The sequence below is a fragment of the Dioscorea cayenensis genome, chromosome 2 (genome assembly GCF_009730915.1).
Source record: "Dioscorea cayenensis subsp. rotundata cultivar TDr96_F1 chromosome 2, TDr96_F1_v2_PseudoChromosome.rev07_lg8_w22 25.fasta, whole genome shotgun sequence".
NCBI classification, from domain to species: domain Eukaryota; kingdom Viridiplantae; phylum Streptophyta; class Magnoliopsida; order Dioscoreales; family Dioscoreaceae; genus Dioscorea; species Dioscorea cayenensis.
In genome coordinates this window covers 1280604-1352692 of record NC_052472.1, presented here as the reverse complement: position 1 = coordinate 1352692, position 72089 = coordinate 1280604, and the positions used below count along the sequence as shown (strand labels likewise).

General features: G+C 30.0%; 7 protein-coding genes, 1 long non-coding RNA gene and 1 pseudogene across 10 annotated transcripts in view; 5 read left to right on the top strand and 4 right to left on the bottom strand.

Moving 5' to 3' along the window:
* Window positions 1–7737: 7737 nt before the first annotated feature.
* Window positions 7738–8292, top strand: LOC120279937. The gene is made up of 2 exons (XR_005542216.1): window positions 7738–7878; window positions 7986–8292. It is a non-coding gene; the product is annotated as an uncharacterized LOC120279937 (long non-coding RNA).
* A 13699-nt stretch (window positions 8293–21991) lies between these two features.
* Window positions 21992–26948, bottom strand: LOC120270128. Of its 2 annotated transcripts, XM_039277155.1 has the most exons (14): window positions 26838–26948; window positions 25984–26039; window positions 25378–25444; window positions 25189–25287; window positions 25035–25109; window positions 24865–24923; window positions 24647–24782; window positions 24453–24549; window positions 24263–24329; window positions 23914–24012; window positions 23121–23219; window positions 22623–22777; window positions 22445–22546; window positions 21992–22280 (listed from the first exon to the last, which is right to left on the bottom strand). In XM_039277155.1, exons 3-14 carry the CDS (start codon window positions 25439–25441, stop codon window positions 22160–22162), a joined length of 1173 nt encoding a protein of 390 aa, XP_039133089.1. In that variant the 5' UTR covers window positions 25442–25444; window positions 25984–26039; window positions 26838–26948; the 3' UTR covers window positions 21992–22159. The 2 variants fall into 2 exon arrangements, with proteins under 2 accessions (XP_039133089.1, XP_039133081.1); XM_039277147.1 differs by having other exon boundaries at window positions 25189–25444.
* Window positions 26949–31197: 4249 nt separating this feature from the next.
* LOC120278071 lies at window positions 31198–34262 on the bottom strand. Its single transcript, XM_039284976.1, has 5 exons — window positions 34171–34262; window positions 33422–33535; window positions 33121–33223; window positions 32362–32545; window positions 31198–31697 (listed from the first exon to the last, which is right to left on the bottom strand). The coding sequence occupies exons 2-5, from the start codon at window positions 33506–33508 to the stop codon at window positions 31646–31648; spliced, it is 426 nt and encodes a 141-aa protein (XP_039140910.1). The 5' UTR covers window positions 33509–33535; window positions 34171–34262; the 3' UTR covers window positions 31198–31645.
* A 630-nt stretch (window positions 34263–34892) lies between these two features.
* LOC120280830 (CDT1-like protein a, chloroplastic) lies at window positions 34893–41035 on the top strand. The gene is made up of 8 exons (XM_039287788.1): window positions 34893–34980; window positions 35993–36393; window positions 36479–36598; window positions 36677–36908; window positions 38863–39525; window positions 40167–40359; window positions 40465–40555; window positions 40824–41035. Exons 2-8 carry the CDS (start codon window positions 36005–36007, stop codon window positions 40879–40881), a joined length of 1746 nt encoding a protein of 581 aa, XP_039143722.1. The 5' UTR covers window positions 34893–34980; window positions 35993–36004; the 3' UTR covers window positions 40882–41035.
* A 934-nt stretch (window positions 41036–41969) lies between these two features.
* Window positions 41970–43595, top strand: LOC120270600. The gene is given in 3 exon segments (XM_039277657.1): window positions 41970–42556; window positions 42728–42747; window positions 42749–43595. Coding segments are annotated over 3 exon segments (1245 nt in total). The 5' UTR covers window positions 41970–42036; the 3' UTR covers window positions 43454–43595.
* An 893-nt stretch (window positions 43596–44488) lies between these two features.
* Window positions 44489–46046, bottom strand: LOC120271619 (annotated as a pseudogene).
* A 5477-nt stretch (window positions 46047–51523) lies between these two features.
* On the top strand, window positions 51524–61835 carry LOC120275995 (helicase-like transcription factor CHR28). 2 transcript variants are annotated; one of them, XM_039282737.1, is made up of 13 exons: window positions 51524–51786; window positions 54360–54413; window positions 54515–55181; window positions 55268–55369; window positions 55469–55650; window positions 56419–56490; window positions 56567–56641; window positions 56747–57635; window positions 59021–59151; window positions 59376–59597; window positions 59947–60462; window positions 60909–61118; window positions 61418–61835. In XM_039282737.1, exons 3-13 carry the CDS (start codon window positions 54590–54592, stop codon window positions 61520–61522), a joined length of 3096 nt encoding a protein of 1031 aa, XP_039138671.1. In that variant the 5' UTR covers window positions 51524–51786; window positions 54360–54413; window positions 54515–54589; the 3' UTR covers window positions 61523–61835. The 2 variants fall into 2 exon arrangements, with proteins under 2 accessions (XP_039138671.1, XP_039138677.1); XM_039282743.1 differs by having other exon boundaries at window positions 54354–54413.
* A 277-nt stretch (window positions 61836–62112) lies between these two features.
* Window positions 62113–64815, bottom strand: LOC120280229 (UDP-N-acetylmuramoyl-tripeptide--D-alanyl-D-alanine ligase-like). The gene is made up of 3 exons (XM_039287008.1): window positions 63424–64815; window positions 63100–63245; window positions 62113–62806 (listed from the first exon to the last, which is right to left on the bottom strand). The coding sequence occupies exons 1-3, from the start codon at window positions 64432–64434 to the stop codon at window positions 62239–62241; spliced, it is 1725 nt and encodes a 574-aa protein (XP_039142942.1). The 5' UTR covers window positions 64435–64815; the 3' UTR covers window positions 62113–62238.
* Window positions 64816–70957: 6142 nt separating this feature from the next.
* LOC120269466 (transcription factor SRM1-like) overlaps window positions 70958–72089 on the top strand; it is a 3002-nt gene continuing 1870 nt past the window's right edge. Inside the window, exon 1 of the mRNA XM_039276798.1 lies at window positions 70958–71473. Coding sequence (XP_039132732.1) covers window positions 71142–71473 — 332 coding nt within the window. The 5' untranslated portion in view covers window positions 70958–71141. The remainder of the gene's footprint in view (window positions 71474–72089) is intronic.

Genomic DNA, 72089 nt, shown 5'->3' with positions numbered 1-72089 from the left:
CAGCTCTCCGATTGAATGGCATGCATCCAACTCTATATCTCTTACAATATTTCTTCTTGTGTTTTTTGATAATTACTCCAATTATTTTAACATGATATAAACAAAGTTACATTATTATTATTATTAACACTGTAAATTAATTGATGATACCATTTTTGAGATGTCCTTTTCATAACCTTAATTTCATACACCAATATTTATTTGGTTATCTCTAATGTCTCAAATGTATTATCTTATTTTTAAAAAAGTATTGAGTTTTATATAATAAACCATTTCATTAAAATAAGGTAGGTTTTTTCAAATTTATAAATAGTTACAATTATGCCCAACTTTGTTTTAAAAATGACATTTGTGTGAGAATTCAAGGAGAAAAGCGTAAGATATAAATTAAAAGCATGATAAAAATTTTAGATTTTATTTATTTATTTATTGTAATGATACAGTATAAGCATGCATATTATAAACATAAAAGTTATGAGAATTTCCGTAAATTTTTCTTAAAATACATGGTAGAAAAAGTAAGAGAAAAATTATGCCCCATTATATTATACTCGTGCCACTATGTAACAAATCAAGTAAAAATAAAATATAGGATCTTTATAACACATATTGGAGCAATAAATCTATTGTAAAATACTGTTGTTTATACAAATAGAACTATTAGTTTTCATTAATAATTTGGATTTTAATATTTATCTAGTGATGCTTTATTGTTGGATACTGTTATTTACATTTGCCAAAATTAAACAGTGTTACTATCAATTGCAAATCAGATGGATCCTTTTTAATTTTTTAAAAAACCTTTTTTAACTATTATAAAACAAAGAGAACTATATATATATATATATATATATATACCTGGCTAGGGTAGCATACCCCAACAGAGCACTATATTTATCTAGTGATGCTTTTGTTGTTGAACATCATACTTTATTCTTTGTATTTTCACTTTTTATGATAAATACCAGACAAACAGACCTTAAATAGAAAGAAAAATAAAGTACTAACTACTCTATTACGTGGGTATTATAATAATATAAAATTCTAATCTCACATAATTGTATATAATGATCAAATTAAGGAGAAAGTTTACACTCGAATCTATGGATGCTTAATGTAATTCTATAACTGGAGAAAATTTTATTATTTAAATATTAAAACTACTTATTTCTACAAAAATAAGATCTTCGTCAAAACAACATCACTGTTAGGTTTGATTATCCTTTAGTGATGGTGAACTGGACGTAAAGAGAGTTTACTAAGCACATTTATATTTTATATTTCAACATTTTTAGTTATCTCTCATATCTATTATTCTCTTTAATAAAAGAAAAAGTCAAATATTTTATATAATAAAATTATCTATTATAATAAATTAATTCCATTTAGAAATTTCAAGCATAGTAATTTTCTCTTTTCCAAAAAAGTAATGCGCATTTATAAATAAATAAATAAATAATTACAAGATAACTAAAATGATATAGGAGAAAATACAAAACAAATGAAGTGTATGACGAGTCTTTGAAGGCATGGGCTTCGTCAGTATGAAATTTGTATGAATAAAATGTACATTAAGCAAAGTGGAATGGCTGAACTAATAAACCAATAAATAAATATATTTTCTTTTATAATAATTTGATTAATGATACAAGCTCTTTAACCAAACTAAATTGATAATATAGTTAATAAAAATAATCAGTATCTTATATTTTATAAATATCATGCATACATTTGTTGACTGTTTTGATTAAGTGTAAATCAAAAATATTAAGATAAATTTCAGTAAAGACTTTCATAACTAATAATTCGTTTTAAAAAATAAAATAAAAAATATATTTGATTATATCAATTTACAATTTCAAATCTGATTGGAAATATTGATGGGAAAAAAAGTGTATTATTCTTTTGAAGTTGAGTACAATAGTTACATTTTTTTTTTTAATTTAAACTGTATTTTTCTTCGAATATATTTAAGATTCATGTTGAGCTCCGTGCTAAACAAAGCTATAATTTAAAATATATAAATTTTTACTTAAGTAATTAAACTATCTTTTGTCCAAATAAAATACACAGTATATCAAATGAATTATTAAATTATCTAAAACTTATAAACTATAATTCTCAATTAAAGATTTTATTATTCAATTTATAAATGAGAAGGACATTTAATTACACCTCAATATTCAATTAATTAAGTTATTTGTTATCAGAAAAATTTTTAAATATTTATTTTATTAATGTTATTTAATTCAAATTTTATATTTTTTCAAGCAAAAATTAAAGGCTAATGTAAAAAAACATTTTATTATACCATAGCTTCTACTTTTGCAATAATTTATACATAATTTAGGAGTTCATTTTTTTAAAAAATTTTTGGGCACCGTCTTCAACTTTTGTAATAATTTATACATAATTTAGAGGTTTTTTATTAAGAGAATATATAAAAATTTTAACAATATATAAAATTGAATAATATTATGGGAAATAATATACTTCGATTTAAACTCCATTCACTTTTATCAATTTTATTGTTTTGCATGGGTTCATGAATTCATTGAAGATATTTTAATTTGTTTAATTGAACTTATAAGCCAGTTACATTAATTGATTGCCATTGATAAATTTTTAAGTTTTATTCATATATATTAATTAAAAATTTTAATTATCTATAATAGCTCAAAACAATTGGCTGAAAAAAAAAATGAAGTTTATGTATAAATTGTTTTTTAAAATATCTTCCATAGATCATAATTAATATTTATTAAAAAGAGACCTTTTGAGTTATTATTTATAGGAAGAAAGCACACTAACTTAAATAATTAAAGTGTGAAAAATACATATTTATTGTGATGAAATTTAGGACTTTCGCTATATATATATATATATATAGTTTTAAAATTAAGAGGTTTATGAAATATAAATTGTTATTGAGATTACAAGCATTATTTATTAAACTATTTAAATAATGCAAAGAGGTTTTGCTATAAATATTTATATTTTTGCATATAACAACAATTTATTATCTTTATATCTGAAAATAATCTCATGTTTTATAAATGAGCTTTATAAAGTAAATCATTTCATTAAAATTAGTTAATTATTTCAAACTTAAACAATCTTAAAAATTTTCTTCATTTGTCAAGAGGAAATGCTCTTTCTTATGAAATAAGTGTAAGATGACCAAAGTGATACATATGTGATAATACAAAAACAAATAAATTCGATTATATAGAACTATAATGTAGTTGGATAACATGAGCTAGTAAACCAATAAAAAAAATAAACCATATTTATATAGATTAATTAATTTTATTATTTTTTACCATTTTTTCTAGCCAAACTATATTGAGATAATATAGTTAATGAAAATAAATCAATATCTTCCATTTTAATTAAAAATTTATAAGTACAAATTTGTTACTAAATAATAGTTTTAAAGTTTATTCTATTTTTGCAATTAAAAACACTATTCAATATAGTTCATGCAAAAATAACATAAAAATCAAGTTTTTATACATTTTTAAATTTAGTGTATTTTTAAAAATAGGAATGGTAATCCAATGTGTTATATTTGTTTTATTGGGATAATAATTGTGGGTTTTGTTTGAATTAGTTTAAATGTGAAGACTTTTTATATGTTGATTGAATGATGATTTGATTAAATGTAAGTAAAAAAAACTAAGATTAAAACTCTATAAACTTTAGTTAATGATGTATTTTTATTAATATTAATAATTTTTTAAAAATTAATTATTAATTATATTAATTTAAATGATTAAATATTTGGAAAAATAGTTATTAAACATGAAAAGAATATTAAACTTATTCTTTTAAAATTTTTACCCAAATTGAGTTTAATATTTTGTACATATGTATTTTCATTGGAAAAAACCAAAAATAATTATCATAATATATCTAACATTTTGGTAAGAAAAAGTAATCCAAGCCAATCAAATTATTTATCTAATTTAGTGTAAGACTAATAATATTTAAACAAGTTCATATTTTTTAAATACTTAATAGTTATAACTTAAAATTTTGCTCATCTCTAATACCTCAAATAATTTACTTTTTTCGTTAAAATTTTTTTTTAATAGTTTCTCTAAGTTTTAACCTTCTCCTTCAAACAAGTTAAAATTTTCAAAGTTTAAAATTTTGAAAAGCTTAATTAGAATTATTCTTCTTTTCTCATGTGATTCTCTTTTAAATAAAAGAACTAATAAAATAATAAAAAATGACAGACGAATGATAATTCATATAGAAAAATATTAGACTACTTAAATGCATGATTAAAACAAAATTGTGCATGAAGTTAAAATAATACATGAATAAGTTATATAAATTCATAATATATATTTATATATATATATATATATATATATATTAATTATATAAAACCCAATCAAACATGCAAACTTGCACAATTAAATAAATTGATAATCAAACATATTGAAAATAAAATTCATTAACTTGGTAATTTTTGTACATTACTTAATCAAATTAAGTGAAAATGTATAGTCAACCACAAAAAATCTAAACTTTTAAAAATTTAAATATTAAAAAAAAATCACATATGTAATATTGAAAAAAAAAAAAAACTTAACCTAGTACGGACCCACAAAACTTATTACAAATTAAAGACCCAGGCAAGAAACATATATATATTCAAGTCTTTGAACTTAGCCTAGAATGTTATTTTTTGCTTACTCAAGTTTCATTATAAGAAGAAATTTAGATTTAGCTCAGCTAAGGTAGTAGAGTGGTTAGTCTACTTCTAACAATAACCACATTATATGTTGTGAGGAAAAAAACATTAAAGATTTTTTATTTTATAGCCTCTTAAAAATAATTATTTAAAATCGGTAATGCTCTTTTAAATAAAAAAAATATTTTGATTGTATTGTTAATTTTGATTATTGAGCATTTTAGTTATTTTGTTCATTATTATCTTAATATTTTCAAAATGTTTAACATACACATTAACTGAAACGTGTTATTATATATTCTCTTTATCATATCAACATGAAATTTAAAACTAAAGTAAATAGAGAGAAAACCTACTAAACTCTTTTTTCCCTGCCATTTTAGCATCTTATAAAAAAAATATAGAAATTTAAAAGAAATAATAATGATGATAAATAAAAGAAAATAAAATAGTTACATGAAAATCCAAAATAAAAAAAAACCTAAACAGGGAAGGAGAATATAATTCTATTATATTAAAAATTTAGTAAAAAAAAACATTTTGCTTAAAGTCATTTTATTATAATAAAATTTTAAAATATATTTCAATAGGTTTTAAGATGATTAAATTTAGTATTGGCTACGGCTGATTCTGTTCTGTAACTTTTTAGCTGTGTGTTTGATTGCCTAAATTCTTCGGACATATTTATAAATTTGATTCCTTCCACTACCATCATAGATGCTCAAAAAAATTTATAATTAAAAAAATCGCATAAATCTCATTATGAGTTTTTTTTTAATTGGATCAAATAGAACTTGAATTACAAAATCAAAATAAACTAAAAAATAATACTAAAATTATCTTGAACATTATGAAACAATAGGAAGGCCATATACAGCTACCTGTTATGTGGTAATCTAAAGAGATTAGCACGTTTGTATAGATGATGGTGATAATATTGATGGCAATATGTAATTACCAATTTTGGAATATTACTAAAAAATTTGGTAATTTTATTACCACCAAAATATGTGGGTATGTTGCATTACCATAATATGTTGCTATGTTAAATTACCAGATGGGAGGTAATTTGAAACTTTTTTTTGGACAAATATGCCTTTTGTTTTAAAATAATATTTTTTATACCTTATCCGTTTGATAAAAAAATTAATGTTATTTTGGAAATATCTTCAACTTCAAATTTTAATTATTTTATTTTAATTAATTTTTCCATGTAAAAAATTTATTTTATTTAACTTTTCATTTGTTCAAAATTTAAGATATATAAGTATTTTGGAGAAAAATTTGCAAAAATTAATCTTTATATTATAATTTAATTATTTTCATCTGACATTTTATTTTACTTTAAATTTAAACTTGCTCAAAATTATATATATAATGGTATTTTGGGAAATTTGGAACATTATCAAGATGATTACTATGTAATTATATGAGTCCCAACCATGGTTATCATAAATTACCACAACATTTTTGGTCATATAGTATTCCCGACTTTATTACCACGATAAACTCTTTACTTGGTAATTACTGTAAACCAAATGACTCCCTAAAGTTATACAACAAAAGCAAAATAATTAAATAAGAAGTATTTTTGTAACATCTTGATCTAATAAACAAGAACAAAAAAAGAATAGCAAGAAATTTTCAGTATTTTTCATGAGTATTAACATTTGATTGGCTTGGAAGTTTGTACATGTGAAGCTTCATTGATTGAAATTGGTCTTTCATGTTTAAGGGAATAAAAAAATATTATTAAGCTTGAGTTATTTGTATTACAATTAATATGAGTTTTGATATCACATAATATTATTAGATGATTTCTATTTATTTTTAAAATATTTGATTATACTCCATATTTTTAAGCACTTATAAATTACTTTACCAAATATTCTCCTAAAGTATAATTTTGTAAATATAATTAACATATTTTTAATTATATTTTCTTGATATAAGTAGAATGATTGCTTATAAATAACCATATAATTTTCTATATATTACAAGTACAACTATACAACAATCAATGAATTATCTTTTTCGTTGGTACTAGGGAAGTGATGCAGCAATATATTTGAAACCCGTTGATTCACCTTCGAATGCCCGGTAACAAGTTGTCCAAACCCTGTTGATCAAAAATAGCCAGAAATTTAAGAAGAGTAAAATCTTATTACTCAAGTAAATAGTGAACAAAACTGATTTCTTTTTGCCCATAGGCTTACATTAAATAGGCAAAAATAGCACTAAGAAAGGAGATAATTCGAAATTTACCAAAAATAGTAAATTTTCAAATATCAGCAAGAAATAAAAGATCTATCAAAATAAAGACTATTGCCACAAACGGCTCACAAATTAGAGATTTCTATCCTAAAATATAACAAAATCAATTATTACTAAAAATAACAAAATTAGGGTTTTCGAGGCCTAAACGATGTAATTTGGCCAAATTTTGGTATGACTCACGAGTTTGTGGGACACAAACTCATGACTTTTATTCCTTGATCCGTTTCCCATCAAATAGATCCGGTACAACCATAAAATCTCTTCACCCGCCAAATTACCGAAATGCCCTTATGTTGTACTTCTCCATATACGCACATGCCACGTCGTCTATGCGCCTGTCATCAGAAAGTTAATCAACCATTTTTTATTAATTTAAAATTCTTTATAACAATATATAATATAATATAATATAATATAATATAATATAATATATATATATAATTAACTTAGGAGTTAGGACAAACTGGAAGACCTAATGGGAAGACTTGGTTTGGAAAAAGGTTAGTAACATTAAATGAAACGTGCATACTTGGAAAACACATTGATCATGACAACCTTTGATGGTTACTGTTTGATATTGTTTTATTTGAGAACTTTTCAAGCATGAGATGAGAGAAAATTAAAAGCTGGCTCAACTTGTGTGGCATATTATACGAAGAAGTCCAAGTCAAGTCTTCCTTGTAAAATGACGTAATTAATTAACTACTTCTCACACTAACAACTTTGAACAACTACTATAAAGTTTGGTGTTCACATATCAGCAAGTAATAAAGTCTTATAAGCAAGAAATATATCTATGGCTTGCAACAAAGCTTTTATCATTATAGCCTCCATCCTGCTACTTCTCTTCACCAATTCATTCTTGTGCTCAGTCTCTGCTACTCCTCGCTTAATTGGTGAGTTTTATTATCTCAGTTTCTTTATAGAACTAAATTTCTTGTTCCTTAGTATAGATATACATATTTTCTGAAACTTTGATATTTTAATTATAAATGTTATGTAGGGACACCTGTGTATCGAATCCCAGGAAGAGGAAGAATGCCTTTGTATCCAAACCGAGGAAGGAGAGGGTGCCCATATGGCCATGCATGCATACCAGAATCTCCTCCTCGTAGTCCGTGCCGTGCGGGTGAAAAGTGTGTCCATGTCTAACTATGCTTGATTTATGCATGCTCCGAATTATTATATGTGTTTATAATAAAAGGGTCCTTGTTGTATTTGTCAGGGATCAATGAATAAGATCATCATGTCTTATATTTTTAGAGGATATTTAGGACTGAATTAATGAAGACATGGTTTAATGTTTTTTATTTTGTGTGCTTTTCTTTTTGGGAAAGTATAGTTTGATAAAATAAAACTAAATTGTTATTTTATATTTCACAAAATCAATTTAGAATAGGTATATAAATATATATACGAAGGAGCAACCGAAAGATAATGACTTTTTTATCAATCAAACTAATATTGATTTTGAACTTTTGCATTTGGAAAGAATTTTTGTGAAATATTTCCAATATTTTTTTTAGGTGGATTGCACCTCTAATTTCATTTCATTGTTAAAGGAATATATAGTATAACTGTACGGTTAAGTGTATATATATAGATTCAAACTCAAGTGATTCTAATATTTACTTTTCAAATTTATGATGTCACATAAGAGATTGAACTTTCCTATAAGTAGTTAAATAAAAAATATATATACTTAGTAAAAAACGAAAATAAAGAAATAAATTTGTAATTTTTTTTTAAATAAAAGTGTTATTTTGAAATCATAATAAATAAATTTAATGTTCAATATGAAGAGATGGATTTTTTGTTTAGTTCTGTTTTGTTTTGTTTTGTTTTGTTTTGTTTTTTTTTAAGAGATGCATCTATAAAAAAAATTTTAAATGAATTTTGTAAAGTATAAAGATTACTTGGGAAATTACAGTGCAAATTTGGGAAAAAATAAAGCTCAGGGCATTTAATTTAGATTTTAATATTTTAAGATTAAAATAAAAAAATAAACAAATAAATAAAATAGGGAAAAAATTTAAAACCAGCCCACCCAAGCCGGCGGGCTTTTTAAATATATATTTTTTGTTATTTTATTTATAATTAATATCTTTTTATTATTAAATTAAAAATCGGTTGAATGAGTAGGGGAGAATGGAACAAATGGTCTAAAACACCAATTAAACACCATGGCCAACAACCCAAGAGTTCTGGACTTTGTTGTTGACTTGTTGTCTTGTCATTTAAAAAAATAAATAAATAAAAAAGAAAACCTCCAACAGAGATGTTTTTAAAAAAATTAATTTAAAAAAATTTTAAAACTAAAAATAATTCTAAGAAATTAGAAGAATTTGAGAAAACTCAAAATAATTCAAAATAATTTAAAAAATTGGAAGTTTGCATTTAATTCATTTATCTATCAAATTAAATTGTCCATATATATCCCCACTTACTCATTCATCACCATTGGCGTTGATCTCAAACTCTTAAAGGATGTTATTTTTGTGCTCATCATATTGTCAGTAAAAAAGAATTTATTAGCTTTGACATCAATATCAAACTTATTCGTCTTTGTTTAATATTGAACTTAAGCAAGCTTCCTAGCATCTATGCATACTTGCATTTCAACATTAGTGGTGATAATTGAAAACTTATTGTGCCCATCATCACATTTTTGTTGAATTGTGCAGGGATCTAATAATATATATAAACTAAATTATGTAGACGTTCATGAATTGCATTAACAATTGTGTATATATCACCATATTTATTTAAAAGATATAAGTCTAGCGATCTAAATAAATTTTGAGTTGTTCCTAATTATATATCTAAATTAGATGTGTAAATTTATATAATAAAGTGTAGAATTCCTAATGTCAAAACCGTCAAGTTTATGATATTAACCTCATAAGTTTTTTTATAAATAGGGTGTGGTCTCTAACTGATGCATGTTAAAAATTAGATTCAGTATTAGGTTTTCATTGATTAAGGTTCCCATCTTCTTTATTGTGTCAATTGATTTATGTATAGGTACGCTTCTGCTATTTCTCTTGTTTCCCAAAGTAATTTCAACAAGAGAATCCTAATTTCTTTAGGGATTGTTTCTATATAGTACCTTCAAGTGGTACCATAATGATCTTATTTTAGAATTGTTTGGGGTCTTATGATGAGAATTCTATTTAGTATATTGAATTTTCAATTATGAGAAATTAACCTAAGTTGAAACCCTAATTATGAAAATCAAAGGACCATCATATGTATGGAGTGTTTCGGGAGGACCTCCAGTGAGGTGCTACAAGAGTATTGCAGAGCTTTAGTGGGTTGCAGGAGTGTTGGAAGGGTGTTGCGGGTAGGGGTGGACATGGGTGGGGCGACCCATGGGCTGGCCCGAGCCCAGCCCAAAAAATACAAGGCCTGGGTTTAGAAAGTTGGCCCAAAGAGTTGGGTTGGGTTCAAATGTTTTGGCCCGATTAAATTTCGAGCTGGATTTGGGTCAGATGAATTTTAACCCGACCCGACCCGAATAAATAAACAATATATATAATATATTATTTATAATATATATATATATATATAATTATATATATAATAGGCTTGAAAATAGTCAAAATTAGGCAACTTTTTAGCCTCTAATTTATATAGAATTTATTGATAATATATATAATATATTATTGATAATATTTGTTGATAATATTACTACTTATTTATATAGAATTTGTTTGAAATATTTATAATACTTGTGTTGTATTTTTTTACTTGTTTGAAAAAATTTTAGGGGTTGTAGTAGTAGTTTTATTTAGTTATTTTAATTATTTAAAAAAATTATTTATTTTTTGGGTTGGGTTGGGTTGGGCCTGGGTCTAATGACAATTAAATGGGATGAGTTTGGACCAAGATAATTTGGCCCGAACATGACCCGGCACAGCCCAGCCCGAATATATGGATTGTATTTTTGAGTCTAGCCCAGTCCAGACCGATCCAGTTCGGCCCATGTCCACTCCTAGTTGCGGCGGGTGCTGCTGTTGTGAAGGTCATTGTATGGTCAGAGAATAAAGTAGTTGAAGGGAATGAGGAAGGAGGGAATGTTTGAATAAAGGTTAAAGGAGAGGTTAATAATTATTGTTGAGTAAGAAGTTGGTTACTAATGTGGCAACATTGTATTTGTTGTAGATGCTGAGTTGGAGTAGTGTAATGTGACTCAGCTGAGATTTTAAAACCTGGCCGCAAGATGTCTTTAAGTTGGTGGGGTCCATGTATAAGATCTAATCTGAGCCATTAGTTGAGATATAAAACTAATGACTCAAGAATGAAAAAAATAAAGAATGTTTTTGCGATTCTTCTGGCCTCTCTCATTCTTCTTGTTTTTCTTATAATCTTCTCTCTTGGCTTTCTTCTTGATTGTGTATGTTTTGGTAGTTTCGCCATATCATTGGTATCAGAGCCCTTGATGTTGTCCAATTCCATGGCTAATAATGGGAAGAAACAAGATCTCCAAGACCTTGAAAATATGGGAGCATGATATTAAGGCTTTGGAGGAATTAAAGTTGATCATAGCTTTAATTTCATATATTAATATTTATTTAGTTATCTCTTTTATATTTGAAATAATTTATTATTTTATTTTTTAAAGAGTATTGAGTTTTTATATGATAAACAGTTTCATTAAAATAAGCTAATTTTTTCAAACTTCTAAATAGTTACAATTATTCTCAACTTTCCTTTTATAAAAACAAATACCTTTCCATATAAAATATCTACAAAGTAAATAAAATGGTTTATGTGTGAGAATTCAATGAAAAAAAATGCAAGCCAAATTAAATGCATGATAAAATTTTAGGTTTTATTTTTGTTTATTTATTAATCTATTTTTGACAAGGGTATTTTTATGAGAATTTCAGTAAATCTCATTTTTCAAAATACATAGTAAAAAACATATAATAAAAAAAAAGTATAATCAATAAAATGGTCCTCTATTATAGTTAGAATACCTTTTTTGTTCTTCTAATATTTTTTTACCAATAAAATTACCTTTAATTCATTTTGGAAAAAAAATTGGTCTCTCCCCATAATGGCCATTATGTTTTTAATTACGGTTGCTAAAGTGAGATTAAATAATATTAAAATATTACATAAAATAACTAAAATATTATTAAAATTTCAAAGAAAATAAAAATTATTAAGATGTTATTGAAAATTTCAAAATATTTAACATAAAATAATAATTTAATAAATGGCAATTTAGAAGAAGTAATTTTTATGTTTATATTTATATTTCCTTCAAAATAGAAATGTATGCCCAGCAAGGTGGCCCCAAGGCGTGCCAGGCCTTGTTGTAAGCCTTCTTTAGGCCTTTTTGTGGTATTTTACTTTTCTCTCCTTGGTGTTCTCTCTCTCTCCCTCTCTTTTCCTCCTCTCTCTCTTTTCTTCTCTTCCTTCTTTTTCCTTTGAGTTTTCTTTGGAGAAAGAAGAAAGGTGGAAGATCTTCTCTTCTTGTTAGTAGAGCTTCAAGATCCATTATCCTACTCCTTAAGCTTATAGGTAAGCTCTCCATTTTTTTCCCTTGTTGTTTGATGGATGGATGGATCTAGGGTTACGAAGGAAGCTTGAAAGGCTTGATCCTTGTTCTTCTTGGTTGCTTGTTGTTGTTAGAACTTGAAATTATGATTTTCATTATTGTTCTTCAAAATCAAGTGTAGCAATACTGTAGCATAAGTAGAACGTGCTTGTTTGCTTGTTTCCTTGGTTTGGATTGAAGCCAATCACCTCTAGAAACTCTTTGGAAACCTTGGATCTCAATTTTGAGCTAACCCTAGGTCGTGTTAGGGTTGCTTTGCATGTTTAAAACTTAGGGTTTCATTTGTGTTTCCGTTGCTTAATATTTGTTGCTTGTGTGTGTGTGTTTGGTTGATTAGGCAGTGAGGGCTTGTTGCGAGGCAAAGAGCCAGCGGAGGAGTAGCTTGCTAGGGGTTTAATTGCCTAAGTTGTGAATGGGTAATGTGATTGCACATTTCTAGTAGAATATTATCTATATATCGTTATGGTTTGATTTAAAAATAATACTTGATTATATCATATGGAACTGATGATTTAATCAGTTTGGAAAGAGTTTCTATGCTTTTCTATTTTATAAAAAAACTTTTGATGTTTGATATGTCAAGGGCATGAGGGAACTTGACGGTTCTGAACTTTGACGCTAGCACAACTAGGGTTTAGAGAGAAATCTAGACTATTATACGTTTGCTCGAGATGCAAACTTCATATTTTAAAAAATTATGTTTTAATGCAAGCAAACCTTTGAGACGTGATTATTTAAACACTCCTGGGATGGGAAAGTAAAGTAATTCGATGACAAGTATCATGCTTATTTGTTTAAAAACTTGTATTACGTCATTCATGAGTTATGAATGTTGAAACCCTCATTTGAGCAAAAATGGTTCATGTAAGCTATCTATGGTTTTCTTATACATATATATATATATATATATATATATATATATATGTCGGGTAATCAGCTTAATCCCTTACTCGTGCTGCAATCAGGCTTGGCACCTTCGTTATATGCTAAAATGTTTTGATCTATTTGTATCATTGCAAAAGTGTGGGTTTTGTCGATTTTTATCGATTATTGTTATATATTCTATCAAAATTGTGCTAACACATTCACTGATGACTCTGATTACTCACCCTCTCCCTCCCTTTCAGGCTCTAGCAGCTGGTAGTGTCACGGTGAGGCAGAGTGTTGGGCATTCTCTATCCATCTCTTATATTTCCAATCTTATGTATGTTTCTTATGAACATGTTGCATTGTATAAGGACATAGATCCACTAGCGTATGGAAACTCTATGTGCATAGTTTGTACGCATGTCTAGTTTCTTCTAATAGTATATTTCTTGAACTCTATTATCAGGTTTTGATTTTATTGTTTTTTTGTAGTATATTTTTGTTATTTTGTGATCAGGATTGTGGAAATCCAGGATTTTGTTAACCTTGCGGTGATTCAAAAATTGAATGGTGTGTGTATCTTTCCTCGGGTTGTCGTGATAGTTGTCGTGTGCCAGATCCGTGGGTTAAGGTGTAACACAATATATCTAGTGAATTATTTAAGTATTTAAATTTATAAACAATATTTTTCAATTAAAAATTTTGTTATTTATTTTATTAACGAGAAGTACATCTAATTTCACTTCAAGATTCAATTAATGAAGGTAATTATTCAATCAATAATATTGAAAATTTTGAAAATATCTATTTTGTTGATCTTGTTTAATGAAAATTGTATAATTTTTCCATTCGAGCCAAATTGAAAGAGTAAGATTAAAAAAAAATTCTTTTTAACCTGGCTTTTGCTCGTGTAATATAATTTATACATAATTATCATGCATTATATATAAAATTATATATATATATAATTTAAACAATATATAAAATAAAATAATATTATGAGAAATAATATATTTTGATTTAAACTCCATTCACTTTGATCAGCTTTTATTGTTTAGCGTGGGTTCATTAATTCATTGGAGATACCCTAATTTGTTTAATTGTCCTTGTTGAATTGATTGCTTGCCACGTTAATTGAAAAATTTTGATTATTTTTAATATCTCAAAACAATTTCTTGGAAAAAAAAAATGAATTTCATGTATATTTTTTTAAAAAAATATCTTTCCACATATCATAATTAATAGCTATTAAAAGAGACCATTTAAGTTATTATTTATAGGAAAAGCACACTTACTTAAGTAATTAAAGTGTAACAAATCACTTTTTTTTTAATTATTAAATATAAGTTTATTGTGATGAAACGTAGAGTTTTGAGCTTTGGCAATATATATTTTTTATTTTAAAATTAAGAGGTTTACATGACATAAATTGTCATTGAGATTTCAAGTATTACTTTACTCGTTATTTTATTAAATCGTTTAAATAATGCAAAGAAGTTTTGCTATAACTATTTATATGCATTCATATAACAATATTTCTGATATCTCTCTAATTTCATTATCTTATTTTTTTTAAAAAAATATTGAGCTTTTATATAGTAAACCATTTCATTAAAGCTAGTTATTTATCTTAAACTGATAAAATGTTAAAATTATTTTTAAATTTTCAAGAGAACATGGTCTTTTATATGAAATAAATGTAAAGTGTCAAAAAATGATATATGTGCGATAATACAAAATAAATAATTTTAATTATGTGAAACGTAATATATTTGGATAATATGAACTAATAAGCAAATAAAAAATAAACCATATTTATATAGATTAATTAATTCTACTATTTCTATAACTTTTTGGGGAAAAAAATCTGTACTTTTGAAAAACATTCTCAAGGAAAAATCATGTGTGGTATGAAAAATAATACCCCAATATGGTCCAAAAAACTTATTCAAATGATTCAAAAGAACTAGGTAAGAAACATATACATGTGTGTGTATATATATATATATTTAAGTGTGAACTTTTTGTTTATTTTTCTATCTAAGACCGTCTTTTGCAATAGAAGGCCTTTTAACTAGAGTTTGGTTGTATGAAGAAATCAGGGTTCAGCCTAGTTGTGGCAGAAGGCCTTAGCTAGGCTAGTTCTAACAATAACCACATTATTTTTAAAAAAAATTGAAGATTTTTTTATCTTATAATGCCTTGATAATAATTATTTAAAATTAGTAATATTCTTTTATATAAAAAACAAAAAGAGTGTGGTTTGGCTCTTATCGTATTGTCTAATTTTGATCGTTGAACATTTTAGTTATTTAGTTCATTTTTTTATTCTTATATTTTCAAAATGTTTAACATAAACATTAATGAAACATATTATTATTTTATCCTCTTTATTATATCAACATGGAATTTAAAACTAAAGTCAATAGGGGATAACTTAATAAACTCATTATTATTATTATTATTATTATTATTATTATTATTATTATTAGTTTTTATTTTTTGCCATTTTAGCATCTTATACAACAAGTATAGAAATCTAAAACAAACAACAAATAATAATAAACAAAAGAGAATAAAATGGGAACACACTAATTTACATAAAAACCCAAAATCGAAAAAAACTACTAAGAGAGAAGGAGAATATGATTCCATTATGTCAAAAATTTAGTACAATGGTTGCGGCGTATTTTGCCAAAGCTATTTTATCATAACAAAACTTTAAAATATTTTTAAATAGGCTTTCAGATCAATTAAACTTAGTGTTGGTCATTGCCAATTATATTACCCTTTAATTAAATCAGTTTGACTCTTAAATTCTTCAAACATGTTTATTAACTTAATTCCTTTGCCATCACAATAGATGTCCAAAAATTGCTCATAAATAAAAAAACCATATAAATTTTACTATGATTTTTTAGTAGAATAAAATAGAATTCAAGTCATAAAATCAAAATGGAAAAAAAAAAGTGTACTAAAATTATCTTGAATATTATCAAGGAATTAGAATGGAGGCTATATAAAGACAAAATAAAATAAAAATTAAGGCTATAAAATAAAAACAAAATAATTAAACCAGAAAATTTTAGTTTGGAAATTTTCAGTATTTTTCTTATGAGTGGTAATAACATTAGCTTAAAAATTCGTACATGTGCAGCTTCATTGATTGAAATTTGTCTTCCGGGACTAAGGGGGAAAAATTACTATTAAGCTTGAGTTATTTGTGAGAGCTTAATAAATTATTTTTTGATTAATTTAAAATTATATATAAAAATATATAATGTATACAAAGTGAATCAACTTGTGAAAATATAGAATAAACAAAAAGGCCCTATAAGAAGACTTGTTTTAGGAAAGGGTTCAAAAATTAAATAATACGTATAAAAGTTAGCAAATACATGATTTTCTACGTTCATTATTTGCTAGTATTTTATTTGAAAACTTTCTAAGAAGGCAAAAAAATAAAATTAAGTTGCCGAACTTGAGTGGCATATTATAAGAACTCCCACAACAGCTGCCACAACAACTATCTTTTATTAATGTTTTTTTATTATTATTATTACATCATTTTCCATGAATATTTAACCAGTAACAATAGTAGAAAATTTTAAAAATAAAAATATTAATAATAAAATCACGGAAACCTTAAATATATCTAATATTTATGGATAATTATATTTTTTTTAATTGAGGTGAGGTGGCGTGAATTTAAAACAATTTTACCACAACTTCCTCGTACATTTAAAAAAAAAAACTACCCCACTCAATCTCTATTATTAAAAAATACTCTATCGAGCAAGTTTAAAAAAAAAATACTCATGTAAGGCGGAATGGGATTGCAATCTTAAGTCCAAAGTGAAAGATTCATTGATGCTAATAATCCAATCTAAGTCCAAAGTGAAAGATCTCATTGATGCCAGTACGTACACGATTGAGCATTGTGAATTTGTGTTCCTATATATATAATTAAGTAATTAGCATTATACTAGTAATAAATTATAAAAAATTTCAATATAAATTTATGTTCTTTTATATTTCAATATTTTGGCCACCTCTAATATCTGAAATAATCTTTTTCTTATAAGAAATCGTAAATTTTTTATATTATAAGTCCTTCTATTATATAAGGTAATTATTTCAAATCTACAAAGTGATAGGATCATTAATCTCTGTTTTTTCAAGAGATTGATAGCTTTTATAGGAAATAAATGAAAGACAATAAAAATGATATATATGTGATAGCCCATGGGAGTAAACACAAAACAAATTAAATGCATGACAATTGACGAAGTCTTTGAATAAAAAAGATATTTAATTAAATAAGTAGCAAAGTAGTTGGTGAACATCAGAACATTAACTAATAAACTACTAAAAAAATTCATACATATGCTTTAATTAATTTGGTTATTTCTACTAGTTTTTTAACCAAACAAAATTGATAATATAATTAATGAAAATAAATGTCTTTCTTTTTTAAAAAAGAAAATTATAAAAGTACAATAAACAAAAAATACCCAAGAAAATGACTATATATATATTACTCATGTTTTCTTAATATTGTTTGAGTTCTAGAGAAATTTATTGGAAATAAATGAACTTTTTAAGCTTATGAAATGCATCTTAATTATCTTCTTCACTAATTGTCTTAGTTTATGTTAAAGTTCACCAAATCAACTCACTGGATTATTCTTAGCCATTTATATTTCTTAGCCATTGATATAGAGAAGACTTAGTTTGGAAAAAGTTACAAAAGTAAATGAATGCATATTGTTAGGTCCGGAGGGGTAATAGTGTGGTAATTTTTTTGATCAATCTCTCATGTAATGCAATCACACGTACTCAATGTAAAATCAAACATGCAAGAGAAAGAAGACATATTAGTTACCCAGTTCGGCACAACCTGCATATATCTGGGGGGCCAAGCTAGGAGAGAACAATCCACTAAAAGAGAGAAAGAATGAAAAGTACAACACTCACTCTCACTCACACAATGACAAAGAATAACTAAGGTTGTCAGACCCGGCCCAGGCAATGACCCGGCTAAGCCCAGGGGTCAGGGGTCAATGGATTCAACCGGGTCAAACCGGGGTTGAACCGGTGTCAATAATTAAATATAAAAAATATTATAATAATTAATAATGAGCAAATATAATATTAAACCCATAATTATAATATCAAAACCTACTCAAATTTGATTTTTAAATTGATAAATAACCTTATATACAGTAGAGTTTTCTAATTATGTCATTTATTTTTACACTTTTTAAATATTTACAAATTTAATATATTAATATATAATTATCGAACTTCTCTCGGTGTTATTTATTTATTTATTTATTTGTTTATTGGATGATTTTGTTAAAATAGATGAGAAATTTAATTCACTAATTCTTATATCTCAATTGAGTTTTTATTTTGTTTTAAATTTTCTTATATTTTTTATTTAATTAGAATACTTTAATTTTTATATTTTTTTATAATAAAAATTACACTCATTTATTGTTTTATTTTTCTTAATAAATTAAATTTTTTTAGAAAGTATTTTACATAACACATTAATAGATTTTTATTTTTTTAAATGTTAATTTTTTTGTTGGTATGTTTATGATATATATATATATATATATATATATATATATATATATATATATATATATATTGTAATTCTATTTATTGATTATAAATTATAAATTAATATTAATAAATATACACGAGGTTTCTAATGAGAAAATAATAATAAATTATTAAATATTGTAAAAAAATTAAACATTATGACCCGATTGACCCGGCCGGGTCAACCGGTTCCCGGTTGAACCGCCCGGGTCACCGGGTTAACACCGGGTTTTTTAATACCCGGCTCAATGGGGTATACCCGGGCCGGCCACATGGCCGGTTCCCGGTTTTTCCGGTTGAACCGGCCGGGCCGGTCCGAGTCTGACAACCTTGAGAATAACCCTCTCTCGATTGTCCAATGCAATCTAGAGAAAATCTAAATCATTAGCTTCTTCTTATAATTTTATGAGTTAGAGAAGTACCGACGGTCACTCTCATCATTGAGCCCAAGCCCAAATCGGACGAGCTTTATGAATAGTTTGGGCCGAACTGGGCAACCTAAATTTTAAATATGAAGCCCATGACCTAGCTCATGGCTTGGTTTTTTGGATCAATTATTAGATTAGGGCTAGGATCAACTCCTTGGATTCGGCTCGAATCAGTCCGCTGTTATTTTTCTTTTTTAACTTTATTTAATTAATCTTTGTGATGATTTAAAAATAAAAAATAAAATAAAAATAAAAATGAATAATTTTATTAATTAATTAGTATTATTAAATTTTCACTTGAGAAAAATATTGCAAAACTAAAACATGGGTAAATCCCAAATAGGTTGACGACACCAACTGATTCTGTATATTCTTTGTGATATTTTTAAAAAATTATATTATTAATATTTAATAATAAATTCAGTGGGTCAGCTCATGGGCCAGCCCGTTAGATTAGCCCAAAAAAAGTCCAAAAGGGTTGACCCGCGGGCTGGCTCATCATATAAAAATGGTATTCATATCCAATCTAAGGTTTATTTGGGTCAGGCTTACCCGTCAAGTATTAACTTTAAATTGGGTTTTGATCGGGCTTAAGTTAGGCCTTGGGCTTGTCCGTGGGCCTTGGAGCCAAATGATGAGAGTGAAGTACTGGGATCTACAATATGTAAGTATAATATATTTTTAAGAAAGAAATAATAATTATAATGTGATATTTGTTGGGTTGAAATTCATAAAAACTACATAAAAAATAACAATATTATACTTAACAAATGATTTGTGTGTTACTTGACAGATCTATATTATATCGAGAGAATTAATATTCTACAAAGTCTTGATAAATTCAAATTTATAAATTTTGAAAAATATAAATTGTTGTGTGTTCTTGCATTGAAACAAGTGTTTTAAAAGCTAAGATGTTTCCCAAATTTATTTTTAATCATTAAAAACAATTTTATTTTTTATTTTGTGGTAAATTACTTTGTAATTTCATCGTTGCTAATTAAAAATAAGTATTTCAGATTCAACAGTGAATTCTTTTGACTAAATTAACATACTCACTCCTAGTTAAATTGGGAAGCAACCCGGAAAAGTTTGGATATATATTTGTGGTAATTCACATATTTGATTATCTCTAATATCTCAAATAATTCATTGTTTTTTTAAAAAAATAAGATGTTGAAATTTTATATAGTAAATCATTTTATATAAATAAAAAAATTTTAACTTATTAAGTGTTAGAATTATTTTTTTATTTTTTTCAAGAAAGAAATACAATTTTATATGAAATAAATATAAGGCTATTAAAATGATATATGCATGATGATTCATGGAAAACCACAAAGCAGATTACATGCATGATAAACCAATTAAATTGCTATACATAAACACACTTTGTGTGATATATTTGTTATTTTACATAATTGTAATATAATATAAATAAATAGTCCCCAATTTTTAATCTTTATAAATGTGTGCATATATTGGTTCATTTGACCTTTTTTTTACAGTTTTTAAATGTGTATATATTTGTATATCTGTATATATTTTTTTTATTCCATTATTATTTTATTGTGATGAGTGTTTTTTATTGTTTGAATTTGTTTTTAAAGGAAACTTTTAAATAAGCTCTAATTTAATTATGTTTAAGTAAAAAAATCAAAATCAAATAAACTAAACATTTAAAATTAAATATATAATCCATATTACATTTTACCTGTGGGAGTATAAAATTAATAGTGAATTCAAACCTAAAAAATCTAATTATAATCAAATCAATTACATTACATGTTTAGCTGTTAATCTACCATATTAATTTTCTACTGTATTTTTGTAACCAAATAATTCAATATTTGAGTGAAGTATTCATTACAAAATAATAAAAAAATAAAATATTTTTTTTTATTTTTAATAAAATAAAAATAAAAATAATTACAGTGAATAAAATTATTTATGAAAGCTAATTATATAACATCTCAAAACAGTCACTTTTTAAAAATATTTTATAATAAGACCATCATATTGTTCTTGTCTCTATTATCTCAAATAATTTTTGTTTTTATTAGAAAATTCATAATAATTTCCTATTTGTTAACATCTCATTTAAAAATTAGTAATTTCGAAGTTAAAAATTTTAATTAGATTTATTCTTCATTTTGCAAATAATGCCCTTTTAAATAAAAATAAATTGTAAAACAATTAACATGATACATGAATGATTTATACAAATTCAGAAATTTAATTAATTGAAAATTTTAATTATGTGAAAACAATCAAATTGTCTAACTTCAACTAATAAATTGGTATTTAAAAATTCTTTTGTTGAAATTGTGTAGTAAACTTTGAACTTAACCCTTATCACATAAGTGGGGATTAACACCGTCAACAATTTTATCTTATTTTATTAATTAAATAAAACATATATATTGCAAATAAAAAAAATTAATAAGCACAAATCCTTTTTTACAACTCTCTAAAACATTTTATGAGAATAGATGAAATATAAAAACATAAGAAAACAAAGCTCTCCAAATTATTTTGCTATTTTTTTTTTTTACAAACATATGCTCATATGAAGTAAATAACAAAGATATCTTACATTCAATCAAGCACTATATGCAAAACATAAGAATGAGCTTTATATACACCAAACACGATGAAATTTTCGACTTCTTCATATATATATATACACACACATAATCTTCAAGTTTTCGATAAATTTATGTCTTCCGAGCTCCACAAGGGATCTAACTGAGGCAAATGATACTCATCTGGTTTAAGAGCCAGTGCGAAATCCGGCAATGTCGGTGCTGTCTCGAGGATCCTGCAAACACCAAAAATCATTGCTAATTATCTGCACTCATGTCTTTTTTCGATAACACATTCAGCATTAACATTTCATCGTCGAGAATTATTTGAGTTGGCTAACAATACTGAAGTGTTACAAAGAAAAGTACGAAAAGATCGAAGTCGAAGTCGAACAAATACCTTTCTTGGCTGTAGAGGTCTCGGTTGATACGAAGTTTGCTCAAAGCATCCTTGGGGATTTTCTCCGACAGATACTTCATCGATCCTGATAAAGGTGGGTTCCTGTAAACAAAACAGTTTGTAAAATTTTGTGTGTAAATTTAGAACTTCATTTATGTATTTAGTTATTTAAATGAACCTCGATGTCGGGAGTGTTGCATTGAAAGATTCAGAGGCTTTTTTGCTTTCCTTTAAAAATTCATCGGCTGCTTGTAGCGCAGCTACGGCCATGCTGTGGGATTTTTTGGTGTTACCTTCATCGAGGATTAGCCCGTGGTAATAATATGCGGCTGCCTGGTTGATCGGAAAGAGTTTATAAGAATAACAATGATGTCGGTTTAACAAAGAATGTGATATCAATGATAAGAATAAATACGGAAAAAACAATATGAGAACAATGATTACACCAACTACATTGCCACAAGAATAAATACGGTAAAAGCCAAAACATATTGTAATAGCTCAATTCAACCAAAACTTGTTGTATTTGATACCGAACTTATTTATATACTCTTGTTCTTTCCGACTTCATGATCAAAGGAAGGTGCAAAGAGAAAGACATGATTAAATGCTGAAGTTCATGTTCAAAATTTTTTTATGAGAAAGATATGGGAATGATTAAGACGGTTTAACGTACTTTCGCTTCAAGATACTTCCATTTAACAAAGAGTCGATGTTTTTCTGCCCATCCATCACTTATAGAAACCAAGGAAAGCGGGGTGATGTTTTCCTGTGCCTGTGTAGAATAGAATTGAATATTATGACACTTCTTCAGGTTCACACATTAGAAAATATTTAAGAAAAAAATAAGATGTGTAAAAGAATACATATTCAAACAGGAAAGAATCGATTGTCTTAAAAAGTGATCTAGGGCTTCTACAGATTATAATTATGGAAGTACAAAGAAATGAAAAGAAATCTAAGGTTTCAAAGAAGAAATACATTGACATTGAGAAATGTGATTGATAGGTTAAGCATTGACAATGCCTCACCAGTGATAATGTATCTTGCAAGTCCTTTCTTGTTGTCGGCAAGGCAAAAGTCCATAGGCAAGAGATGGGTGCCTACGATGTTGAAAATCCATAGGACGATTGCAAGTAGAAGTTAATGCCTAAACCATTTTATATTGGAAAATAAGCAACAAACTTAAGATTCTTATCACAGAAGTTGCTATGAGAGATCGAGTGGAACAACAAATAGACAATATGAAACAAGAAACAAGATGCTAATTAGAATGGAAAATGGCATATCATCAAGAGGAGTTTACAATGAATATTAGAAGAAATATGCAACCTAAGATGTGACAGAAAAACTTAATAGTGAAGTATAATTAGAATACTCGCATGAAGCTCAAAGAGAAGACAGTGGAAATCATCAATGAAATTAGAGTAAAAATTACAAAGTAGACTTGTGTCGACAAATTGAAATACCTCATCCCAGTACTTGACCATTTCACATGCTAACCGCCGCTTAACAGCTAATGTAGCTTTAGGACTATCAATAGCCATCCCAAGTTGAATATCAACGCACTATATAAAAATTTAAAGCAAGAAGAATCCAAAATTAGCTCCAATGGATTATCAACAACTTTACATAAGAAGAAGATCAACATAAAGCATAATAGCATAAAGCAAAATTACAACTTTATTTGGCGGAGCAGTCATAGCTTAGGAAAAGATAGATTTTGGTTTTTAATTTCATTTTCTATTTGAAGAGAAATAAGAATGATCGATCTCTTCCCAAACTTATATAATTTTTGTCCTGTGAATTATGTAGTACCTGACCTAAAGCTTGCATCAAAAGAGCTCGGAGGACTCCCTCAGCAAGATCTACAGGAAGATCTCTCCTAAACATTTCATTGAAGAGGAAAATAGTTAGGATACCTCAAAATTTGAGCTTGTAAACGAACAATTTCACGATACATGATTACTGACATATATATATATATATATATTAGACATATGTTAACCTGACTGTGGGAGGTATTTGAGGAAGAACATGCTGAATAGCACAATCCAAATACCCTGCCGCCTTCAAGAAAATATCAATGGAAGTCCGTTTGCTTTCTACAAGAAAATTCAGAGATAAAAACATGCAGGTTCATTGCAACAAAACTATTTTTGAAATCATGTAATTTATCGATCATTTCTGTTTTTATATTACCTTCAGATAGTTTTGTTTGGTAACCATCATTAATGGTTTTAGGAAGAAGCAATGTATTTGCTTCTGATAAGCATACCATCGCCATTAATTGCAAGACAGACAATGCCTCGTACCAAGCATTCACCATAACTGTTTCCTGAAAATGATAGTAATCAGCTCCGAATGTCATTTGTGCTTCATTGAACACAGATATATGTTCTTTAACTTCAGTGAGATACCTCAGCATCATCCTCTTGGTTAACCCACAAGAACTGCACCTTGTCTTTCAATTGACTTCCTGCAAAGTTTCACTCATGCATCTATCACGAGCTGAAAATTAATTAAAATTGATGAAATGTTAAACAGAGATATTCCCAAAACATAAAGCTGCATTGAGTTAATTAATTACCTTCTCCAACCAATCCAAGCAAAACCGATAAGTAATCTTCAAGAAGTTGCAGAAGTTCAGAAAAAGAAGAGCCTCCTGGAGCAATAAAAACCTTGGATTTATTTCCATTGATTATAACAAACACAAATGCCGGAATTTCAGGTTATATACCAACCATGTTTTGTAGTGGTTTTTCGTCTTTGTTTTGTTGCTTTAGATGCCTCTTGGGCAACCATAGCAACTATTCTCATCCTAAGAGCTGAGAGCCGTTCCACTAAAGGTTTTGGCAAGATATCACTTAATGCCGAAGAGAAATCAACACTTTTAGGGACACGTAATCCAGGCACGAATACGGCAAGCTCACCGATATTTGTAGGCCATCTTCTGTTTCCACATGCATCCTTCGGTGTTGATACGAGGCAGCCCATATCCTACAATTTAATACAGAAAGCAGGAAAGCAAAATAGAGAAGAGAAGGTTCTCGTCATATATTAACAAAATGCATATACAATTAAAATGACAAACTCAGAAATGAAGGAGAGAGATAGCTTATAAAAGAAAAGAAAAGCAAAGGGCAGTTTCCAAAATCAGAAAGGATGACAATCCAAAACTATAACTGAAAAATGCAAACATTTTCTGGGGACAATTAACTTGATTAATTGTCCAAACTTGAAAAGTGACAAACAGTGTGACAGGATCTATGAAAACCATATACACAAGGATTTAAATGTTTCAAGAATTGGAGAAAAGGAGGGATGGCAAATATAAGTTATGAAATCTCTGTTACAAACGCTAGAAGTTATGAGCTTGCATCACAGAATAGACATGTCATCCTAAAATCAGAAAAGATGCATAAGCAACAGAAAAATATAATTATTTTATCATTCAATCAATCATACAATCATTGTAATACACACATACCGCAAAAAAAAAAGAAGGTAATTACAAGAATCTGTGAGTTTTAGCTCACCCTTGTTCTAAATAGCTAGAGGTCACAAATCAATTCCAAGAGCCCCCTTGTTGTCTCTGGACAAAATGTTTATTGAGTCAGAACTTGAACAAACAAAAGGGATGAAAAGCCAATTCAATACACATGAAACCCATGAATAGAAGAACTACCAACTGTAAAAGAAACAAGCAACTTGACATACATTTGGCATCCATATAAAATGACACAACCATCATTAAATTTAAATAACAAACTATAAAGCAAACAAATGACTTCCACAAATATTTCATCTCTATATCATTTCATCACATTTAAGCTAACATTTCTGAAGTAAAAAAAGGGCATGAACAATAGGGGAAAAAAAACAAACATATACAAAGAAACCACAACTTTCATAACCAAAACCCACAGATTTCACTTTGTTTAATAAGCAAATGGGGATAAACATCATTAATCCTCCAAAAAAACACTTAAATTAAACAAATAAGAGAAAAAGGACTTGCCAGTTAACATCCACAAAGAATACATTTTTCTAACATTAAAAGCACCTAAACATCTATAAAATACCCCAAAAAAAAACAAACCATAAAGAAAGAAAAACAACCAAATATCTCTTGAAAAACCACAACTTGCTCAATCAACATCTACAAAGATTTCATTTTTGCCATTAAGCAAATGGTGGCAAACATCAAAGATCACATTTTTCTAACATCTTCTTCCATAAAAAGAGGCACAAACATCAATAAACCTCCCAAAAAAACATAAAGAAAAAAAAAAGGAAGGAGATATTACAACTGGTCCAAGCAACAACCACAAAAATCTCATTTTGCAAACATCTTCTCACACAATAACAACATAAAATAAAAAAAACATACTTGAGAATCTGATCTCATTCCCAGATTGAGAACAAATGATTGGGAGAATGAGTTGGAGAGCTCATTGGAAGGTGGAGGGAGAGAGCTTCAGTGGAAATCCTGGCAATTGATAGATCCCCACATTGCTTCAATATATAAATATATACAATAACATATCTCATAGTTACTAATCCTTGTCAACACTGATTGATTGTTTTGTTGTGATACAGTTTTCAACATGTTAAATGTTAAGAAATTCTCATCTCCAAAGTTTTGAACAGGTCTTATTTATTTATTTTTTTTTTTATTTATTTTTTTTTTGCTTGTATATCCTTTGCAAAAAATGGTTAATACTAATATACTCTTTTTGTTGAGCATGTTTACTCTTTTATTTTAATAGAATAATAAACCATATATATATATACACACATGTCCGCAGAAAAATTCGGAGTTGAGTACAGTAATAATTAAGCCGCTACCGCTATAATGTGTACTAATTAGAGGTTAGTATGATTTATTAGGGTTTGTTTAGTTTTAGTTTTTTTTTTTTAGTTCCTTAGGGGTTTACGGTTGAGATTTATTTGGATACTGTGCTGAAACTTTTCACTGTGCTATTATGTTTTGGTTTTTGTTCTGAAATTGATTGAATGACTGAGATCAAAACACGAGTGAGGTTGTGTATAGCCTGAGGGGTTAAATTAGCATCTAACTGCCCCCAAAACATTTCTGGATTTTGAATCTATAGATGTCCCCTGCAAAACTGATCCTGTATATACATTGTTAGTAAAAAACCATAATTCTTTACATATAATTACAATTTATTTTTTATGAATCTTGCAAATTATTTTTATGTACATGTATATACTGGCTAAAAAATATTATAAAAAATTAAACTATGTTTTTTACTGTCTGTATTATCAATTTTGTAATTAGGTATCTCGAACCTTTAAGAGTAAATATCTTTCAACATATGTTTTTACCACCATCAGTAAAATAATCTTTTTATCATATTCTATTTAATCATCTTGGAAAAAAAGTAAAAAAAAATTCCATATTTATTTTAGTAAAATTTATAAATTAGATTTTTAGCTATATTTGTATTCAATAAATAAATGTGCATTATAAGGGAATGTAAGCAGATATCATTTTTTTTTTTATGAGGCATGTAGGTAATTTTTCATTTTTAAAAGGGTCCACCCTAGAAAAATAGGGATTTTTATTTTATTTTATTTTATTTGCCATCATGAACAAATTTTGATGGTTTAATTTAGGTAATAACTTTTTTTATTATTTATTTATATAAAATATCTTTATGGTAAGTCTCATTTCATTAGATATCCAATATAAAATATCGTTCTCAAACTTGTAAATTAAAAACAACTAAAAACTACAAAATGACATTAGAGAATTACATTATTTATAATTAGAAACTTCCTTTTTTTAAAATTAAAATCAGTTATAAATATTTTTTTATTTTTAATAAAAATTATATGGATTTTTTCTCAATCAGTTATAATTTCCATGTTACAAAATAAAATAAATATATTTATTTTTTCTTGTAACTTTTCAAATATCCCCTGTAGTCTCTGATATTTCAATTTCTTCTGCAAGCCTTTCTTTTTCAATTTACTTATTTTTTAGTCTTTATTTTATTTAAAAATCCAATTTTACCTCACTTATAAAATATACTTCTTATTTATTAAGTGTATTTTTTTACTTAACATTGTGTGTTTACGTATAACTACATAAGTTTTTATTTAAAATGTAACGCTTTTAATTTAATATTTATTTTTGATATTTAATATCTTAGTTTCTTGTATACTATTTTGTGAATTCTTTTTAAAAATCGTTGAGGGGCATTTCTTATAAAAGTATTGAAAAATAAACTATCAGATGGTGTCAGATTTGGAGATATGAAATAGTCAGAGATTTTTTTTTATTAAGCGAGAAAATTGGAGTGATGATATGAACAATTTTTTAAAAATTAATGGATTTGAATATTATAATTTAGTTATAAATATTTATTTATTTATTTGATCAATGTGACAAGTATAGCCAGATATTAATCATCCATCTTATGCGTCCTTACCCCGATGACTAAATTTGGGGCTATAGGCCCTAACTCAAAAAAATAAAATAAATAAACTACTGTTACATTTAACTGGACTTGAACTTAAGACTTTTAAATCTCCATTGGATCAAGTCCTGCTGGACTATAAACAGTTTGGTATAATGTTGTTAAAACCCCAAAATGAGATTAGAGAATTACATTATTTATTTGTTTATTATTATTTGGATGGGGGATGCAAGAAAAGGACAATTTATTTAAGAAGATAGGCACAAAAGGCTATGTGGAAAAATACAAATTTATGTTGTCTTTATGCGAATATCCAGATATTCCTCACATTAATAAACTTATCTTAACTTCATTAAAAAAAGAAGAATATATATATATATATATATATATATATATATATATTGATGTCCATGCGCACATCTTCTTTTTGTTTGTTTGTTTGACCATATATATATCATATATTTATTTGCCATTTTGTGGTATCTTAAATGGATTTGTGAATGTGATGTTCTTTTTTAAAAACAAGGCTAAATAATAGCTTCAGTGCTTTTTTTTTTCTTGAATTGTAATAATTCACTCTAAATTTAATGTAAGAATATTGGAAAAAAAAATATGTATTTCATGTGAGGGGATATATCTAATAGTTGCCGCCTTTGCTGTCCTGGCACTAGTTACACTTTATAAAAATTATAGCTAAACTCACATTACCCGAATTCAAAACGTATAGAAGCATTGATGCCAAAAAATCTCAATTGTGAGTATGAATTTGCAGTTTCAATTTTCATGTCAGCTGAGACAGGCACATCGGGGAGCTGTCATTACCTCATATACACACATCCTTCATTGGACATACATTTATCATATTTTATCAAATATATATATATATATATAATAGTTTTTTATTATTATTATTATTATTATTATTATTATTATTATTATTATTATTATTATTATTATTTTGGTTTATATTTATGATATTACCCTAAAATCTTGACTATAACTAGATTTAAGAAACATTGATGTCACGATTTTTGCCGTCATTAATTGACATATTATGCTGTAACTTTATTATTTATTTATGTATAAGAGCTTCTTAATAAATAGAAGTTAAAAAAAAAACCATTACACTCACTCCTAATTTAATAAAAAAAATCATTTTTCCTCTCTCATTTCTTTTTATTACATAGTTATTACTTTTTCTCTCTTTTATTCAATTATTTATAGCACCAAATTAGTTATTTGTTCAAAATATATTAATTAGATGTATGCCCTGATAGAGTGTTTTTCCACCACCAATATCATTTTTTCATATATATATATATATATAAACTAAAAACAATAACGTTACATTTGTATTTTTATCATTTTTATGGTTTTAAATTTTTGTATAAAGCCAATCCAAACCCTGAACATGATAACCATTTTCAAAATAATAAAAACAACATAATGCCACTAAAATCAACTTATTTTTTTCTTCATGCATGTCAACACGCTGCATGTCAAAGAGACGGAGATTCACTGAAGGATATATTCTCTAACCCCGACTTGTCAAACTCATTCTTGACCCATCCCTTATCAAACTCATCCTTGACCCATCCCCGAACCCACGTGTAGGGCAAATTCATCCCTAACCCCTCCGGGGATTACCCTAATTTGGAAATTCCCCATATCGATTTTTTTTTTCAAAAATATATTACTTTTAAATAATATTTTTTTAATAAATAATTTTCTAATATTATATATATATATAATATTAAAATTATATCATCAACGACAAAACCAAACCCTAACCCACGTGTAGGGCAAATTCATCCCTAACCCCTCCGGGGATTACCCTAATTTGAAAATTCCCCATATCATTTTTTTTTTCTCAAAAACATATTACTTTTCAATAATATTTTTTTAAATAAATAATTTTCTAATATTATATATATATATAATATTAAAATCATATCTTCAACGACAAACCCAAACCCTATAACCCGATGAGATTTAAATCCCCACTCTGGCCCCAACCCTGTTCTCCCAAATTTTACCCCCTACCCTAGCAAAACAAAGAATAAGGTTCCCGTCAGGTCAAGGAAAATTGACAACCCTAGATGTTGACTTTGACTTCACACATACCACCTTTCACCACATTTTTTGTTAATATTTATTTTCACAATTAAAAACTCCATCTTCTTTGAAACAAAAGGAAAACACAAATTGTCAAACAAACAAATAAATAAATAAATAAATAAAAAAGAAAACACAAAACCCATGGACCAAAAATCATGAGAAAAATATCTCTATTAAACAAAATAATAACATCAACATGCTTCTCATTGATTCCTCCAAACCAAAAATAATATTCTTCAGCAATGCACAATTAATGCATAAAAAATGATTGACCATCTGCCAAGAAAGTGATGATAGATCCAGAAAAAACCCAAATTATTCACTATTTTAGCCTTCTGATACTGTAGAGATGTCCAGATCCAATGGCACACCAAGACATATACTTTCATTCAATGAAGCATTCAATTCTAAAACACCTACCAACTTATGCTACAAAATTTATAGAATTTAGACACAAAAAAATTTGTCAGAAATACTATATACCAAAATGCTCAAAAAGTGTGATATAAAACCAATGTAAATCTTGAATCATTCCCTGTTTGTCAGCTTGCTGTTGGATTGAAAACAAATGACCTCATGAAGAAAAAGACTGGCCAGGGTTTCTTCCGTTTGCCCAAAATGGTAACATGACATGTCAAAGGGCTGTTTTTCTTTTCTTGCTACTAGAAGGTTGATTGTCAGATAACCTGGACATTAATGTAAAAATGTAATGTTAGTCATATAAGAGATCCCAAGAAAGTATAACAGAAATCTTGAAAGAGAACATTTCATTTTAACCATCAAGTAAAAACATAACTTGTAGGTTTTTGCCCCATTGGCTCATGTAGACTCAGGATAATGTGACAATTGTCTGACAAATCATCTGCCATGCCAGCTTAAAAAGGCCAAAATGCATGGGTTTATCTAGTTTAGGGGCCATTAGTGGCTTTAAACCTTGCCCCCTTGACAGCTTGTCATTGTTCATACATAAGTTCTTCACTTATCAGTTATCAGCATAAGGAAGTGCATGAAAAATCAGACAGCCATATTTCTTGTTTTGAAAATACTTCATAGAAACAAAAAGGTGATAATCAAATTAATTGGAGTTTCACTGCATTTATCATCGCTTAATTCAAACAACACCAAGAAGAAAATGGAGAGAATAAGATCTGACAATCTACATACATGGCCAAAAAAAAGGATTTGGTTTATCAATTGAAGTGTGTTCAAATGGAGAAGGCTAAAAGAATTAGTCAAAAAGCGCATTTATAGGGAAAAAGGGGAGATGGAAGGAAGATGATCTTGAACTCACAAAAACAGTTGTTCATATATCTAATTTCCAATGGTATTAACTATCTACAGACTGCTTACCCTTCCCACATTCGTTTCCGTCTTGGAGTTGCACAAGCAAGATTGTTATCTTCAGAACACGCCACAGAGCCAATTTTCTTATTGTCCAGATTAGCCAAGCCACAATGACTTAACAGTGTCAAAATATTTGGCAACTCCGACATACTTTGTGTGCGCTCTTTAAGATATTCGACTAAGATACTCCCTGTTGAAATGGGTAAGAAACAGATCAATATTGCATTTTGCAATTATAGCCAAACATGTCATCCTTGCAGAAATAACTTTTATCAACATAGGCTTCAGCATGATTGTTATGCAAATCAAGAGTTTATCGAAACTTTTTATATTACTTATAACTTAATTTATCAGTAAAGATAAGCTGTTCTTCACACAGCTGTTCTGGTTATTAACATAGGTCGCTTTAAAAGTATGGCGTAACTTGTTTTGCTTGACATTTGATGAACATCATTGCCAAGTGTTTGATGAACTTTACCAGAAACTTTCTCAAAATCATACAACATTATCATTGTCTGACATATTCTATAATGATGCAACACATTATAACAATTTCTCATCTGTCATATCATCAAAATATATTATTAAAGAAATATAAAAAGCTTAGTTCATCAGTCAAATGCTGATTCATGAAGCATAGCAACTCTCCCGATTCATCATCCTATAAATATATACACACAGTATAAAGGCTAACATATGTAACATATTACAGTTTCATTTAAAACAAATGAATGCATCAAGCAGGTAATAATGAACCAAGCATACCAAGAACCCGAAGCATCCTCAAATCAAATCTTTCACCTAGGTCCTTGATTCCTGCATGTTTTGCACGTTTGATTACCAGTTCTTTCAAGCATACCAACAGATCCTGCAGAACATGAAAACAGATTCTCTTGTAAGAGACCACATTCAAATGGTTGCTATATAGTGTGGAGAATGACTGAACCCTCAACTTCAATGTAAGATGAAAGCGTCAAAAGGAAACCGAGTTCCCCAAAACCACAAATCGAGTGACATATAGACCAAACTACAGGCAAAGCGACATTGTTTAAAATATAAGACTTACGAGCTCAGGCTCAGAGAGTGATGAGAGCCACTGAGCATCTTCGAGTCCTGCACTTCCAGCACATGTTAAATCCTCCGACATACCCATTATTACTTCTAATAACGCATTTGTCGCCTGCAAGAGATGAATGCGTTTCATCAATACCTCTTGTAATATTCTTTCATTTGAAATAAAATAAAGCAACACAGGCAACAAACCAACAATCAAAATCAAAACAAAAATTTTAATGCTTTTCCAAGAAATCAGTCAAAGACGCAAGAAGAATTGCAGAGCGTATGATCACAATGGCAGGCATTCCAACAAGATGCTGAAATGGATCGAAAGAGAAGCAAACAAAAGAGAAATCTTTGATCGAAATTTCAACCTACAAGAACGCTATATTTCCAGTAGACGAGACGAAATCAATAAGGGTCAACCAAATCAGAAAAACAAACACCAAGAGTGACTCAAATCAGAAACCGAAACCCTAACAAAAACAAACAAAATGTTCATCCAAATCAATTAGGGTCAACAAAATCAGAAAAAAAGAAACAATTACAAGAAATATAAATACAATCAAATCAGAAAAACAAGAATAACCTAAAATCAGAAGAACAAGCACCAATGCAATCAAATCACTTCAAAATGTTCATCCAAACCAAAACCCTAACAAAAACAAACAATTAGAACACAAAACAACACCAGGATCGACCAAAACTAAAATTTTGATACCAGAAACACGAAGAGCATGAATGCATTTGAATGCTTACATCGAGAAAATCGAGCAATCGATTCTTTTCAAGCAATCATCCGAAGAAGGGATTGTTCGAATGGAGATTGACTGGGTTGGAGAAAGGAACTCTTTCTGGGGTTTTTGGCGAAAACAACGGTCCGATCATGTCCAAATTTCCTCGAGATCAGCAACATGAAGTTTTACTTATCACTCCCTTGAAAGTTTTTAATTACTTATTATTCCCTATTTTTTATGAAAAACTTCGTTTAATAATTTTTTTTACGTATTGCCCCTTGTACTTTCAAATTTTGTTCTATACTATCTCGGTAAATATTTTTTTTTATTGTAAATCTTAGATGAATTCAATTTATTAATATATAATATATATATATATATATTTAAATAAATAAATTCTTACAACAAAGTCAATTAACATTTGGGTCCTCATGAGTTTCTTTTCTTGTCTGTGCATGCTCTTATTTTCTCTTTTTATTGTCTATTTGTTAAAAACCATATATAAAAAAATATATATGATTGATATATATATATATATATATATATGTATGTATGTATGTATGTGCAAATTTCTAGTTAAAAATTCTGTTCGGTTAATTTCTTCAGTTTAATTAAAATTTAATTATATATTTAAAATTTTATAATTGATAATTTGACATTAAACCAAAAAAAAATTTATAAATAATGAAGCGGACAAAAATCCCTCAGATTAGGAGGACAATTTCGTCTTTTCCATATTGACCTTTCATATCTACAATTCCCTCCGATTCAATCTCAGCTCTAACGTTTCTCGACGTCGATGCCCTAACCCTAAATCCGATCAGGATTTCAGGTTTGCTTTCTCGTCTCCTATCAAATCTCTCTGAATTTTCGTATTGCATTCAATGCCAGTATCTATAAGTGCTTTTTCGATGTTTACGCCAGTGGATTTCCCATTTTTTTTTCCTTGAATTTGAGTAGTTTTTGAGTTCTCTGGTTCATTTTGGAACTCTTGGTCTTGAGCGATCTTGATTTCAAGGATCGACCTAGGAAGCTTGGATTTCCAACAGTAAATCTTGAAATTTTATATTGATAGCTTGATTTGTGGTAGAAATCACTGGCTACAAGACATGTTTTTGAGCTGTTGATGCTTGTTTTCTTGCTCTTTCTTTGCTAAGAATTTTTTGTATCGCAACAATAAGCTTCTAAGCATTGTTGTCTAAATTAGAAGTTCTCTTCTTGTCAGCTTTAAAAAGAATTTTTTTAACCAAATTTCATTTTAATTATTAGTTTTCTTTTTTGCAACTTATATATATGACCATTGAGTCATGGTTCACTGATAAATTAGTGATCAGAAGGAAGTATAATTCATTTATTGACAGATTTTGTGGATCTGGAGTCTTGAGAAATAGTACTTGTGGAAATTTAACTTATTCTTGGATAGTATGAGAACCTAGATAGCTGATGTTTCTTGATATAGGATTTTATTGGAATCAGTAAAACTAGGAGCATGATCCAGTGAGTAGCCTAAATTTTTTATTTTCGAGTGATGCAGTTTTAGATTTTTGGGTTATTCAATTAAGAGCTGCATATGAGTATGAGCCAGGTAAAACTTGTTTTCTTTATAGTGTTAAAAATGATGACGTATGTGGGTGTTTAACAGTTCTGTGACTGGAATAGTCTGTCCCGAGAACCCTAAGTGCTTTGATTTGTTAGACTGCATCACTTATTATGAAAGTGCATTTCTTGAGTATGCAACATTAACAAGCTTCCATACATGTTGTGTATTACATCTACAGAAACTATTTTTATATTTATGTCACAAATTTTGAATGAATTTTTTTTTCCAACCTTTTCCATGCCAGTTTTTCAGTAACATGGAGAATGATAGAACTGAGCAATCCACACAAACTTCAATCAAGTTCAGGTGTAAAAAAGCACATACTGGCGAGGCAAAAAAGAATGACACTGGACCAACAGCTACAAAGATCATGGGAATTGATGAAAATGACAAGTCAGAAAAAACCTTGGTATCTCAAACGCCAGAAAAACCTGAGTGGAGGATCAAGGGAAAGGAAATCGGTTATTCTTCGAGGATGAAGCATTTATCTGAAAATTTTCAGAGTCATGATCATATCATTGAACCAACTACTACAGATTATGCAGATGATAGCACCAAAGGTCCTGCCATCTCAGAATATTCTGAGAGATATATGTGTGGTGAGAGAAGATCACCAGTACATGAAGCTGTTGATATTCCAGAGAAGTGTGTAACATGACATGAGGTTTTCTTTTTTCTTATATGCATTTTAGCTGCTAAAACTAGTATAAGACCTTTCTTTTCACTTCAGGTGCAAAACACTGGCTGACCTTTTTAATGGAATGGTATGTTCTATAAGACTGCTTAACTTATGCAAAATGGCAACGACCTTCCAAAATATTTCCACTCAAGTGGAGATACTGACAAAAAGGTACCATGAATTGTGAGTTGCACTCACCTGAAGAAATATGATTGTCAAATGAAGGATGAGTTTTCTTTCTTTTCACAGGAAGTTCTTAAGCAATCATCTTGCACAGATGAAATATTTATTTCCTGAGGCGATTCAGATGGAGAAGGTACTTGTCCATGAAGTTTCAAGTTTGTGCATGAAGCAGGACTTGAAGATCACTCTGCTTTTACATATTGTGGACTGTCCTTCTGATCCTGCCAAATCTGCATTTGCTGCTTTATCTGAAGCCTTTAATTCAAAGCTCAAGGACTTTTTTAATGCTCAACCAGAGGTATTGTTCTCCATACTTCATTTCATACTCGTGATCTGACTCTTATTTTATTTATTTATTTTCCATCTTCGCTTCATGCTATTTATTAAGTTCCGCAACTAAAGTTTGGCCTTGAAGTCAGCTCTGATGGTAATTAGAACGTTATATGCTATTTCTGTCAATAATTGCCAAAATGGATTGAATTATGAAAATTTAATGAAAATGTCATTGATGCCGCATTAGAAGTGTCCTCATAAATAGAGGGCAAGATACTGTATTGCTTGAGGAAAATATACAAGCCTATGCCAAACAGTACCGGGGGCCCAAGTGTATATGGATTTTAGTGTTAGGTTCTGATCATAGACATGTGCTATGGAGCATTGCTAAATTTCACTTTATATTTTGAGGTTGCATGCCATAATGTGAAACATTCTGCGAGGTGAGCTAAAGGAATAAAAATGGATTATTATTTGTTTAGAGTTTCTTGCATATTCTGATGACACATGCATTTATGTATTGCGCTTACCAATTGAAAATGATCTAAATTATTTTTGTTATTAGATAACATCCTATGGATGGGAAGAAAGAAAATAGCCATTTGCGATGTATGCTGATTGTTAGGAACCCCTTCTCATTATGTTTTGTCACATCTAGGACTACTTTTCTTTTCTTTTTTCCTACATGGTTAATATTGTATTATATCCTACACTGCTTTTGAAACTTTGTTATTTGCTACATTTGAAAACCTTATAGCAAATAGAACCTTTTCAAGTGTTCACTAGCCTAGGTTTTCTCAATGCTTTTGGGTGATTAGTTTCTTGTCATTTGGCGTTTAATATTAGTTTTCTTTTAGTCTTGCCATATTGCGTTTGAGGTGGAGACCACAGCATTTAGCTGGTTATAGTACTCAGTATCTTTTTCTTTCTGCTATGTTTTTCAGTAACTCTTTCCACTTGACCCAGTAACCTGAAATAGTCTTTCCTAATTTATCTTTAGCTTCAAGACTATAAGAAATGTAGGTGGCCATCTACAGCTAACATTATGAATCATCATATAATTCTCTGAAATTTCTTTTAAGAAACCATATCTTTTGGACTTTCTTTGCTTATGCCCAACGAAGTGACTGATTGTGAGCAAAAAATATTTAAATTTTGTAATAAATAGATTTTAAGTACATGAGGTGATGTAGACCTCACACATGAAAAGTTTTTCATCTGAATGGTGCAAGAAGATTACTATTCACAACCTTGAAAGCCAGTTATGGTGGATTGAATTCGGTTGATGTAATACTGTCTTGATGTAAGTGATTTCTTCTGCCTGGAACTCCTTGATCTGTTGTTTCAAAAAGACTAAATTTCTTGCTTATTTTATTAGTTTACTTAGCAACCATGCCAAACACAAGATATGATCAAAGCATCCTTTGCCGCAACCATATTCTTGTAAAACGCACATTTTGTTGGTCTCAGGGTTGTTAGTTTGTCAGTTGTATATCTGGTGCTTCAGCAGTAAAGAAAACTAAATATGTCATTTGAATGTTATTGTTGTGGGCTGTGATCTCTGATTTGAGTGAGTAGCTCAAATTCAGGTTGCTAATAGACCTAGCAAAAATTGGGTCTTCTGGTTTTGGCTCAAACTTGTGCAGAGTCAAATTGAATTGAACAGACTGGAGCAGTGATTTCCTAGGCCTAAGTTTGACTTTGTTAAAGCTCAACTTTTCACTGTTTTTGTATTATCTTTCTTTTATTTCTTTTATGTCTCATACCTTTTTTATCATATTATTCTTATAAAAAAATTTTGGAATCAGAGAAATTAAGGAAGATCCATGTGAATCACTAGGTTTTTGTTGGTTAGATTGCACTTGGTTATTATTGCCGTATCTGCGTAATGGTTTTCATGGCAATCTGTTGGTGTGCCTCTTTAGCATGCATGTCACAATTGAATATTTATTTATGACAACCAAGATTTATGCCAACAGGTTGCTGATGTTCCAGAGGCCATTCTTCCAGACCCATTTGACCAAAGAAAAGATACCACTCTCATAAACAAATTGACTGAGAGATCAGCAACAGTACCACCTTTGCAAAGTTTTGGCAACGTTGATTCTGTGTCAAGTACATCTTTTATTCTTTCATCATTCCATAAGCAGTTCTCTGGCAAAGTTGTCATCCCAGAAACACTCAAAACTCAGCAACTTGCTAACCCTGATTCATTGGACTCTATTAAGCCTGATGATGAGACTGCTGCATTCAGCAGAAGTCCACAGAAGAAGGATAATATAACTTTTGTTTCCACCATCAATTCTTCTCACATGATATGCATTCCAAATCAGTTGACTGGTTCCAAATTTTCTGAGGGCACTCCTACAAAATCTTTTATTAACTCAGATGAGTTGAGGGTGGAGACTCCTGCACTGCAGACACCTAAAAGAGCTTTGCTTACTCCAAATGAGAAGCCGGTTATTGAGGGAGGAGGCTTTGTAACTGAAGCTAAGGTTTCTGGTTCAGTTCGTAGGTCACTAATCTATTCACCAGCAAATACTGATGGGGATGTGTCATACTTAGTTCAGTCAGGTGAACAGGATGGTAGAGTCAAATCTTTTTGTGAAAAGACAACTGCTAAAAGATGTCTAACTGATGAGGTAATTAGCCAATCTCCCACAACCCAAATGCATACAGTATGTGCCTTCTAGTGATTTGTTTTCATTTGTGTGGCGAACACTTAATAAATATTGTCCAAACTATTTGGTGAGTGATCGCAAAAATCCTCATTCCAGACTTGATTAGAAATGCAGTGGTTTCCTCTTAATTGATCACTTTCCTGCTTCTTTACCAAATTGTATTATTGATCAAAGGATGTTAGTTTATGAGAACAATTGTTGTATAGTCCGGGCAGTGTATGACTTAGCTAATAAGATATTTGGATTTTCAAACAGATTCCTGTTCATACAATAATGGTTCTTTGGGAATCAGAAAACTCTGTGGCACCTATGCAGGGTTAGAGTTATAACTTCATCTTATTCAAGAAAAATTTTCATTTTGGAACACTTGCTGATCAAATTTGTGAAATTTCTACTTTAGGGCCATCTTCTAACTTAATAATTGTTCTGTCACGTCTCTGTTATGAACTTTCCTCTTGCCCTTCACAACATCAAGGGGGCAATTTTTTTCTTGATGGTATGAATTGGCAATAAGCGGGGCAGTGATTTGCTTACGGTGTAATAGTTATATATCTTTTTTGCTCTTTCCTTTCAAATAATTAACTTAATGTCTGGATTTCCAGGTTTGTGATAGTGAAATCAAGGATCAACAGATGAGGCAGACAGGGTCTGAGAAGCGCCAAGAAACGTTGGCTTGTTTGCCAAATCTCTTCAATATGATCAAACTCATATTTAGATCAGTCAATTGTTCTTTTATCACTAAGAAGGAGCTCATCCACAAGATAATCACAATTGACCTCGAGATTGAGGATTCACGTAAAATTATATAATCCTGATCAGCTCCTCCTTGTGCATGTTATTCTTGTTTTGGTTAATTCTGTATCAATTGTTTACATTCACATTTTGCTTCTGCAATTTTAGGTGAAGTAGAAGAGCAACTGAGATTGTTAGAAGAATTGGTTCCAGATTGGATTAGCAAGAAAACTGAAACCACAGGAGATTTTCTTTACAGGCAAGTATTTTACAAAAGCCCAAATGAGAATTCGTATTTAACATTATGACCGTTATTTCTGTCTTGCATAATCAAGAGTAATACTATGAAAATTCTTGGCCTGACATTTCTCCAAGACAACCGATAATGTGCTTGCAAAGTTTACTATTCCCATTCTACCAATATCATCTCATATGTTCAATGATTCAGTGTTTCTAATGATGTTTCCGTGTAGGCTCGATAATCAGTTTACTTTGCAAAGCTAACATTTGTGTTGTGTGTCTTACAGTATAAACAACTCGGTGAATCCCGATTTAGTTCGAGCGAGGCTTTTGGAAGCTCAGTGAGTGTTTTAATGCCAAAAATTTGTTTCCACTTGGATTCATATGTTCTATTTGTATCTGTTGTTAAATCTACAAAAATGTTGTAATGTCATCTAAATCAATATGACTTACTTTCTCCTTAATAGTTTTATATATATTCTTTGATAAATTAGAAACAGTGATGATTGTTTCATGTGTGATTCTTGTGGTCTGCATTGTCCTTTATGATCTGTGTTCTGTGGAATCAATCATCAAGAAGTAGTTGTGTTAGTATTATTATTATTATTATTTCAAGTCTATATAATACATGAATTATAATCTGGTACTTCGCTTTTTGGGCATCCAAAGGGAGGCATTATCTAGCTTGTCCTCATCATTTACTGTATAAATAAATGTTGATATATTATTTTATTATTGGTATTATTATTGTTATAATTAGTTGCATTATCATATACACCACAGAAACTTATCAATAGAGAGAAGGATATGATTGCTCCAACAATTTAGTCAATTAAAACAGTTTGTCAAATGGATTAAATTTTTATAATTTTTTTTAATCATACTTGTACTAAATTTCATGAATCAACAGTGGATTTTCAATTACAAAGTAGTTGCAAATTTAATATTATATTTTACATAATAGTAGTTCAGGTTTTATACATTCATCGAACTAAATGAAGAACTTTTTAAAATAACTCTTTATATCCGAACAAAGATGATATTATTAGTGTAATACATTTAGTGTCAAATCATTAGAAAAACATTAGTAATATGATGTCTTTATTTATAAGGCATTTTTTAATAATAAATAATGTTTATATCTAATGAGTTTAGGTATTTTGTTTTTTTTTAATTGAATTGAAATGATTTATTTATTTTTTAAAAACAAAAAAAAAGTTTAGATATCTACCTACTCCAACAATAATAAAAGAACAACCTCAATAATTCATCTTAAATTACACCATTTCATCATTCTCCCTCTTTAACTTTAATCTTTATCTTCATTATTTATTGCCATAAGTTCATCATACACATCATAACCATCAAGACCTTTATAATATATTTTTCCATCATGCAAATTTTCTTCATCTATAAATAACTTCCCTTCAACACCTTCACTTCCACATCCAAAAACAGTCCAATACAATTATACAAACAAACTTCATCTTCAACAAAACAATGAGCACACAACTCTCAAACATGCTCTCAAAAGCTCTACCATTCCTCCGTGGAGACCTTCAAACCATAGATCCATCACTTCCCAATCTCATCACCCTCCTCCAGTCTTCCGGCGCCGGCGAGTGCTGGCACAAAGACGGCTGTTTCTTATCCCACCTCACCGACGTTTACCGCATTCTCAAGCTCTGGAATGCTCCTAACTCCATTGCTCTTTGTGGTCTTTTCCATTCTGTTTACTCAAACTCTTATGTTAATCTTGCTCTCTTCGACATCAACTCCGATGGCCGTGAAACTCTCCGTGGACTGATCGGCGTCGAGGCCGAAAGACTTGTTCATCTTTTCTGCATTGTTGATAGGCAGACACTCATTCATGATGATATCATTTTTAAGTATTCTGATGATGAACTTGTTTATCATCTTCAGTGTTCTGAAGAGTCTGTGATTAAGGTCAGGGAGACTGGAATTTCAAATAGTAATGAACAGTGGCGTCAGAAACTGCAGTCTATTCTTCCTGCTCAAGGTATTATCAATGTTTTCTAAATTAAAATAAAATTATTAAATTATGGTGTGGATATATTGAAGCTTGAGAAGAAGCAATTGAGGCCTTATCTTTTCTGCATTTTCAATTTGTAATTGTTTCAAAAATATTATAAAACATATTGATATTAACACCTTTGCAATTTTAATGCAGGAATAAAAGTGAAGCACATTAAAAACAGGAGAAGAAGTGCATCTATCAAGAAGAATGGTAGCAGCATTTGTGCTCATGACAATGGCGGATTTCAGTGATCAATACTATTCCTTTCAAGATGAACTCTTTGATAACGAAAATGGTCGATTAGAGTTCACCGGAAACAAATTCACCGCACTCTGGCCCGGCGACGGCCGGCCGGGACTATGGATGAACTCCATATCAAGAATGGGAGCTATCTATAATCTCATTGTAAGAGAAGAAAACATCTTTATTCAAGAAACAATAACACAAAAATCACAAGATTATAACGATAGAGACGACGACTTGGAATTAGTAATTCCGCCGGTTTTTCAGTATTGCACAAAACTATTGGATACAGAAAAACAGAAAGCAGCAAGAGACTTGTATTGGGATGTCATGATAAATCATAATAGAATGGAGACAGTGGAGATGATGCTGAAAGAGAGTTGTGAGAAGAATCGGTACGTCGGCGAGCCGTATTTGGTGCTCGGGCAAGTTTATGTGAGTACAGGAAGGTTCGAGGAGGCGGAGAAGGTGGCAGAAGAAGGGTTGAGGTTGATAATGGAGTGGGGGAGTTCATGGGATAAGAGGATGAGTTGGGAAGGGTGGATTGCATGGGGAAGGCTTATATTGATGAATGCTAAGAATAAGAGTTGGCCTAAAAGTTCTTGGGGGATACTTAACCTTGGTCTTGTGAGGTGAGCCTTTTCTTTGTGTGTATGCTTTGTGTTTTCAATGCTTTGTGTGCTTGAGAGTTTGTTTGGTCAATAAGAGAGTTTGGTTGTGTTGTGTGTAAATAATAAAAATAAATTATATATATATATATATATATATATATATATATGGCAAAAGATCTTCTATTGACGTTCAATTATCAACCGTTGGATTATAATCTAATAGCCGATATTGATAAACAATAGTACTGTGTGGTATACTGTTCTGAACAGTAATTGTCGTATTTGTTACTATATTAATTGTTTGTTACTGTATTAAATTGTTGTTCATCATTATTGGTTGTTGGATTGAGATCCAATAGTTGATAATGGACGTCCATAGAAGAATGGTCCTCTAAATATATATATATATATATATATATATAATTTTTATAAGTGAGCATTTGTTAGATAATGGTTTGAACATCTTCATTGAAATTTTGTGGAGATTGTTAACATGAAATTTTAATTGTTACTCTATTGAAAGTTTTGAATTACTTGCTATTTGGAACTTTTTTAAATTGTAAAATGTAAATTGAATTTAATTAATTAATATTATTAAAAAAAAATGTTTGTATATAAACATATATATATATATATAGATAAACTCCCACACCACAAAAAAGACTGAATATATTTCAGTGTCCGAACAAAGATACCAAAAAAACAGGGTCAGATTGTTACTGTCAGAATTCAGAGAATCAACATGATTTCTATGTGTGTGTACATATAATTTTACTCTTTTATGAGGGTATCTATGCAAATTTAAATATAAATTTGCTTGATGACTGATCATGTCATTCTCCAAATCAAGTTCCACCACATAAAAAAAATTAAAATTAAAAAAAAAAACTTTTTCTTTCAATTTTCTCATTTATCCAACCTTATTTCCTACATAATCAAGTAATTCAACAACCATATAAATTGCTGCTTGAACCTTCTTCAAAGATAACCAAACTCTTACAAACTACACAGATTATTATCAGATAATCAGATGTTATCCTCCAAATAAAAAACTAAAAAAACTATCAGTTTGAATTCATGCTGCTGTTGTTCTTGTTCCTGCAAGGTGGCAAAGGTTTGCCACAAAGACAAAGATTATGAGCATAAGCAACAGCATGAAAAACATTGAATGGTCTTGTCTGAGGAATCAATCCACACAATCTATTTGCTCTGAAATTTGCATGTCTCACATTCCTCAAACCCCACAAAACTCACTGGAATCCTCCCACTCAACTCATTGATTGATAAATCAATCCATTCCAACCCTTCAATCTCTCCCATTGATTCAGGAATGCTCCCATTTAATAAATTCCTTGAAACATCAATCTTTGTCAAACTGTTCATCTTTGAAATTGAGTTTGGGATTTGTCCTGTCATTCTGTTGTTTGAGAAATCAATGGATGTCAGTGATTCAGGAAATTGGAATTCTGGGAATTGGCCTTTGATTCTGCAACCAGAGAGATTTGATTTCTCTTAATTGCTCTCTGTTTGTCAGCCATTTTGGTATACTTCCTAAGCTGAAATTATTGTGATTAAGGTCTATGGATATGAGAGATTGAAATCCGGTGCCGAGTTTTTCCGGCAATGAACCGGAGAAAAAATTTCTGGAGATGTTCAGGTACCAGAGTTTCTGCAGTTGTGCAAAAGCTTCAGGAATGAAACCATTCAACAAATTATCACTCAAAGACAAAGAAGACAAAGATTTCAAGTTGCCGATTTGGCCGGGAATGAAACCGGTGAGCTTGTTATGACTCAAAGAGAGATCTAAAACACCAGACAAAGAACAAAGACTTGCTGGGATTTGTCCTGTGAATTGGTTGTAGGACAAGTCCAAGAAAGTCAGGTTCTGGAACTGGGAATCAAAAAAGGTTGGAATTGGACCAGAGAACAAATTGTGACTGAGATCAAGAGACTGTAAACTGTGAAGATTTCTGAATGTTTTTGGGATTGGACCTGACAACAAGTTCATGCCAACATTGATTTGGAACAAACCAGGAATGGAACCAAGTGAGGAAGGAAGCTCACCATGAAGTTTGTTGCCACTCAAAGACAAAGCCTTTAAAGAATCTCAAAAGTCCTAGTTTTGAAGGGATAGAACCTACAAGCATGTTGTTTTCCAAGTAAAGCACAGTGAGATTGGAGAAGTTAGAGAAGGAAAGAGGAATGAAGCCAGTGATTTGCTTCATGTTGGAAATGAGAAGGGATTGTAGGAAAGTAAGGGAGGAAAGAGAAGGAGACAGAGTACCCTTCATGTAGGACAGAGGATCAGATGGAGAGGTTTGAAGATGGAGTGAAATGACTCTGTATGAAGTTGGATGGCATTCAATACCTTCCCAAGCATTGCAGCAGTCAAGACCTTGCCATGTTGAGAGGATTCCAGTGGTGTCTTTGATGATGCTTGCTTTGAAACTCAGTAGTGCTTCTCTGTCTTTTGATGAACATTGTGTTTCCTCTGCCATTGCCATTGCCATTGCCATTGCCATTGATGATGATAAAGTGCATGGAAGGATGAAGATGAAGAAGAAGACAGTAAAGAAGGAGGAGTTCATGGTGGTGGAATGAGAGGAAGAGAAGGGAAGGTTGATGGATGAATATATATATATATGAGAGAATGAGTGTTTGTGTGTTTGTATGTATATAACTATATATATATATATGTATGATGGAAGAAGAGGAGTTGCTTTAGGATTACTCTTTTCACATGTATTATTGGGAGTTATCACGCGGCATATAAATTTCTTTAGAACGTTGGAGCGCATAGTGTTTGAATTTTTTTGATTTGCTTTTTTTGTTTTTTTTTTTTAATCCTCTTGTAAATAATAAAATAAAATAAAATAAAATAGATGAGGCACGGGAGTCGGGCACAGGAGTCGGGAGTCCTATACGGGAAGTCGAGAGTTTGATTCACTCTCTTTATGCAGTGAATAGTATTATAGTATAGATAGTAGTTTGTTCACTTTAAAAATATAATGATAATAAAATAATAATAAAATAAAATAAAAATGATGAGGCAGGGGAATTGAGCACAGGAGTCAGGAGTCCGATGCGGGAAGTTGAGTGTTTGAATCTTTTGCATTATACAATGAATAGTATAGATAGTAGCTTATTTATTTTATAAAAAAATAATAATAAAGTAAAAAATAAATGATTAATAAAAAACTTTTTTAGGATGTGTATTTTCACTAGTGTAATTTTTTATATAACTTTATTGATGGAATATGATTGGAAATGTGTATTATTTTATTTTTTGTAAGTAGATGTTGGAAATTAGGGTTGATTATATGTGGCTTTTTATATTTTAATTACGTAAATGAACAAAGTTTAAAAAAAACACCAATTTAGGCAAAACGGTAAATAAAAAAATTGAGAGACTGTATTTAAATAAAAATAAATATTGTAGAAAATATATAATTAAAAATGATGTTTTTAATAAGTATAAAAGAAAATTGAAATAATATATTTTTATTTTTATTTTTATTTTCTAGTGTATAATTTTCTTTTGGTGTTAATTGAATTATATCAAAAGTATTTTGGGAATAGTAACATATACTAATTTAATAGAGGAAAAGAAAATCTTAGCACAATAGTTTAATATGAAAAGAATACAAGGATGCAATTATTTCCACTCTCTTTTGACTTAGAATAAAATTGGAATAAATTTTTTGAGTATGCACACCAAAAAAGAATAATAATAATAATAATAAACAAAAGTAGGAAAACCAAGCTGTTAATTATAAATATATACTTAGTTTAAGGGCAAAGCAAAGCTAAAAGAGAATGTATGATGTGTAACATTAAATGCTTAAAAAGAATAAGAAGAATATGTAGCTTTTAAGCCTTCCAAGCATAATTATTTTCAACATAATAATCTTTCTTTGATTGAATGAGTTTTTAGTCAAGTCTATATAGACCTCTACTACTTTTTATAGCAATTAATTATAACACCCAAATGTTGTTAATTATAAGAACAAGTTCTCATTAAAATATTGATCCCAAGATTATATAATAATTATACTATGTCTTTACTATATAAAATACAAACGGGGTGGAGGAAGTAATAATGGTTATGTGAGTCTTTGGAAGTTGCTTTTTATTTTCTATCATTTTTTTAAAAATTTACTTTAATCGTTTTTTATATTGTAAGATTATTATTTAATCAAGCATGTTAATAAAAAATGAAAAATATATGTGTTATGGAATGATGTAATGACTTATTGTCACAACTAATCTAATTAGTGAATAAAAATGAAAAATTCAAATAAAAGAATATAATGTATTGTACGGAGAGAGAAGGGTCACGTCATCTAAAGATATCCTTAGATTTTAAATCTAATCATATTCTACAGTACTTTGTTAGATTTGTATTTAATAGGCACTATCCATTCATGTATAGTAACAGATAATGCCCTCCAGTGTCTAATACATCTCTACAAATATCAATTGTATATTATCCTTTATAAATAACAACTATTGGACTATAATTTTAATATCTGCCATCAATTTCTTTACATTTTAAAAAATAAAAAAATCAACAAAAAACTATATATATATATATAACTCCCATGGAAAAAGTAAAAACTAGAACGCATGCGCACAAATTAGTTATAGTTTAAAAAAATCGAAGTAGTTTTTAAAACTAAAACTAACAACAACAACAACCGCAACAGTAAAAGCTTTTGCTATGATATATATCACTGAATAAATTGAGATTTTTATAAATTATAAATTCAATTATCAACATTTTATCATTTAATAATAAATGAAAAATATGTGAAATCTTAGATACTTATATATATATATATAATATATCAATGAGTTGTTTGGTCTATTGACATTGAATCTCCTATATAAAGTGTTCTGCACAATATAAAGTGCACAAGTGTTATAAAATTTATGTTTGCACTCTCATTCATGTGTTTGCTCTTGACACATGAGTTTGTTCACATTTATCAAAATAATAATAATAATAATAATATCAAATTCTTTTGTTTTCAAGTGTCCTAAATTTCAAAATATTTAAATGACAAGGAATATATATAAATTAAAGGAAAACCCAAATGGTTTTACAAGGGTAAATATGTCCAAAAAAACTAATAATAATAAAAATAATAATTGTGTCCTTATTTTTGGAGGTGTCATGGTGATAGTTGGCAGGTCCACTGTTTTGTTATTCTGATGTGTATACATATAAGTTTGGAAATTAATAAATTGTCTTTTGCATTGCGCCAATTGCGGTAGTCATGTTCACACACTGTACAACAAACCCATGCAATGTCATTATTTTGTGGGGGCCTTTTGGCAGCTTCAATTTCATGTTCAAATCATTTTGTTTGACTATTACAACAGGGATAAAAATCAACCAATCTATTGATGTGCACGGTTAATTCATCTCAGAAAAATTATCAAAAGTTGGTCTAAGTGATAGAGAATTAAGTTATTTAAATAATAAATATTGAGTAAGAAAGAAATATTTTCAATAGAGTTCTCAGTATTTCATACCAGACTGATTCAAAGCTTTGTTTTTACTAAAAAAAATTAAGCGGGTTAAAAATTAATAATTTTTTTTTTACTTAATAAAAACACAAATTTAATTAGAAATTTCAACCTTTCAAATTAAACACTTTGAAGTTGGCTCAATAAAAGTTTGAATTTCATTTTAAATTACAGTTTTTTTTTTGGAATCAAGATTGAGATTAGTTTTTACGTTAAATCATAGTAAATAAAAACTTAACTATGTCGTTGGAAATATATAAATATATTATAGATTTTTATGTTTTATAATATATAATAGTATTATTTATTAATATTACAAAAATTAAAAATGTGACATTTTAGAGTATACAAGAACTAGTTAGGGTTAGGGACAAACTTTTAGGCATGAAGAAGCTTAGAGGATTTAAAATACAAGATAGAAATAATCCTACTAAAGTTTTATCATTGTCTTCATGGCATTAAACAATAAACATGGGGATCTATTAATTAGTAATCAATTAAATTAGTATGATACATAGTGATGATAATCTCATGATCACTACTAAAATATTATTTTTTACAAATAAAAAAAATATTTAATCACTTCTTCAACATCACTAATTTGGAAATTATTAATTGACATTGTCTTATTATATGTAAAATATATTTGTTAGTTTCATTTTTTTATTTAAAAAATTATAAAAAAATTGTATACAAACTAATTTTATTAAGCTAAAAACTGAATATAAATATATATATATATATATAGGGTAAAGAGAAATGCATATTTATATTCTGCTCAAAATAACTCCTTTTATCAATGTTTTTAACCTAAAATGAAATAAAATTATTTAATATAAAGCTAAACAAATCCTTTATAAAGATAATCTAGAATCTATGGTATGTAAAATTTTGTAGTTAAGTAAAAATAAATAATAAACATGGTATAGATTGATTCTTAGATATAAAAAGAAAATTGTGATAAAGCAATAAAAAAAAATAAGAGAAAGTTATTTATTAGTCCTTGCAACTTTTCAAATATCCTCTGCAATCCCTCTATATTTCAATATCCTCGGCAGTCTTTCTTTTTTCAGTTTACTTTTTTTTTTACAATACACACGGCTCACTCCATCAGTTTATTTTATATAAAAATCTAATTTTGCCTCATTTACAAAATATACTTCCTGCTTATTAAATATATTTTTTATTTAATATTGCATGTTTACATGTAACCACGTAAGTTTTTATTTAATATGTTACATTTTCGTTAAATATTATGTGTTTTCGTTTAAAAAAATTGAGGGCATTTTGTTAACGCCAACTACTTTTCTGACAAAAATGACTGAAAAATAAACTATCATAAAAAGAAAGGATTCTTTGGGAATACGCAAATACCCAACAATTTTTTGATCAATTGAGAAACTTGGAGGGATGATATGAATAATTTCTCAAGATTTTTTGATCAAGTGAAAAATTCTATAAAACGCTATAAAATCCTAAACTCTAAACCTTAAACACTATAAAATCCTAAGCCCAAAACTCTAAAATTCTTAAAACTATAAAACCCTAAAAACTAAACCGTAAACTCCTAACTCTAAACCCCTAGACCTAAATGCTAAAACCTAAAAACCCTAAACCCCATGGACCCTCAAAGGTCTAGTTAGAGGAAGAGATAGAAGAGGAAGTGAGCTATATTTTTATTTATTTATTTATTTTTATTTTTTGAAGGAGAAAAATTAGAAAAAAGATAATGATATAAATAGTGACATGGATGTCAAGTTAACATCTACTTCATTACAGAAAACTCTATTGTAATAATAAATCATTACTTTAAGATAAAAGAAAAGAGAATTTGGTTGCAAAAAAAGAAGGCTAAAAGAAATGGTGAGAAAAAAACAATTAACAATAAAAAAAGAAGAAGTGGGACACAAATGGTTTCATCATGAATCATGGTACTAGAAAAAAGGCTGAAACTTTGTTTTCGTTCTCAATGAAAAGCTTTATACCAAAAAAAGAAAAAGAAACCGTGTGGGTCCTCTACTCCTTTTTTTTTTTGTTAATAAATGATTATATTATATTTATACTATTAATGGTTATTATTATTACGATGCTCTCTAATTAAATGTATACACACTTTAAAAACCTTTCCATAGCTTTACCTGATTTTCAGGCCATACTTTAGAATTATTATTAAAATATAAAAGAAAAAATAAAAAGGAAAGGAAAGAGAAAAATATCATGGAAAATCAATCAATGAAATTAACCGAAAAAAATTCGTGGTTTTAATTTAGTTAATTCTTATAAATTTTGACAATTTATTGTTTTTGGGTCGGGCCCCAACAAAAACAAGCCCAATGTGCTAATCCAATAATCCATGTTCAATCATCTCAAATTACAAACATGGGCCATAATGTTGTCAACTCATTTTGTCCCGGCCCAATCTTGGCCCAGCCCAATACAAGATCAAGGTCAATTTGGTAATTTCGTACAGTATTCCTCAAACTCAGCCTTTTGAATGAATCTATATTCTATGGTGTGTATCTAGATGACCATGCGTATACGTCTTCGGCGCACGTTAGCTCGTTGAGCCCTGTGTTTGCTATCGTGCACCGGGTCACCCCCCGCTGTTCATCCAGTGCGCCCAAAACCAAAACCTTTCCTCGTGTTCCTCGTTAGACCGCCCTCGTGCTCTCTCGTGCTCTCTCGTCTCTCGCCTCCGCCGGAAAATTAGGGTTCTTGGAGGCGATCACTGTTGAAATTTCGTCCAAAGTTGGCACCTTTTTTGGTTTCTCTTTCGATCCATTCCCCCGCCATCTTGTTGGCGCCTGAATGCCTGGCGCTGTGATCGTGAGTTCTTTAATTCTCTTTTGTGTCTTTGATTTGATTTCTTGGAAAAATTTTGAATCTTGCTGTTATTTTTATTGTTATTGTGGGTTTACTCATGTTATCTGGTGTCTGATCAGGGTTTGGTAGTGTGTTGGAGAGCTTTTGTGAATTTTTTTTTTTTTTTGTTTTTTTAATTTTGAACGGGAATTCGGGACAATGGGTTGGTTTCTGGAATGCTACTTTTCCAATTATGTTGGATTTTGAGATTTTGTACTATTTTCTTGATTAAGTTGAAAAGGGCTGGATATAGAAAATGACAACTGGTTTTGTGGAAATCCATTGGACATAGTTGTTTTGATGTGTGTTGGAAAACCTATGGCTAGGGTAATGAGAGTGCTGCTTGATCCAGGGGTGAATACGAGTACATCTATAGCACTAGGTTGAGTGAAAACTAGTATAATGTAAAACAAGTAACTAGTTCCTATTGTGATTTGAGATTCATTAGTGTTGAACATATTTCAATTTTCATGTAATACAAATAGGTAATTGCTAGAGGGTTGTATATCTTTGTCGAGGAAGGGAATTACATGGAAGTTGTTGAAGGGAGTAAACGATTCTATACTAGATAGGGTGTTAGGATGTTGAGAAAGCCAATGGTGGTTAGGAGAAGGTGAGGTTAAGGTAGGCATTCTTTCTTAAAATTATGTTGTTTCTGTTGATTTGTTATGATGGCTACAAATGTAGCCAATAAGATGCCTTTTTTTTTAATGAATTGATTTTAAAGAGGGGTCCTGAGTCTAAAAATTGTTTGTGTTTTGGCATTTTTGAAGACGGTTCTAATAGTGTTATATACAAATGTATTTTTTATATTCGTCTTTGCTTGCTTTTTTGGGTTTGAGTCGTCCTAAGGCAGTGGCTTTTTGTAATTTGGTTTTATACCAAGTTGTTTTTTGTTTGGAGGTGGCTGATTTGGTTAATTTATTCATTATATTGCTTACATTATTAAAGAATGAATGCATTTATTTTTATTGCTCCTCCCTTTTGTTTAGACTTTATGGTTTACTTGGTGCCTATTTTATTTCTGAAATATAGTTCGGAGTGTTGTTGAAGAGTGAACCTTTTAGCTATTTCTTTAGAGTGTAATGTGTTGAAGCAAAGGTGATTGTTTTCGTCAATTGAACAGCTAGAAACTTGTGAATTAGGCAATTTTTCCAGGGAGATCTAGAATGGTAGTGTTTGGTAGGTTGCCAAAGTTTGTCACAGCTCCATCTCTTGAAGCTAGTTGATTCCCATAAGTTTATAGAAGTTTGAAATTCATGGTTTCTGTAGATTGTGGTTTTCCAGAAATTGTTTAATAAGGCTTCTTTATGTCATATGTGGGTTTGGAGACATTGATATAACATTTTCTTCTAACCTTCATGGCTTAAAATGTCTTCCCATTTTTCTTGATTTAAGGTTAAGTTTGGAGAAAGTTATGCAATGGTAAATGCATTTTTGTCATGCTTGGGTTTTGATCCGTCTATGAGTCACCAAACTTAGAGAAAGACAATAAATTTTGTCGGTCTTTCCCAATTCTAAACTAACTTAGAGGAATGTAGCAAATTTTATCCTTCTTGTCCAATCCTAAATGCTAGTAGATCATGAGAAGAGACAATACTGAATTGAATAACATTTATAAAATAGATATTTAAACATAAATTTAAGAATATTCTCAAAGACTAGGAAAAGATAGAAATGATTTATGAAGTTTTGAAAAGACAATGTAGATTGAAAAAAAAAATGTGACAGGAGCGAAAGTAGACAGGAAAGAAAATTAAAATTTGTGAATTTGTAAATTGATCCGTGTAACACTGCCAAATTAAGATTATCTTTTAGTCTGGATTACCTCTAGAATGGATGTCTAAAAGGACTTTTTGATGGATGTTGATTCCATTTTCTTGGATTGCTATAGACTTGTTTTAGTTGACTAGTTTACTGATCTCTCTTTTTTGTGTAATAATTAAAGTATAGAGCTGACAAACAAAATTATAATTTAAACCTAACAAAAAACCAAGCACTGATGTGTGATTAATTGATAAATTCAATGTATGATTTTTAATGAATAATTTAATATAAAAATTAAGAAAGGATTAACCTGCAATGACTGATAACTAACTGTTAATGTGCATTTCATTTGTTGTTATTAGATACAAGAAAATAGTATAATGGCATATGGATTTTCTAAAGTATCTCATCTTTGTCAATCCAGATATTGTGGTGTTGTGAATGTATGTAAAGTCTAGGCTTGTTTTATGGGTAGGATTCCTTTAATTTTTCTGTTGTTATTGTTCTACTACTGCACATTTCCATTAGTTTGAAAGGTTGAAGTTTTTATTTAGAGCTTGTATTTGTTTATCCATGGTGATGCCCCATGTTGGTGAGATTTGTAACTTGAAGTTTTACCATTTCATGTGATTATTGTTGCTTTTGTTCTAAATCTTCATTAAGTTGAGTCAATTTTCTCATTGGCAACTCATCTGTTGATGATTTCGTGCAACCTGCAAAGTTCTCCTAGTGTTGTCTGATTTCTTTGAATTTTCGTGGACAAGTGGCAGATTTATAGGAGATGAACCCTCAGGTCTATATTCAGTGTCCATCAGCCCTTTTCAGTAAGTTTAATTTGCCAACTTATCAATTTTCTGTGGGAAATAATTGTCAATTATGGAATTGTTATGGACTGTTGTTAATGTTGAGTCTTGTTTATCCACAGGTTGCAAGAACTGTTGGCCACTATCTTTCTGAGTTTATTCCGAGGGGAACCTCTCATTTTACAACTTTATTGGGTATGGATGTTATTCAGATTGACTCTTCAGATAGTGATGATGATTTTGGTGGCTATGGAAGAGGGGAATCGAGTTATGTATCTCAGGAAGGGTTTTCTCATGTTCCACGACTCAATGACCATGTTGAAATTAGTTTGTGGAATGAGCAGGAACCAGATGGAACTTATTCTGACAAGTGGGGTGTTGATACGCGAGATCCATCACAGAATAAACAGAGGATTCTTCCCTCTTCCTTTCAGCCACTGGTGTCTAAGAATTTACCAAGGTATTCAAATTCTCATGAAGGAACTTCGTATGTTCCACAGAATGAGGTACCCCGAAATAATGGGTCTAATAGATCTCCTATGGTCGAAGATATCACTGATAATAGACATGGGATTCATTCTGAGCAGCAATTGAACGTTGGAAAGAGAACTCTGCCAAATTCACTTCAGCCAACCAGACCCAGACCTGCACTTGAAGTTTCACATAGTTCCATGGGAACTAATGTGGTTGGTCATAAGCCGTATGTTGATGATGGCCGGACAATTGATGACTTTCACATGCGCGAAAGCAATGGCAAACACAGGCATTTACCCCCTTCAATTATAAATGGTGAAAATGTTATTTCACTATTATAAATGATTTTTGCTTTTGCCAATGCAGTTCTCTTAATACTGATTTTAATTCTCATTCTTTAGGTGCAAATTCAGCGAATGGCTCATCCATGCTATCACATTCATCATTTAGGAATGAAAAATTTCTTCCTAATTCTATGCCAAAATCTATGAAGGAGATCAGAGGTAAGTCTTGTTTGTTGATTAAACCTTCACACAACCACTTAAGATTATGCTAAAAAATTATTTGAGGAAATGTTCATGGGTTCTTTTCCTTTTGGGCAGATGATAATTATATTCAAGAAAATGTTGGTACATCCAGGATCCTGCCTTCATCCTTTATGTATGGCAAACCTGGTAGCAGTTCTCAGTTGGTGAATTCTTCTGATGTTGTAAACCGCATACCTCTAGGAGAAGAAAGGCGCATTGAACATGATGAAAGAATTATATACCAAGAGGCACTGCAGGTACTTCTTTGCAGTATAAGTTGTTATGTCATATGTTATATGATTAGTTTCTGTTGCTTCCATCACCTATCAAATGTTTTAATTATATGAACCTTGGATGGATCATTGCCAAGTTTTCACTGACCATCAAAGAATTCATGAATCACATCAAGGTCCTTGGTGAATGCTAGACACTATAAAGACTCAGCTTGGTCAAAAGATATTAGTGCAACAGAGATTCTCCGTGAGCACTTTTAGGATGAGTGCAAACTCTTATCGATGAAAGCTTTGGGCCCTGATGGGTTGATTGGTGCCTATTTGGCTTGGATGACCAAATGAATCAATCCTCTGTCTGCTTTTATTTACTTAAGAGTGTTATGAATTGTTCAAGGATACAGCTTTCTTCCTATAACCTACAACAATTTCCTCTTATAAGAGTAGTGGAATGAAGAATGTAACATTATTCATTGAGATTATTCCTAGATGATGGCTATTTGATATATGAGCATAGTTTGAATGGGACAGGACTAGTACAGCAATAAACAGGAAACTTCTACTGACACTTGGAGATGACAACCTGGTCGGCAATGATATTGTGCATAAAAGTTTGCTCGCTTACAGTTTTATTCAAACCAGTAATTTGTTGGTTTCCTTCTGAAAATTTTGGGAACACTTGTATCTTATTCCTAGTCACATGATACATTGACTATACAGTACAGTTTTTAATTAACCCTAGTATTTTGGTAAATTTTATTTATGATTGAAGAATTTTTCTTGATTTATTTGTAGAACCTTAATCAGCCAAAAATGGAAGATGATCTACCTGAAGGTCTTCTTACTGTTTCTCTTTTGAAGCACCAGGTATATACGTTTGTTGATCTTACAAATAATTTATTTTTACATTGCAAATATATATTGAGTTATTTCTTTCTTACAGAAAATTGCTTTAGCATGGATGGTTCAGAAGGAGAAGAGTGTTCTCTGTGCAGGTGGAATTCTTGCAGATGATCAGGTTATTTTCTTGGAGTTTTTGCTATATTACTATAATTTTCTTCTGTTATGTTTTTTAGGTTGTTTTAAAAGTTATTTTAATGCTCACACACTCTACTCTTAACAGGGTCTTGGTAAGACTATATCAATGATTGCTCTTGTACAAAAGCAGATGAGTCTGCAGGCCAAATTCACATCTGATGATTCAAACAACATGAAGTCTGAAGCCTTAAATTTAGATGAGGATGACGATAGCACTATTGAACTAGATAAAGGAAAGGATATAGAAAAAGATGATAATAAGAAGCCTGTGGCTGATGTTTCAACCTCCCGCAACTGGAGGCCAGCAGGAGGCACATTGGTTGTTTGCCCAGCTAGTGTTCTGCGACAGTGGGCTCGCGAACTTGATGAAAAAGTTACGAGTGATGCAAAGCTTTCTGTCTTAATCTATCATGGAGGTGCAAGGACCAAAAATCCTTGTGAGTTAGCAAAGCATAATGTTGTTCTCACAACATATTCAATTGTTACTAACGAAGTTCCAAAACAACCTCTGGTTGATGATGATGATGGAGATCTAAAGAATCTTGAAAAAGCTGAAATATCTCAAGAATTCTCCAACAAAAAAAGGAAACAACCATCAAACACAGGAAGCAAGTCAAAGAAGAAAGGGAAAGGAGGAAAAAACTCCAATTTGGATTATGACAGTGGCCCACTTGCTAGAGTTCGATGGTTTAGAGTGATACTAGATGAAGCTCAAACTATTAAGAATCATAGAACTCAAGTGTCTAGAGCTTGTTGTGGTCTTCGAGCCAAAAGAAGGTGGTGCTTGTCAGGAACACCTATACAAAACTCCATTGATGATTTATATAGCTACTTCAAATTCTTGAAGTATGACCCTTACGCTGTCTACAGTTCTTTCTGTTCTTCTATAAAATACCCCATATCTCGAAATGCAAGTCATGGGTATAAGAAGCTTCAAGCTGTCCTCAGAACTGTATTATTGCGACGGACGAAAGGTATTGTTCCAAATGGATTTTTATGTTTTCCATCATATTTTAATGCTGTCTGTTGTAGCTTTTTCTGCTTTCTCATTTGAATCTTTTAATAAGATAGCCTGCATCATTGTCTAGACTGATTTTACTGCTTTTTTTGCTTGTGTTCTTTATTGAAATATATGTTCATGGTATGCATTAAACTATTGTTGTGATGCACATAAATTTTGACAAATGTATTAAAAGAAACCGAATAATATATCACATTATGTTGCGGTGATTGTTGAATTTACCATGGCTGATTCATATGAACCATCAGGTTTTACTCTGGTATTACCTGAAAAAGTGAAAATCAACCATAATCAATTCCAGATTTCTCTTTCTGTTGCGTTGTTCCATATGCTGATGGAGAGGAGGGTTGCATCTGTTTGTGCAAACTCTCATTCGTAATCAATTTTCAATCTCTCTATCTTCTTGTGTCACTCCATCAGGTTTTGGTTATGATTTATTAATGAGCCTTGCACATGACCATGGCAAATGATTGGTTCAGGAATAGAAAAACAGTTTTCTCCAATTTGATTGTCGTCTTGTTTTATGAATTACAGACTGATTAAAGTGAAAAATGAACATAAACTTTGCATTCAATTCTGCCACTTTCACCACCATGGTACAATGCCCCTCAGCATTTTGCTGTGATTTCATGCTGATGGTATCTTCTTTTTTGGTATTTTGTGTATTTTGCATAGCTTATTCCTCAACATTAGCATCTGCAATTGTGATCTGAAGGCTGTTCTGAATATAGGGCCTAGCAAAACATAATATTCCAGTGGCTTTACAAATCCACCTTGAATTATCTTTCAAAATTTTGAACAGGGAATACTGGAGTAGCCTTGCTAGAAAAAGATTCACTTTCTCCACCTTCATGTTGTCGTTTGGTATACCTCAGTTTAATTATTGAATCGATTCTCTTGTATCATGTGGGTTATTTTTTATTTTATTAACCAGGCTTAGGGTTTCCCTCTTGAAGAAATTTGTATTTGTGATCCTGCACAATTTATCGCTTTGCTTATCTTTTCATATTTTGAAGTTATATATGTTTTTATTCAAAGATGGTGAAAGGTTTTCCTTTCTTTGCATGAGTAAAATTCCTATGATTTAATATATTTGTTATTGAGTCAGGGCCATTTTTCTTTATTATGGGCAATTTTGGCATGTTCATATTGTGCATCCCATGCGGTTTTTGGTAATTTTATTATGATAATTTCTTTTTGTTTGGATTTTAACTCAATTTGTCTGTAGAATTGGATAAATTTTTCTGGCCTATATGATCTTCTGTTGTGCTCCGTAATATCATATGATATAGTATGCAAGCTGTGAGTTGATATATAGAAGTCTGTTTGCTGGTGTAGGGACAATTCTCAATGGGGAGCCTATTGTGAAACTACCACCCAAAACAGTATGTTTGAAGAAGGTAGACTTCTCTTCTGAGGAACGGGCTTTTTATTTGAGGTTGGAAGCAGATTCGAGGAAACAGTTCAAGGTACTCCTTTGGTCCCTAGATTTTGATCGGGTGCTTATATAACAAAAAGTTATTTCCGTTAGAAATTCGGTCTTGTAGAATTTTCACAACAATTTATTCTTAATAGAACAAGAAGGCTCTTTCTTCCCTGATTGGCCAAAACTTTGTTTTACTCATCTGCCAATATGTACATGGTAGGGCAGGGAATTTCAGTGCGGTTTTTGAGTTGCAAATTTTGGCTGCAGGCATATGCTGCTGCAGGCACAGTGAAGCAAAATTATGCAAATATTTTGTTTATGCTCTTGCGTCTACGGCAGGCTTGTGATCATCCAATTCTAGTGAAGGGTTTTCAGTCAAATGCTGTTGGTAAGGATTCTATAGATATAGCAAGGCAGCTTCCAAGGGAGATGCAGATCAATTTATTAGCTCATTTGGAAGGTTCATTGGCAATATGTGGAGTATGCAGTGTAAGTTCTCATGTACCTGGTTACCCTCTTATTTTATACGTCATGTCTTCTTGTATTTTCATTTCATTTGGCCATATAATTGTTAATTTTTCTAGTCGCCTTTAGGTTCTTCTTTGATTCTATGTTTGATTTTGTGACATGAACATGCACGAATACTTCATGTTTGCTTGTAATAAATTGAAGAACCATAACATTTATTTAATATATTGAGGACCTAGGTATCTGTCACAAATCCTTGGAAGGGTGAAGAACCATACCATTTATATATTTATTTACTACTGTTTTCGTTGAGAATGATTTAAAAGTCCTTTTTTGAACATGAGTTTTCTGATTTTTAATACAAACACAGGATCCTCCTGAAGATGGCATTGTGACAATGTGTGGTCATGTCTTCTGCTATCAATGCATAGCTGACCGTTTGACAGGAGACGATAATTTTTGTCCTGCACCTGGCTGCAAAGACATGCTCGGTTCTGATTTAGTTTTCTCCCGTGAAACTCTAAAAAGCTGTATTTCGGGTGAACTGACTGGCAGCACATCAGCAAGTAATACTCATGATGATGAATCATCAATCACACAAAGTAGTTTCATTTCTTCTAAAATCAGGGCTGCACTTGAAATCCTTAATTCAATCTCAAATCCGTATTCCAAGTTTGCATCTGAAGAAAATGATTTCTTTCCGGGACATCTGTGTTCTAACACAGAGCCTCCGGTGAAAGCAATCGTTTTCTCTCAATGGACCCGCATGTTGGACTTGTTGGAGATGTCATTAAATCAATCCCTTATACAGTATAGGAGGCTAGACGGAACAATGTCCCTTCTTGCAAGAGACAGGGCTGTGAAGGAATTCAATACTGATCCAGAGGTTTGATTCTGAACAATTTTATTACCATCTAAATAATTACTAGAATATTTAACACTAAGTTGGTGATTGATTTTTGTTTCCAGATTTTGTTCCAGGGGAGAAAATGTATTTCTCTTTATAAAAGCAAGTTCACTTCTCTCCCTGTGTGCATATATTGGTTTATTTGATGCTTGGATATGTTTGTTAATTCTGGTTGGAAATTTTTCTTCCTAGACAGAAAGAACATCTATAATTAGTATGACAAGAAGTCCACTCCAATATGCTTAACACTTGTAAAGAACTTGATCATTATCAATAAAAAAAAATGAAAAAAGTAATATAAGTTATCTGTTACGATATGTAATTTGATTTTTTTTTTAGCATTCTATGACTATTTTTATACTTCCATGATGTACTTATCAAATGGATTACAAGAGATAAAATATTGATTCTGTATTGCATTTCAGGTTACCGTTATGATCATGTCACTGAAAGCAGGAAATCTTGGTCTTAACATGGTTGCTGCATCTCATGTTATTCTTCTTGATCTTTGGTGGAATCCAACTACTGAAGATCAAGCTGTTGATCGGGCGCATCGTATTGGGCAGACGCGCCCTGTGACTGTTTCTCGGTTAACTATCAAGGATACCGTCGAAGACCGAATATTAGCTCTTCAGGTTCTATTTTGCTACTTGTTTTTGCTATGATTGATTACTTATTGTTGTCTGGTTCATGTTTAGCTAGGAAACTATCTGCATGATTATTGACTTAGGATTAAATAGAACACATCAAGATTTGGATCATTTCTAAGCCTAAAAAATCTTAATCTTTTGCTCGATTTGAATTTCTAATCAATTCATCATCTTGAAGTCAGCAATGTCAAGCAATCAACGTGAACTCAATGATCGAAAATGCAATTTTGATGTACAACAGATAATTGTAGTAAAATTAGTAATTCATATAATTTTGGTTGCAGGAGGAGAAAAGGAACATGGTTTCATCGGCTTTTGGAGAAGACCATTCCGGTGGCCATGCTACCCGGTTGACGGTGGATGATCTGCGATACCTTTTTATGGTCTGAGCGGATTATAAAATCAATTATAGCACCATTTTTTTCCTCTTCTTTTTTGGTGATGTCAATCTGCTGGATTTTTGGTTCTCGAAGCGGGTATTTTGTATAGCTTGGGGCAATGGCAATGAAACCTTGTGGGTTGAGATGATGTCCCATGCTACTAACAAAATTAGGGTTCATCATTTGTATATTATAGATAGTTAACCCTTTGTAATTTTATTGTATATATTTCATAATGTATTTCCTAGTTAACAACATCCGGAAAATGAAATTCTTGGCAAATTTTATGATCTGAAATGCAGCTCTGAATTTGGTTTATTCATTTGTTTGATTGTACCTTTTTTCCCATAAAAGCAGACACTAATATGGATCTGATCACAGATTAAACCAAATTTGTATTTAAATTCAATGAAATTGATGAAAAGAAATGACAAATTTCCATGTTTTCTTCAGCACATTCAATTCAAGCAAACCCTAATTTGCAGAAAAAAAGTGCTTCAGAATGGGTTTTGACATAATTTATAACCTAATTTCTGTTTGGCTTGTGCAATTCAAGCAAAACAAATTTGGCAGACAAAAAGAACTATGTTTGCAAAATATTGATGCAAAGAAAAGAAAAAGTTCCCATTTTATTTACATTCAATTCAAGCAAACCCTAATTGGCAGAAATTTATTCATCTGACACCACAACAAAAGAACATCTCATACATCAGTAACATCACAACCTAGTTCCTGCCTTCTAACAATTTAATTTCATCGACAATTTTCTCCATTAACATTGCTCTACTTCCTTTCACCAAAACAACATCTCCAGGATCCAGCATTTCTGAAACTGTAGAAACAACAGACTCAGAATCGACAGCGCAAATAAAATCAATCTTTCCTGCTAATTTTAATTTTCCAGCAGCTCCATGAAATCTTTCTCCAACAAGCACCAGTAAATCAAGGCATTTATCACAGCAAAAGTTTAAAACCATTTCATGTGACTCTTCCTCTTTTGATCCAAGTTCTAACATGTCTCCAAGCATTGCAACCCTTTTTCCTTCACAATCAATTGATTTTAGTGCGTTTATAGCCGCTATCATGCTGTATAAGTTCGCGTTGTAAGCATCATTGATGATTCTGATCCCGTTTGTTGTGACCTCCATCTGTGATCTCATACTTACTGGTCTGAATCTCGATAAGGATTGCGCAATTTGAGGAAGAGGTACTCCTAATGACATGGCCACTGCCGCAGCAGCGCAAGCATTTGTAGCTAAATGCAGACCTGGACCTTGCATCTTAAATTCAACCCTGGACAAAAAAACCGAGTAAAATGAGATGAATATTTAAACAGCAATTCATCCACAATATATCTGAAATCATAAGATGTTGTAGCCTAATTGTATAAACTTTGTTAGAAACACAAATTTGAAAAATTTAAGTCCAGAACTTGATCATTTTTCATAACAGCCAAATTCAAAACCATATAATCATGTTACCTCATTGATGTGTGTAATGGAATTGAACCAAGTGTTGTTGAGTCACAAGATTATATTTGCAGACAACCAAAGATGAATGATGCAAGTCATCAAAGAAAAGCTTACATCTGTGATTTTACACTTGAAGTTGACCATGGCTGACTATCTTCATATATCTCACTTTCTAAAATTACACGAACTGCACAGCCTCTATCGACACTTTCAGCCAAAACCAACCGAACATCACAACCCATTCTTTGTCCAAAAAGAACCTAAGCACACAAAAGAATAGGATATAAATTCCACCGTCTTTCTCTACATCATCCTAGTTGTTCTAACTTGAGTAACTAACAAACTTAATAATTTTCTCATTTTAAGTAAATGAAGAACAGAGAGATGTAGTTCAATGAGAAAAAAATTTGGATAAAAAACAAGCAAAAAAAACCAAACCTTCTTAACTCCATATGGAACAGGGATGCTCATAACCAAAGGATCATCACCATTCAAAACACAAACATCTCCTGGTTGTGCCTCTGTTAGGAGCTCCCCTTTGGCTCTTGCAACCTCTTCCAAACTATCAAAGCAATTCATATGACAAGGGTGGACATTCAAAATCACTCTCACAGAAGGCTGACACATCCGCGCCATCTCCAAGATCTCACCATTCTTCCCGCCCATCCCTAATTCAACAACTGCCACTTTGGCATCCAAAGGGATCCCGATCAATGTCATCGCCACCCCAACCATATAGTTATAGTTCCCATGTGTTTGGTGTACACGACCAAGACTCTCAAGTGCAAGAGCAATCATGGTTCTTGTGGTTGTCTTTCCAACACTACCAGTTAAACCAACAACAACACCATTGAACCGATCACGGGAAAACCTCATCATCTTGTCAAGAGCAACCGATGTATCACCTTCAACTTTGACAAAACCACGTTCCCACCCTTCACACACTCTATTTCCAATAACTCCCACACAACCTTTCTCGGCCAATGCCAAATCTATGAAACCATGCCCATCAAAATTTTCACCAGAGCGAGCGAAAAACCACTGTCCAGGCACCAATTTCCTTGTATCAATACAAATAGTCCCAGAAGAACCATGGCTTATAATCTCCCCACCGACGGCATCCGCTATCTCAAACACACTCCATGAATGAGTATCAAGAGGTGAAATTAAAGACTCTGGTGGTAAAGACTGTGGAACAGACTCAGTATCAACACCACTAACACCTCCAGATTCTGAATTTTCAACAACTGTAAAATCTCTAGCACAAGAAACAACAGTGGAGTTCTTTGAGACATTAACACAAACATCTTGACTGCATTTTAATAGCACTGGCAATGTCAATCCAAACGGCCTACTAAAACTTCTCAAACTGGATATTTGAGCATTTTTACCAGCAAAATTCCAATTTTCTAAAACCCTAAATCCCAAAGGCCTACTAAGAATTTCCATCAATATTTGACCAAATTGCAAGCTTTTCCAGGTTTTCAGCTCAAATGGCAATAAAGTTATAACCTTTAATCAATAAACAACATGAAAAAGCACAATAAATAACAAAAATCAAATCAAAGCATAGATTCAAACAAACAGGACATAGAAACATGCAAATCAAAAATTAAAAGCAATAATAACAAGATTCATAGCTTGATATAGATAAGATTAAGCCTATGGAAGGAGAAAGAGGGCAATGCATTTGGGAAGCTTGGATTTAATCCAATAAGAATGGAGAAGAAGAGAGGAATTGGCCATTTATTAAATGAGAGCAAGGTTGAAAGCATGACAAGTGAAATTTTAGTACACTTGGATCACTTTTCATCAAAGCCCCTAAACAATTCCCTGAATTTTCTTCACAACTTTTATTTATTTATTTTTTTACATACATATAAATCTTTTCAAAACTCCCTCTATATATATATATATATATATATAAGGTCAATCTTTCTATAGATAACAAATTTATAAATGTGCATTGATCAACTATTGGATGAAAATTTATAATAGTTTCAGTTCAATCTTCACTGTCTAATTCTATCTGTATTTTTATCTTTCTTCTCTTCATTTGCACTCTTATTTTTATTTATCTACAAACGGTCTACAAACGTCCCATATGATTTATCTCCTCTCTCTCTCTATATATAATTTTAGAGTTTTATAGGGTATACATGCATTGAGAAAGGCAATATGTTTTTGATGATGTTTAGTACCATTGATTCATTTTTGGTATCCAAGAATTAATGTCAATAACAATTCACATTTATATTTTTCTTTAAATTTCTACTTTGAACATGAAAAGTGGATTTCATATGGGGCATTGGTATCTCTTTGACCCATATGCCCCTGCAAAATATCAAAACCACATGGTTACTCTTTAGTTTTCATTGACATATGTACCCCTATAAAATAATAAAAAGTTAATATATGACACTTTTATCTTTAAAAATAATTTCTTATTGAAAAGAAGTTGTTGGTCCTTTTTCATCTGCTCAAAATATTTCTATTAGTCCATTGTGTTTTACTATTTGTGATAAATACAAGAGTCACAAGTGATTTGGAAGTTTTTGGCTATGGCCCATCAGCTCTTTGTTTTGTCCATGCATCACATGGATGGACAAGAACTTGAAAGTTTTAAACAATTTTTTTCCTTTTTTAGCCATTCATCTAATCATTCTTTCTCAATTATTTACCTTGCCAATCATGTACTCTTTTTTTTTTCTTTTTCTTTTTCTTGCTTTTTTTTTTTCTTACTTCAGCAGCATACAAAATGATATATATATATGGAAAAACATCATCTAGGGACGTCCCTAGATTTCAAATATAGGGATGTTTTTAAATCTAGCCCGTTGGATCGTCATCCGATGGTTGATTGATTATATAAACATCTGTCTAGCATTTTTCTATCGTTCATGATCATCATGACAACACTGTAGAGCGTGGGTTCTACTCGTTCATAATGATAAGAGCCGTCAGATTTTCATCCGATGGCTATTATGGACATCCCTAGATTTGAAATCTAGGGACGTCCCTAGATGATGGGTTCTATATATATATATATAATAATTTTTTAATGTTTATGTTGCTTCAAAAAAAGTAGGAATGACATTAACAAAATGAAGAGGATGAGTGCATCAATCATATTGCAAGAAGTAAAGAGAACATCAAATTCTAAATTGTAATCACTTTAATTAAAAGGAACTAAACAAGAGATTTTACAAGCCCAAACAAAAAAGCTATGTGAAATTAAAAAAAAAACTAAAGAAGGTCATCATGCATTTTATATTATCACTTTTTTAAAATATGAGGGTACATTTAATATTTATATATATGTTTATATTTAATAGATTATTTTTTAAAATATTTTGTATATTGGGTAATATTATTAAGGTAATATTATATATTTAATAATTGAATAATGGATAAGTTTATATAATCAAAAGTCAATGTAATCATTTGAATTATTTTTTTCATCTCTGTGTGAATTCTCACATAAACAATGATTATCTTTCTATTATATATATGTTAATGTAGTATCAAAGTTAAAGAATTTATACTAACCATAAGATGTTTTATTTTGATTTATTATTTTAATTTTAATATGATGTCATAACATGGTATTAAAGCTAAAAAATTTGAATAAATTGTAATTATTGCATTATGATTTATTATTTTAATTCTTTATGTATCAGAGCCATTTAATTTTCTTTGACATTCTGATGTTGCATGAATCATATATTTCATACAACAATATTTCTTTTAAAACACAAAATAACCCTTTTTTTAATGAATTATGTTTTCATTTATCAGCATTAGCAAGTGTTTTGTTAATCTTAACTAAATTGAAAAATTCAACATTAAAAATTGTAATAAATGAAGTGTTTTGAGTTAGATGGTAATCATAAGATTCATAACATTGCATTGCTTTTAAAAATTAGTTTATTTTAAGATATGGATTTAATGTTTTTATTGTACAGTAAATGTTTTATTGAGTTTAACTCAATGTTATCAAAACCGGCCCGGACATCGACCCAGTCTAGGCTTTGGGTCTCGGGTCAACTGGTTCAACCGCCGGGTCATTCGGGTCAATGCCGGGTTAATAAAATTATTTTAAATATTATTTTTAAAATTATAAATTAGTTTTTAATTCTATAATAATATATAACATTTATTTATTATTTGTTATCAAATAAATAATTTGAAGGGACAAAAATAAATTGTAAAAATACATGACAAGCATAAAAGTTAAAACCGATACATAATAAAATTTCAAAATTCAAGCTCTACATGACATAACAGACTCAACCTAATATCAAACTCATTCAAATATTCCATACATAACAAAACACAACACAATATCATATGAATCCATAGTGAAATTTCAAATTTAATCAAACCAACTCAATCCAATACATAACAAAAGTTACAAAAATTAAAGGATGAAAATGTCATTTTATAAACAAGCATTAACCCGCCCGGGTCATTGAAACCCGGCCGGGTCACCGGGTTTGGCCGGGTCACACCGGGTCACACCGGGTCACACCGGATTGATTACATGTCCGGTCTAATTAGAGACCCAGACCGGTTTAGTCACCGGGTCACTGGGTCGACCGGTCGAACCGCCGGGCCGGTCCGGGTTTGATAACACTGGTTTAACTACAAAATAAAAGATGAAAAAAATGCTATAAAAGAATTGATTCGAGAGTTTGAGCTAGAGAGTAACACCTTATCCTTTAGCTAGGACCATTCCTCCACCTAGGATTATAGTTTAGTGTGATTAGGGTTTAGTGGGGGGCACTTCAACAACCATGAAAAGTTTTAATAGCAATAATTTTTTTTCAAGTTCAAAATGTTTAGGATATCATGTACATTGTAGGTTTTTTCAATAGAATTATTATTATTATTATTATTATTATTTATTTTTTTTTTTTTTTGAGTTATGGATTTGATGTTTTTATTGTATCAGTAAGTACTTTATTGAGTTTAATGAAATACAAAAATAAAGTAGAAAAAATGCTATAAAGGAATTGATTGGAGGGTTTGAGCTAGAAAGGAACACCTTATTCTTTAGCTAAAACCATTCCACCTAGGATTAGGGTTTAGTGTGATTAGGGTTTAGTGGGTGCACTGTTTTAACAACTTATAAAAAGTTTTACTAACAATAAATTTTGTTTCAAGTTCAAAGATATCTAGGATATTATGTAAATTATAAGTTTTTTTCCATAACTATAATTGAATTTACAATTTATTTATAATATTAGTTCTATGTTGTAATAATGTAACATGTAATTTATTATGATGTAAATATGAATGTTTATATTTGTGTCCCACCTTCTATTTTATTAATTGATGGTTTTAATTGATTCAGTTAAAAAATTTTCAATGATAATTATTATTATTAATGCATTATTATTGAAAACAAATAAAAATAGGACACTATATATGGATAAAATATTTTTTAAAAAATTATTGATATTAATAATTAACAATTGCCAATTAATTTTTTTAAAATCATAATATTGATTTTAATTAGTTATAAATTAAATTAAAATATGATCAATCTCGTAAATTTTTTTTAGACAAGTGACGGCAAAAACGTGTATAAAATAGAATTAATCTTACAAAGCAACCACCTCAACAGGGGATTCCATGCAAATAACGGTCAAAAACTTTACTTCTCAAAATAATATTAAACTCACAGCCTTGATTGTACTATTCTAACCTAGGCCCTCCCAAGGAATTCCACTTTGTGTGGGGGCATATAAGTAATTCTGTCCTTATATATAATATATATATACACTAACGTGTAAGGCACTTCTCATTTAATAGTTTGCTTTTTTGAATTGGCTCTTGGTCGTTTTCAATACATTTGGCATTTAGCTAATTTTAGTACCTCATTTTTATCATCCATTATATAAAATTATTAATGCTTACCTTGGGCCCCATTGTTGCATTATTATTATTATTTTAATTTATAAAATATGAATGTAATTTGTAGACAAATAATTAGCAATGCATTCAATAATTAACTTCTTTTAATAAAGCCATTACAAAAAGTAATTATTAAATTCTTCAAGGTTATGAATGTAATTTGAAGGTGTGGAAAGGTTACATATGGAAAAAATGCATATATATAAATATACTTATTTATTATTAGTGCAATTTAATAAATAAAAAGAGGTAGGCTGAGGATTTGTTGGCGCTGACGTGGACTTTTCATCTTTATCCATTCGGAAGTTATCAGGAAACTTCCAAGAGCTCTTTCTGATTTATCTATTTTTAATTATTATTTAATATTATTATTTTATTATTTAGAGTCAAAGTTAAGGTACACTTTTTAGAGTTCCATATAAATATCTACATAATAGTTTGGAAAATAAAATAATATTATATAAAAAATATTTTAATTTAAGTAGGTTTTTAAAGTACAATTCATTGTGAAAATTGAGATAAGATAAACACAGACAAATTTCTCAAATTTAAGTGAAAATAATTATTTTATATTTTAACTAGAAAATACAACAACCATAAATTAAAAGTTGAATTATAATTTATAATAGTAAATAAAAGAATAAATCTTGTATAATCAACAAAGGAAAAAAAAAAAAAATAATTAACTGATTTAATCAACCAATGTAATTATTTCTTTAACTGTTTTGAATAATTATGTAATTCAGTTAGGAAATTTGTTAACTTTTTTTAAAATTTTTTTAATCATGCCCAAATCAGGAGATCAAGAGAGCTTGAGTTTGACCATTTTTTATTTTTTTTAATATATATATATATATATATTATCTTTGTAAAAATCATGTTTTAAAGAGGTTCCATTTGTTTAAGATCTTTTATTAAAATATTTTTTTGTCACATGTTTAAATGGATAGACAATGTATCTGTACCCAATTTCAAATGGTACATGCATTTAATTTTTATAATTAATTAATATTTTTTGTTGGGATATACTAGTTGGTACAGTTTAATTCTAAAAAAATAAATTTGTTAATCTGTTGAAGCTGAAAAACATAATTTATTATCTAACACTAAATTTGCATTGTTATTTAAATTATTTATTAAAAATTTGGAAAATCTTTTAAAAGTAGTTAGCTCAATTTAGATATTTCAAAATTAGATATTTTTATTTAAAAATCCAAATAATATATCTTAAAAATCTAAATTTTAGGGTAGAGAGAATTTAGGGCTTCACCACCTTAAAAAAATATTCATCATCAATACAAAAAAAAAAGTAATTAATTTCTTTAAATAATATCTTTTTAATAGAAAAAATCATCGACTTTGATTGTGTATCAATTGTTAGATATATGCCATCTAGCAATACCCTTTTTAAGATAAATAATTTAGATATAATATTAATTTCACAAAATGTTGATTCAATGTATCGATACAAATTTTCTAATTAACTCGGTATAGAAATCCAAATATATATATATATATATATATTACATATACAAAATATATAATTCAAACTATAATATCTTTTTAAAAAATAAAATAAAAAAATAAAACACATATAAAATAAAATTATCGTCTTAAAAAATACGGAAAGATATTTAAAAAAATCTAACTATGAAAAAGCTCTAATTAATTATCCAAAATAAAAAATAAAAAATAAAAATAAAATCTCCCAACAGAGAATTTTGAAAATTCAATAATAAAAATAATAAAAAATTAATAAATACCTCCGGCTTCATTATCTCAAAAAAATAAAAAAATAAAAAATAATAAAAAAATTGATAAGATAAGGAATCTTTTCTTTTTCTTTATTTTTTTTTTCAAAAACAAAATGTAATCTAAAAGCAGATATTCATCAAATTTCAAATATTACCAAAAAATAATTACATTAAAAAATAAAAATAAAAAAATCTTCTTAACGGGTCGGGTTTTGAAAATCCTAGCTGGATCCGACCCATTAACAGGCTAATCCACCCTGTTTTCATCGGAGAGATGTTCGATGAAATGCCTCAAAGAAGCAAAACCCGATAAAAACACCGAAAAACCAAAACTCTCTCCTTTTTGTGCTTGTCTTGCCTTCGCTGGCCTCGTCTTCATCTCCAACCTCCAAACCCTCGAAATCGAACCCCAATCTCGGCTGCAAACCCTCACGGATTCCTCCTGAATCCTCCCCTGTCGGCGCTTGCGCTGTTGGAAGAGATATGGACGTCGATGGTGGCGGTGAGAGCGGCGGAACTGAATGGGACTGGGGCGGGAACAAGGCGTTCGAAAACGCGCTCGCGCAGCACTTCTTGGATAGCAGCGGTGAGCCGGAGATGGAGAGAATCGCGGCGGCGATGCCTGGGAAGAGCGTGGAGGACCTTGCGGAGCACTATCGGCTTTTGGAGAAGGATGTCAATCTTATAGAATCTGGGCAGGTGGGACTGATGGAATACGTGAATGAGGGCTCGCCGGAGCAGGGTGGTGGTAAGAAGTCTGGTGGGCAGGCTCAGGAGCGGCGGAAGGGGGTGGCTTGGAGCGAGGAAGAGCACAAGTAAGAGTTCTTTTCTTTTTCTTGGATTTAGTTGTTGATTTTGTTCTGAATTGTTCTCTTAGTTTGTGTTTGGATTGAGGGAAACAAGTGGAGAATTTGATTTCTTTGTGCTTGATTGATTGCTAAAAGCTTTACCTTTTTTCCTTTTAGCATAGTTTTCCATTCTTGAGAATTGCTGGCCATCTTTTTTTTACTTTGTTTGAAGTTGATGTTTTTTGGTTTTTGATATAATTATCATTTCATACTCGTGAGCTACAAAAGGTTCAATTAGCGAATGAAAGAATATCGATTGATAGAAGTTTCTTTATTTTTCTTTAACAGTTTTCAGTTCTCTATGTTCTTCTCCTTGCTTAATGTTTGCGTTTGCGCCATTGTTGGATATAGAATGTGAGAATCAGTAGGAATCCTCTTGTCTCATTGTTTTTATTTGATGTTTTTGGTTAGTGTTTTGATTCTCAAGAAATTCAGATAATTGTTACAGGGAAATGAAAGAACATTGATTGATAAAGACTTCTCCTTTTTTCTTTTTCTTTGTTGTTGGTTCTTTCATGTTCTTCTTCTTGATTAATGACCATTACTTGCTACAGAATGTGAGAATCAGTAGGAATCCTCTTTT

Bases quoted from the DNA above. Each gene is read 5' to 3' on its own strand.
- LOC120278071 (XM_039284976.1), bottom strand. From the start codon at position 33,508: ATGGGTATGTCGGAGGATTTAACATGTGCTGGAAGTGCAGGACTCGAA. The intron at 33,224-33,421 runs GTAAGTCTTATA...CATGTTCTGCAG, and splicing joins CACTCTCTGAGCCTGAGCTC to GATCTGTTGGTATGCTTGAA. The intron at 32,546-33,120 runs GTATGCTTGGTT...CCATTTCAACAG, and splicing joins GAGGATGCTTCGGGTTCTTG to GGAGTATCTTAGTCGAATAT.
- LOC120270128 (XM_039277147.1), bottom strand. From the start codon at position 25,441: ATGGGCTGCCTCGTATCAACACCGAAGGATGCATGTGGAAACAGAAGA. The intron at 24,330-24,452 runs GTTAACATATGT...TGAAATGTTTAG, and splicing joins CAAATACCTCCCACAGTCAG to GAGAGATCTTCCTGTAGATC. The intron at 24,013-24,262 runs GTACTACATAAT...ATTTTTATATAG, and splicing joins TGATGCAAGCTTTAGGTCAG to TGCGTTGATATTCAACTTGG.
- LOC120280229 (XM_039287008.1), bottom strand. From the start codon at position 64,434: ATGGAAATTCTTAGTAGGCCTTTGGGATTTAGGGTTTTAGAAAATTGG. The intron at 63,246-63,423 runs GTTTGGTTTTTT...TTGTGTGCTTAG, and splicing joins TTCCATATGGAGTTAAGAAG to GTTCTTTTTGGACAAAGAAT. The intron at 62,807-63,099 runs GTAAGCTTTTCT...TTTTTTGTCCAG, and splicing joins TCAAGTGTAAAATCACAGAT to GGTTGAATTTAAGATGCAAG.
- LOC120275995 (XM_039282737.1), top strand. From the start codon at position 54,590: ATGGATGTTATTCAGATTGACTCTTCAGATAGTGATGATGATTTTGGT. The intron at 56,642-56,746 runs GTTATTTTCTTG...TACTCTTAACAG, and splicing joins GAATTCTTGCAGATGATCAG to GGTCTTGGTAAGACTATATC. The intron at 60,463-60,908 runs GTTTGATTCTGA...ATTGCATTTCAG, and splicing joins AATTCAATACTGATCCAGAG to GTTACCGTTATGATCATGTC.
- LOC120280830 (XM_039287788.1), top strand. From the start codon at position 36,005: ATGGAGAATGATAGAACTGAGCAATCCACACAAACTTCAATCAAGTTC. The intron at 36,909-38,862 runs GTATTGTTCTCC...TTATGCCAACAG, and splicing joins TTTTTAATGCTCAACCAGAG to GTTGCTGATGTTCCAGAGGC. The intron at 40,360-40,464 runs GTAAAATTATAT...CTGCAATTTTAG, and splicing joins CCTCGAGATTGAGGATTCAC to GTGAAGTAGAAGAGCAACTG.